A 72,089-nucleotide genomic window follows, 5' to 3' on the forward strand; every position below is an offset into this window, starting at 1 on the left:
AATTGTGGGTAAAAAGGCATATTATACCTAGACTAAACTTTTGAGACCCATAATTGATTTTTATATTCATGCCCGCTCACAACATTTTATAAATAATAATGTAATAAAATTTAATCTAGCAACATTTAGTTGCAGAGGTCTCTTGTACTAAAGTAAAAAGAAACAACTACAATAATCTATGAAATACAACTGATAAGATATTATAATGAGTTGAATCTTTGCAAATTGGATCATTCTAAAGAGCTGATATTTTATTTTGATGAAAATCTGGAAACAAACTTCGGTAATTCAGACATTTAGAATCTCACACAAAATTTGAGGTGGGCTTACCAGGGGCTCCGAGAGGGGAGGAAGTCGGGCAACTTTTCCCCCTAGGATAACATTGTCAAGGAAAACCGAGTAGTTTTTATTGTTTTCACTTTTGAGGGGGGCCCATTTTTGCTCTTAAAATAAAAATGTATGAACTTAAAAATGAATAAATTTTGAGTGAAATGTTGAAGTATTTTTCAATCATTGTAAATGCTACAATCAAGAACAAATCGTTTTCGTGTTGAGGTAGGCTATGTTAAATTGCTTTAAGGCGTAAAATATGCTGCTTTAAACCTATTGATTTCTGTATCACTGAACAGTTTCTGTTGTTTTAACTTAGAAACTGATTTTGTTAATTTTTGCTTGACCAACTGAGTCTTGACTCCAAAAACTGCGTTGGCCAGGCATATTGATCTAACATGTCTGGAAAGGTGAACGATGTTCAAGCAAGATCAAAGGAAGTAAACCTTTCTGCCTATTTTCTGATGGATGGCATTGCTTAAATCTAGCTGGAGTTCATAGTGTAGCTTACAGTGTTGTCCAGATGTCATATCAATTTAGGAGTAATTGATCGACTGTAAGCTTAGCCTATGTCTTTTTCGATAGTAACTCGGCCAGATAGGAAATTCTAAAGAAAGCTGTCCCATAGTCCAAGTTGACTACTTGAGCTTCTTACAATCTATGCTTCTTTACACGATGTGGATTGCAGTCCCAAACGAGATTCACTCGACTAATCAATTCATATAGCGATAAAGAATTGGCAGAACTGTTCAATGGACAATCAGAAGAATTGAATGAAATTATAGGAAAATGGAATCAAAGTTAGAGAAAGCTGGAAAGAGTAGGTTGGACTTGGCTACTCGCAAGCTTAAGTTGTTGTAGGAACTATGAAATGAAAAGAATTTTCTTTTATTGGGGACAGAACTATCCAACAACTCCACTTCACCAGCTCAATCATACAAATGATATTTATTCTACCGTGTGCTATGTTGCAAAGGATTCGCTAGCTGTTGGTAGTTTATTAACAAATGTATCAACAAACTCAAACATATTGCCGATAAGGTTGAAGTTTTATGGAAATATCATCGTATGTCTGATGTGTCGTTGCGGGCATGTGGAACAAATTTTAAAAGGTTATCCCCTACAATAATGAAATTTTGGATAAGTTGGTACTTTCGAAAGAAAGTTACACAGTAAACTTAACTGAGCTGTAAACCGGAACGCACCACCTCATCATCTCTACTTAAAGATGCTGTGATCCGTAATGTTGCATTGCAAAAGGTCCGAAACGGATTGAATGATTTGTTGAGCTATTTTCAATGCCTGTATTGTGTGTTTACAATTTTTTATACAATTTCTATACTAAAATTACCAGTTAGAACAAACTCGATTAGCATCATGATCGAAACCAATAGCCTAGGCTACTGGCCTGTCACGTAGATTTGTCAAGGGGAGGAAGCCGTTATCACCGACCCAACAACGGCTCTGTTCCACGCAACAAACAAACAAGAATGTGTCACAGCTAACAAGATCACCAGCAAACAAGCTCGCACTGCCCAAACATTAGATAGCCTACTGGTAGGTGGGGTAGGCTACTCTCAGCAACCCTGGATGTTCACACTGCGAATCCAACATTCAGGACATCGATCACTTGGTCAAGAAAGGAGTGCTCAACCACCAAATCAGTGGTGGATATGGAACAGCACATCCTTGCAACGCACATGAGATGTGCAGTTCTGTGCACACCATACGACCTTAGGCCTACCAGGCTACAAGTTTTTCTATACAAAATAGTGAGCAACAATAGCAATTTTGCTGCAAGTGTAGTCGAGTGATTTTTGTTGATTTTCACATTGAAAGTTTTTTTTTCTTGACGATACGTAGCCTAGTTAAATTTGAATTTCAGAGGAATTCAATTGTACGTTGAGGAAAGCCAAGTTCAGCTTAAAGCATATGACGCAACGCATGATACAAAGTGGTTGCTTTTATTTTTGCTGAAAATTATTTTTCCGAGGCCCATTTTTTGTATTGTTTCCCGACCAGTCCTGATTTCTCTCGGAGGCCCTGAGGCCTACTCACAACAAATTGCTAATTAATCTGCTTGAATGGAAAATTAAGGATATTATGAGTATAAGGTCAAAGGAAGGCTCATAAGTTCTAAATGTATGCTGAAGCTTTCCATTTAGCTGTTCATTCTTTAACTTGAATAAAATTTGGATCTAACTTACTTAAAAATTGCCCACCTAGTTTTAAACTAGGTGGGCAAAGAAAGGGCTAGGGGGGCAAGCAAAGGGACTAGGTGGGCAATTGCCCACCTAGTTTATATGTGAAAAGATGCTATGGCAATTACAACCAAAAAAGTTAGCCTATCCAATCCATGGCCATGGCCTATCATGCTTGGGGTAGCCTACACATGAATGGTGTTTTTCAACATTCAGCATAATTATTTTTTGTTTAATTAGGCTATATGTCGTCATCGCAGTAAATGTTAACTGTAAATTCAACTTTAAGTACAAAATAACTAACACATGAAATATTCAAAATGATGCAATTATAGTTGGTAATTTTTATCCGATTTGATTAAAAATGCCAATTTGCTAGCACACAGCCAGATTAACGGGAGACGTTTTAACAAAGTGATGCGAAAATACGTTATAGCCTACAATTGCCAGCAGTTGAGTTATTAAAAGAATCTAAAATCTTGCAACGACTTTTACACATTGTGAAATAGTTCAATCCACAAATCCTGCAGTAATAAATAGCCTAATAACTTATAAGCATCAGTAACATGAGAAGCAATGACAATGTATAGCTTTCACAGGGTTTCCATATCTCTGAGATTAGACATAAAAATATCAATGAATTGAAGCGCATAGTACAACTTAAGGTAAGGTAAGTACAGTAGTGCAGACTAAGAAGAAACGACTTGAGACAAAAATGTTAAAATTAGATACGAATACAGCTATGTACATTTTACAATTGTACATGTTATTTAATCTCATGCAAACATACAAGTGCTAAACTTTAAAGACACATCATAATGCAATTCAGTTCACAAAATAAGCATACTCTTTTTTAAATAAACAATTAAACATTTGCAGTAGTATTACTGCTAACATGAAGTGGAAAAATAGTTTCAGGCATATTTTAGATGTTTTTCTCATATTGGGCTAGTCCACATGGAAAGTTAAGCAATCTTTGCACAATCTAAAATTCTTAACTGTAATTGAATTTTATACCAAGAGCTGCAAAACCATCCTGTTGTCACAAATTTGACCGGTTTAGTGAAACACAATGCTGTAACATAGATGGAAGTTTTAAGCCTACATGGCCATAGTCTTTTATTATTATCGGTTAGCTACTATAGCGTCGATACTGAGTTAACTTTAAATGCACACCAAAAAATTTAGTACCTGCATTAGAACACTAGTGTGCAAAAAAAACTATTGTTCTACTTTGTTTAAATGTTTATCATGAAAAGACTTTAGCTTACCCTGCTTTTCGAATTATACAAAACAACACAAAAACAGAAACGTTAGGATCACCAACATAAAAGTTATATTGAGAAGGATGGGTTGCTGTGTTGTTTTCGCAAACAAACGGACCGCAACGACAAATTTAGCTGCAAAGTATCACAAATACACCAAAATTGATTGTTCAGTTAGATCAATGTGTTGGACAGTTAATGACAAAATTATGAGAACCCGTCAGCGTATGCTTGCATGACCTGATTCAATAAGCAGTTAGTAGCATGCCTTGCATCACAGCTCGCTGTTGAATACCAGTACAATAACTCTTAGCAAATTCACACGATATATGTGAGGTTGCGAGAAGTACGTCTCAAGTCGATTAGCGATAAAGTGCGATATAGAATTATCTCGTCACAATTGCAAAAACGTGTTTAAAATCTGCTTTAAATCAAACAAAAAATATAGTAATACATTGTCCAATCATCAAACGACGTTTTTGGGAAAAAAGTTATAACAAACGTCATTTTAGCGCAACGTAGATGAAGATGAGTGAAACTACATGCTTTATGTAGCGACAGCGTAACATATTACCTCATTTGGTCGCATCAACTTGTTTCTTTAACGTTTATCAAGTGTCATGTAAGGGAGATTAAACTACAAGAACATTCATCTATCACACCTAAACGCACAAAAAAACATAAAGGTAATTTTCCGAAAAATTCACAAAAAATCATTTTGACATGGTAAAGGATATTCATTATTCACTCAACTTATAATCTTATGAATATTGCGTAGGCTAAACTTCAATCGCCAATGCATATGATTATAAAGACTGACGCTAATACAAATAAATGAAATGGTATATAAGAACACTGTTATAATATATATGTTATAAGAACACTGTATAAGTTGGCGAAGGCGAATGGAGTGAGGTGGTATGGGCATGTTTTGAGAAGAGCGCTGGAGTTGCGAGTGTTAACCTTAATTTTAGAGAAATTTATATCGCCTTCGTTTATAATGTCACTGAAAATATTGCCCTTCTGGGAACAACCTTGCTTCCCTGTAAAATTGATCTGGTTACGCCACTGGATACCCAATGCCAGGAAATTAAGTTATCTCGGTTAAGATGTGAACGAGAGCCAATAGAAACGCATTATCGCATTTACAGACCAATCAGACGCAAGGATGTAGTTGGTCGTTTCGTTTTCATACGAAGTCTGCGCAAGGCAAGTTGAAGGTATGAAATCTGGCAAGCAACGGCAAAAAAAAGTTCTAGAAGTAAAAGAAAGTGCTAGAAAGAAACATTTAGCCTACGGTGTGTATTTCCAGACAGCAAAATTAACTGCTGGCTTCATACCTTTGGTAGGTCTGTTGTTCTAAAAATGATAAGAATAATATTAATCATAACACTTACGAATTAAAGGTTTCTTAAGTTCTTTATAAACACTTAAATTTGCACAATGCACATGATGTGACGTTTGTTGATGGTGCAGTAAAATTGTTCTTGAAGTGGCCTCTTCTTCTTTCCGATTCCCCTGCGTCTTTACAGGCCGCGTCACTCGTGGCCACCGACGGAAATGATAAAGGCCAACAGGAACGCCACATTGACAACGCAGTAGAGGAGAAGAATGGTGAATTTGATTGTAGCACCCTAAACAAAAATGATTCAGTTAGCGGTTAACGTGTCCTAATGCTAATAAGCCTACTGGTGATGATGCCATGGACAGAATGAGACGGAGAAAAAGAAATGAAGTCAATCGCTGCAAGAAACAAATCAGCCCTTTGGACGATGATGAAACGCATTAACTTTCCTGCTAACGACATACAAAATTAGCAAAATATGTGAAGACGGCAGGTTGGAATAACTGCATTTGAAAACAACGCGTAAGTGACTGCATTTGCAAAATTTTGAATCCAAGATTTTATTCATCAACGCAAATGCTCTAGAGCGTGAGGAAAGATCGAAAAACGGTGGACTCTCGTCATTCACAAACGGTTGGCAAAGAATGCAGATTTGGTTTGGTAATGACGAGTTGAAAGAAACGCAACAACGTAGAACCATTCCAGATACAAACTTTGGTTAGTCATGAAAGTTTACGTAGCATTGTCAAGCACAATAAAAGTTTTTGGTTCGGTATTCTTTTCGATTATGTCTAAAGCAATGTTTTTCACTGCGTCCTAGCGTGTAAATCACAAACTTTTATAGCACCCAATTATTTGTCGTTTATTGAAAATTAATTTACCTTGGGGGGTGGATTTGGTGGTGGTACCTGGTCGTCCAGTGGTACTTCCTCAGTTTTTGGCTTCTTGTAAGCTGCAACGTACAATGCATTCATGATCAAAGTGAAGCTCATTATTAAAAAAATGATAAGATGTTTTTAAGTGTTTATACAAACGAAAGTGTTTTTTAAAGTGTTTTTAAAGTGTTTTTTTAAATTCACTTTTTGTAGTCACAGCTTTTGTGTGTATAAAACTGGTAAAAATGTCAAAATAATCCATTTTTCTTTGCCGGTACGTTGCTTTCTTACTGGAGGCAAAAAAAGCTTCGTTGTGTCTTATTTTACTTTTTAGTGGAAAACTTACTTATATACTTAGCCAAACACAACACAAAACGTTAAGTTTTGCTGCAAAGAATCTACAATAACTGCAAAAGAAGACAAACTGAATGATCACTAGCCACACAGTAAATCCGTTGTTTTGTTACATTGACTTAACGTCTGTAACGTCTACAGACGTTAAGTCAATGTAAAAAACGACTGGTTTGCTGTTTGGGCTGGGCACATACCGGCAATGTGCTCGTATTGCGCAGACAGCATTTCCAAAAGGACTTCCGTCACAATATGAATCACAACGAACGCCACGAGAGCCCAAGTGTCCCATTCCGGTATGTTAAGTATTGCCAGGTCGACACCTGAAAATTAATCTTGATTATAGTTTTCCTTATAGCAATCCATTTGCTGCATGAATCTTCTTGGCGTTTAATGGCAATGGACTCTAGAAGATGTGTAAATACTTTTTTTCATTGCATGTATTGTATATGATGATTTGTTACCACAAAGTCATCAAAGATGCAACATTTTTGCAGCTTACGAACAGAAAAAAAGAAGTATAAGATGGCGGTACTTGGACCTGCCATTGAAAAGATGGAAAAGATATCATATGTATTGTATGTGATTAAAATTATTTTTGCAGGCATACCTGCAAATCAGACTACCCTTTCCAGAGATACATGATCCTTTCTATCTACCACGGTCGAATTTTGTGTTGGTATCGACAGGGTTACACACACGAAGTTCGGATTTACAATGTTAAAAAAATTTCACGTAAAAGCTGATCCACTAATTGAAATTAAGGGTTTTCTATTGGTCAACCTTGCTTAAGTTTTGATTAAACTGGAGATAAAATCACTTTTGTCATGACTGTGATATAATATTACAGCTTTCATGCTGCAAATACTAGCACAACATCCCATTAAGTACAGCATGGATGCTTTTATGTTACTTGAAATGCATACAAATAGCCTGTCTCCAAACTATCTCTTTGATGAATAAACCGTCTGAAACTACAAGCAGATAACACTATTTCATCACAAGCACTCGATAGTTGCTACACAGGAAAGGGACGAAGCTAGTTAGGCTATCGTTCAAACTTATGACGTCATTCGATGGCTGTTGTCTTGCGGAAGTGTTTGTTGACGAATAGCAGCGCTCTGATTGAATCACTGCACAATTTCTACAAGCAAATCGTCTTGTCTATTTTTATGCAATCTTAAACATGAAAGTTTTGAAAGAATGCATTTTTCAAACGCAAAATGGGACTGCAGGAAACTCCTTGCATAGCGAATAGCAGTGGTCAAGTTTCGAAGCTTTTGTACCAAAGCAAAAGCCAGCAATGACAGTGCATTTCCAAGTTCAGATTGAGGTAAGTCATCTTCCGTGAAATTAGTATAAAAAACAACGTGCGGTATCAAACAACAAAAATCCGGATATTAAGTTATGTGCTGGTGTGATGAAACCAGAACAAGAGATTGACGGCTTGCAAAATCTGCCTTTCAACGTCTCTGCACGATGATTTTGTAAGTTTTAAAGGTGGCATACGTAGACGGACACGTCACTGTGCAAGTGTGCAATGTACAATTGTACATGGTGTCTTTTCGATACGCTCGATTGTAGCAAATTCGAATTGCTAAATTGTTTCTTTCAACTTACGATTCTACGTTAGCAAATAAGCATTTACAATGAGGCATTGTTTTACTTTCAACGTTGATTTAATATGATTGGAAGTATTGATCGTGTCAGCTTTAGGGTTTTGTGGACAAACAGCCTCGATAACATTTCGGCAAAGTTCATATTTTCCTTTAGTAGGTAAGATGCAAGGATAAACAAAACATAAGTTCTTCAAAAATTCAATTCCTTTTGTCGTCCGCCAAACCTAGCATGGCGTTGCGTATTCTGCATTCTTATTGAGCAACGTTAAGCAAGCTACGCATCATGCAACATAACTTGAAACCAAGCCTAGAAATTCAGCATCACTTTACGCAGAAGCGCTGATTGATGAAAACAAACAAATATCTTCAAAAAACAATACATACCGAGAAATATGGCGACAAGACCAAGAAGTCGTGCCACTGATCCGACCAACCAATGGGCCCAGTTGAAGATCTTCCGGTTGGGCTCTTGTGGGTGGGGGCGGAACAGTGCCATCACAGGGTTGATAATGACCAGGCATGTAACTATGATGCCGAGAACCGGGTGCGCCCCAGCTCCCTGCGGATACAGACAGTCCATTTAGACGCATTTAAAAACTGTGCAGAATTCTTTAATATTTTATTGAAATTATTTTTGAAAATTTTAGTATCCTTGGTAACCATTCAACAGATCTTTTTATAGTAAGGAAGGATTATGACAAGTGTAAAATAACAACTTAACACGTGCACTGGGACTAAAAGCATTAACCAAATTAGATTTGCGTTACTGGATTTTTGAATTTTTTTTACAAATAATGCCGTCGGAGAATAGACGCAAATAGCCAACAAACGTTACCATTTATAAATCGTTTCAATGTTAAAACGATGTAAAAAGTAGCAAACTTTGCACTGTACAAACGTCTGCAGACGTTGAATTAATAAAAAAAGAAAAGACTTTAAGCTGAAAAAGAATTTTACCATCATGCTTTGGTTTCATTTCAGACTCATGACGAGTTAAAGCTACAACTTTCCAACAAAGATTCTGACACCACCTATTAAATAGTTATCAAAAAAGAGAATTTTTAATCACTTACCGAAGAGTATTCACCCTCATTGTGGACGAAAATAAAAATAAAGGCAAGAATAGTGCAGATCAAGACTGTTATCATCAATCCTCGATGCAGCTGGAATATTGAAAGCAACCAATTGTCACGTGACTATGACGACAATATTTACATCAGAAACAGCGCATCAACTTAGGTCTACGTCTACTACTGTCTTGTCACAAGTAACCTCAACAACTCTCATAATGAATCTATTACCAGACAACAAAATCCATTATTTTTACATTGATTCAACGTCTGCAGATGATGGATTTTGCTGTCTGGGTTACCTTATCTTGTAACAACGATCGCAGAACTAAAACACACGTTTCAATTATTCAAAGTACAGTACTTCTGAAAGCTTGAACGAAACAATGTAGATTATCCCATTTTTCTGTTTCACTTTCAGATGGAAATTAGTTGCAATTGCAGCAGAAAACAATCTACAGAAGCGACCTGTTGGCTGTTGCATTATTTAACGCTATTGAAAAGTTCACAAGTTCTCAAAGTAATTTCTCGGAACACGAGATTGCCTTTGAAGCGAAACCTTAGCTGACAAGTGGAATAAATTATTCGTTGAAAAAAATCATGTCTATCTTTACTAGATTTTAAACGGTTTTGTGGTTTTACAACGATTTACCTGAAACCAGACTTTCTCACCAAAGCAAGTACTGTCGTGCCAGAGAGGCCTGAAATGCCGGGCAATAATCGCACCAATACTGGCACAAGTTAACCACGCGATCAGCATGAAGCATCTAAAGAACAAAGGAAAGAATCAAACCAATTCGCTGATGGTTGCAGATTTAGATTGAGTGGGCGGGAAGGCAAGAAGCAGATTTTTGTGGCCACCTTCAAGCATGCCTGTAGGAGTTATGCTTTTTAACGGTTTCGAACAGGAGCCCTTGCGAGCGTCGTGCATTTTCACCACTTGGCTATGCAGCCGACCCAGTTTGCCATAATACTTTGCAAACAACTAGCCTCCAAATGGGACCGGATTTTTAAAGCGTTGAACCAGTGTGGACGTGAGCTGGAAATTTTGTATGCTTGAAGCTGGCAAAGGTCAGGGTAGGATTAGGTTACAAAGAGTGCAAAAAACAAAGCCATTCAAGAATACGAGTACAATGAAATCTTATGACACAGCATTCATCATGATTCAAACCACGCAACACTCTGAATGATACAACTATGACATGAAACAATTAGAATTACTTAGCATTTCATTGAGTGTCCTCTATGCCTCTATGCAGCAAGCACACGAGTTTATATATAAGCTGGCAGAAATGGCTTAGTCATTTTGACACAACAATACACAAATGAGTCACCCAAATGCGAAACGTAGTTATGTGTGGCGTAACAAAGCATTTAACGATATAAATTCTCACGTCGCTTTTGATTGAACTCGATGCAGTTACAGCGATCGAAATCTTGTTACGGAATATGAAACTTTAGCAATTGTTTTCCCAGTTAGCAAATTAGATTTTTGCATTGATTCAATAGATAACTGATATGCTGATTGCTGGATGATCCTTTCTGTTAAATAAAGCAGCATAAGGTGCCCAAGTTAGCTGCGCAGTTTTTTCTGACGGATAGGTAGTTTTTTTTTTTTTCAATCCCAGAATAATGTCAAATAAATATTATATCAAAAAAAAACTACTCGATTCGAGAAAGTGAATATTTTCATTAAACGGCTACCCAGACAGCAAATCAGTCGTTTTTTGCATTGATTCAACGTCTCTAGACTATGAAATAATGAAAACAGCGACTGATTTGCTGCCGAGGTAGTCACACAGCAACAGGAAAAACTTACGCGTGGGCCTTGACGAGATCCAAGCTCTTACCAGAACTTCCACCGGAAGCAGTACCTTGTGTGAAGTTCAAAGGGGCCGTAGATGCACTTCTACTAGTCGGTGAATGTTGAACCAACGTTGCTGCAATAGATCAGAAAATCCTTTGCAAAACAATACGAACTGGCTCATAATCTGTATGCTCAGACAAGTCCAGGCGACATGCCATATTTTGTGTCCTTAATTATGGTAACTACCGACTCAAAAGTCGAATTATTCGATTATGTAACTACTTGACGTTTGATATTCCAGTAAATTACGTCGGGGATGGCGAACCACTGACCCACGGGTCACGAAGTGACCTATCACAGATTTTCAGTGATCCACTTCCACTTGTCCTTTTAAAAATAACGAAAATGATAATGTAATAATGGTAACTGTACAGTGTACACCATTATTACATTTCGTTATTTTTGAAAGGACAAGTGGATGTGGATCACTGAAAATCTGTGAATAAAGGTGTACTGTACCACCACTGGTCAATTGCACATGACAAGGGAACTGTGTTGAGAAAGCACGTCAAAAACTACTATTACCACAGCTAAGCGGCAGCATTAGGCTAAAAAACAAAGTTCAATCTACAGTTGTGGAATAATAATAATTAACAGCCATGCTGTTAAAAGCGAAACTCAACCTATCATATGATTAAATGTTTGCCTTACTTTTTTTTAAAGATTAAGGTTTCTTTTGCGATCCATGCAATGAAAAAGGTTCGCCAACCTTAAACTACATTAGTAACCTTTCCAAAGTATCTTTACTTGTTATAGCTAGAGTGAACAGTGACAACTGGGAACGTAAAAGTACGCAAATTTCAACACATGCTTATTGCTTGTACCTCCACTGGAAAGCGTTCCGAAAGCATAAAGCATGAAGTAATTATTGGCTTTCAGGTCGAAATCAAACGAAACTCCACCACTGACAGTTTTGGTCAAACTAGAGACTCTTCTGAATGAACACATCACTGAACCTCCTTCCACGCTACTGGATATGCTGCTGATTTCAGTCTGTAAAAAATGTCATTCTTGTTAAGTTTCTTAAAAGTACCCGACTTTTTTTTGCGAAAATATCAGGTCGAAAACCAGCTAGACATGAATTTAAGGCTATCGAACGTTGAACGGACGAAAAAATATAGCTTTACGAGAAGGAAACCATAATTATTTTGTGGCAAAGTTAAGTTGTTCCGATGAAAGCACGTCTTGCCGGTGTCTGCAAGCAGGCTATTAGTTTTGTTATAATCATTCAATATAGATTTCTTTCTATTAAAAGCGCTACATGCTTTCAAAAAGCAGTCAAAGAAAGCTGACGTAGCGATAACACACATTGTACTGACCGGTGAAATGGAAAAAGTAGCAGGGGGGCTTCGCTCAATTTGTATCGCCCCCGACGTCACGCCAGAGGCAGTGCAATAATATAGATCTGCATCCACCATTCTTGCCGAGTTTCCAAATGCGATGGCCGCATACTGAGCACCGGTAGCCCCGATGATCTGGATATCAAAGGCGTCTACGTCTGCAACCTGAAGAATTGCTACGTGTTAATATCAACAATAATCACGATAATTACGACCATTTGATAAATAAGTATTATAGTAGGTTGCAATTATAATAACAATTGTTATTAGGCTGCAATGCTATTAATTTAGTTATCGTAACGTGATACACGTTTCAAAGAGAACTGAAGGGTTTTCTTTTTAGATACGCTAACGTATAAAACTTTGACATTTCTACGTTTCTTTTGCACTGTCAGTGAGTAAAGCAAAAATTCAGATCGCACAAGTGTTTTTCTTTTCGGCAAAGTATTTTTGCTGTGCCATAAATAGAGATTTGATAATAACAACATTGGATTTAGAGACATTCAACCACTAACAAAGCTAACAACAAACCAAAATTGAACATTTTTTTCGACAAATGTCATGCCTTTAGCCAAAAACAATCAAAACTCACCACATCATATGAAAATATGAGTCAAGAAAAATAAATTTAAGAACTTATGAAATACCTACATTAAACCAGATGCAGTTTAAATCAAAACTGCAAATATCTAGTGTTTGCAAGTGTTAACTACTGTAACGCGTTTTCAACATGAATCAACGTTGAAGCGTTGCAAGATTTGAAACAATTTCTAACATGAATATTGCTCTGATCAATTTCCAATTACAGCTTTCCGGAAACTGTTGTGATAAACCGGATGACATTATCTCAGCGTAATCATTCAGTGAATAAAACGTGGTTAGTGTATCAGCACAGCGTCTACTAGGCCCGGTAGGGTAAAATTTCAACGCGAGTCATACTAGAGATATTGAAACATGTTAGCAATGCATGAACATGGCAAAATTAATCCTAAAACGAAAAGTTCATTGTAGCCAATGAAATAACTGACTTGTAGAGAAATAAGAAATGGATTATAGGCCTATCATAAACCAAATTGTAGTTTTTACAACAGCATCTACATATAAACATCAGTAGGCTTACGCACAACTGATGTCTTAATGTTTACTATTTCCTGGACAAGATCTAGCTATAATGCGTACGGTGTCGGTACGGTATACGACTATTTCACAAAACTCTTGAAACATTTTACAGTGGAAGAACAATACTCGTCGTCGTCGGGAGACGATCATCATAGATCCGCCGCCAATGTGTGAGACCGGGCTGGAGGCTTCCAGCTCTACCAAGCCTGCCCCCGTTACCCTAATATCATCGCCATTGGGCTTTGGTTTGGTCCTGGTCCAAATTGAGACAAAGGCCATTCGCTTGTGTGGTTGTTTAAGGTGGTCGTGACTACGCGAGGGATACGCACACACTCTTGGCCAGCTCCATGTCCACTGCGGTCCAATAAGATCGGAACGTGTAGATTCAGGGGAACCGGTTGCAACGGGCTGCTTGGTGCTCTGTTCATTGAGGCCCGCTTTACAGGTTGCCTGCCCGTCAGACACTGCCCTCTTCCGCCATAAAGAAATTGCCGTTGGGGACTTTGATGATGATTATGTGCCTGATCTGATACAGACGTTGGCGATCATGGTCTTCCAAACTTCTCTGTCATTTGCCATTCGTATAAAATCGTTCGTTTTAACTGTTGTGTTTGTGGCCCATTGATTCAAGCTGTTTAAATAAGTTAATCTTTGTCGACCTCTGCTTCTTTTTCCCTGTATCATCCCCAATAGAGCTAATTTTTCCAAATCTCCATGTCTGTGAATATGACCTACAAATTGCATCTGACGCCTTCTAACTGTTGTTATTAATCTCCTTTCTGCATTTGCCAATTTCATAACTTCGTCATTACTCTTCTTTTCAGTCCAAGATATCCTCAACATCCTTCTGAGAAACCACATCTCAGCAGCCTCTAGTCTTTTCTTCATATCTTTACTTATTGTCCAGCATTCACATCCGTAGGTTAGAATTGATTCTACATATGCTTTTAAAACTTTAATTTTGGTCTTTATTGTCATGTTGCGATTCCTGAGGACTGTGCTCATTTTACTGAAAGTATCCTTTGCTATGGCGATTCTCTTTTTAATTTCAGTGTCACTTTTGCCATCGGAAGTTATAATATATCCAAGATATTTAAATTTATCAACTTGTTTCACTGTAACACCATTGAGTGTTAGGTTGCAATTTGGATAAGTTTTCTTTTTTGATACCGTCATGCATTCTGTTTTTCTTGAATTTAACTCTAAACCCATTGCTTTACTGTTATTGACAACAGAATTTAATAAGTCCTGTAGATTGTTTGCAGATTCTGCTATCAAGACTGTATCATCAGCGTATCTCAAGTTTGTTATATTTTGTCCTCCAACCTTTACTCCATTCATATTTTCGATGTCTCTCAAAATCATCTCACTGTAAACGTTGAAAAGATCTGGAGATAGGACACATCCTTGTCTGACGCCACGTTGTATCGATTTGAATTCGCTAAGATCGTTATTTATACGTATTGCAGCCGTTTGTTCCCAATAGAGGTTTCGTATGACTCTGAGGTCTTTACCGTCGATATCTAAAGAATGCAGTATATGGAATAATTTGGCATGTTGAACCTTATCAAAAGCTTTAGAAAAGTCTATAAAACATAGATAAAGATCCTTGTTCTTTTCTATACATCTCTCTGTTAACATTTTTAATGTAAAAATTCCATTTCTGGTCCCTTTGTCTGGGACAAATCCAAACTGTGCTGTTGAAATTTCCGGTTTTAGTTTTGGTCTCAATCTCATCATCACGATTCGGAGTAGGATCTTTGTTAGGTGACTCATAAGGCTAATTGTTCTGTGGAGTGAGCATTCTGTTGCTCCGGTTTTCTTTGGTAAAGTTATGAATATGGAACGTACCATATCACTAGGGATGTTTCCGGTGTCATAAATATGATTTAAGATCTCAGTGGTTAGGTCTAAACCCCACTCATCTAAAGCTTCGATAATTTCAACTGAGATATTATCTGGTCCAACTGCCAACAAGTTTTCAGCCTGGATTCACCTCTACACCACGTTGAGGCATCTCCATAAGATGGGGGCTGAACAAAGTCAGCTTCCTAGACACTCCGATTTCGTAGAGGAAGAACAATACATAGAATCCCAATCAAGGGACCATATTTGCCGGCACCAGAAGCCAATAAAAATAATTGTCTCACTTCATACAAACGAACTAAAGACAACTTTCATTACATAATTGATTTTACGATACGTGATGTCCAAAATTTTGTAATGAAATGGGTGTGATTTTTTGGCACACAAAGATTAACTTTTGTAACTGTCTCCACTTAATGCATGCACACTCATCGTGACTAGTCTATCAGGGATTCTGTACTGAACGTTGAGTGATGTGGCCAGTATGCACCTTTGACACAACACGAATAATTGGGGTATTGAGAATCGGTGTCACTCTTTTACACTGTTGTTTGTTTGGCGTATCCAGGCTTACACCGGGTGGTTGAAGATTTAGATTAAGTGGACGGGAAGGTAAGGAAGCCAATCTTCGTGTCCACCTTCAGGCATGCCTTTAAGTGTCCTGCCAAAGACAGCTGCATGCTCTTGAGCGGTATCGAACCGGCGCCCTTTCGATTGCCGTTCCAAAGCTCTCACCACTCGGCTATGCAGCCGACTCTTTTACACAGATAAATCTAAAACCAATTTCAAAAGAGTCAATTACGAACATCAACTTACATAAGCCCAAGAGGCAAACATGCAATTTGCAGAACCAGGAACACATGAAGCAGGGTTTAAGAAACAACCCTTTGAAACACCACAGTCATCAGTAACTGCATTCCTGGTCTCAGATGAAGGAGCTGCTTCAGTCGGTGGGGGTGGAACTGTTCTGAAATAAAATTGACAGAAAAAAATAAAGATGGATAGGATACAATACAACAGCAAAACATGCATGGAAACACAGCAGAAATTATGTTTTCAGTTTACATGGTAACTCACCCTTGCACACCAGAAATAAACATATAAGGTCCAGAGCTGAAACGACCCACACCTTGGCCGGCATGTTGTGCTAATGTACCTAAAAATAAATGCAAGATAAGCTACGGTAATTGAACTCTAAAGTCTAAATCATCTCAATGTAACCAGATCCTTTTTGCATGTGTTTCAAACCATGTGAAGGTTTCACTTCAATTCAGATTCTGCTGTCTGGGCTATAACCTGTAGGCACAGTTTCTTGAACTCCATGTTTACTTATCTAGATTTTAGCTTGTATGAGCGGAACAAAACTGCAACTGTTTCAACACTAGGAATTTCAACATTAAGATCATTGAAATGGCAAAGATTAGAAAACAAGAATTGTTTGTGTTTCAAGCTGATATGTCAGAATAAATAGGTTTGGTAATTTGAAACAAAGTCATACTGTTTAAATTTTTTTTTTGCATGTGCAGACTTCTAAGTACTGCTCACTGGTGGTTAAAGATTTAGATTAGGTAAATAAAAAGGCAAGAAGGAAGTCAATCTTGGTATCCATCTTCAAGTGTTTTGCAAAAGATGTGGAACCAGGGCTCTTACCACTCGACTATGCAGCTTATATCACATCACGTGAGCTTAGTCAAAGAGATAGGGTGGTATATGCAGAATAATTTGTGTAGTGGTACAAACTTTCTTTTATTAGACCGGACTATAAAAGCTGCTGGCAGTTAAAGTTGTTAAAAACATTCTTCAAAAGATAACTTCATTAGATGTATATGTGGTGGTGATTACTCTGAATTTACAACCCAAGAGTGATTTGATCAAAAGATGTCAACCAAGTACAAACTAATATACGCTGTTTTGCATGTGGTATGAAGTTGTTAGAACACACAATATAAACTCACTTGCATAGTTTCCAACAGCTTGTAAAACATAAAATGGGGTGGTGGAAAGATCAAAGCTTTGTTGATTGTTGGTAGTGCTGACTAATTTGGTTACGCTTGCTGCTCTAGTAAATGAGCACATAGCAACACCAGCAGTTGTGGAAGCAACCGGGTTAGTAATTTCAGACTGAAGAAATAACATGAAGTTTGATTTGAAAATTAGTGATCACAATGACAAATAAAACCTAGTAGTGAGTACAAGTAGCCTACCATAACACTTTTTCACTAAGTAGCCTATCAATATTCAATAACATCAACAAAAGCACAAGGATTTTAAAAGATCTTACCATGAATGAAAATGAAGAACCAAGCTTACATGTTTTTACACCTAATCAATACATTAAATTGAAAATTGTTGGTCTGATTTCTATAGTTTGTTTCAAATTCTTACCGGTAAAGTTGAATCAGTGGCTGGTAATGCATAACGACCTTGAATTGCACCAGATTTTAACTCATTACCAGTGCAGTAATACAAATCCGACATTTCCATATTGCCATTTGGTGAAAATGCAACTGCTACATACTGGTTTCCAGCACCAGTACCCCCACTAAGTTGCATGTGAAAAGCACTTTGTGTTGCATTCTGTCATAAAAAGATTGGATGTGACTATAACGTCAGGTCTACTTTCCGTTAACACTACAACATAAGGTTTACAACTGCATTCTCCATGCTTCATAATTTACGAAATGGCCTGTTTTGGTGAGTCCGATCTTTATTCGGTGATTTTTTAAATTATCGGGTACCGTAGCCTAATTATCATTGCCGTTTTACGGTTAGGGGTTAGGAGTTAGAGGTTAGGAACTCACCGAATTGGACTCACCAAATAGTAGCAGACGCCATAATTTAATAGTAAAAACAACATCTTTTCATATATTCCCATACATTTATTCTAATACACATTTTGTACATTTTCTAAGACTGATACACGCTGACGTCTACAAATAGACGTAGATCCAAGCTGAGATAAGAACAGCTGATGACCAACATCAAACATTGATTTGCCATCAGCAGGCCAATCATCAGAATAACTCACTAAATTATATTCACATTCTCTTTAAATAATAATTTAAATACGTACGACACGTACGTATGTATTAAACTAACGTAAATGCATATTAAACTATATATATACTCAGGACTCAGGTAATGTTAAAGTTTAATTCACTTTTCGCTAGTTTTTTTAATCTAATAAGAACCAAAACACGCAAATTTATATGAAATAATAATCTCTAATTGACTGAATGTGAAAAATATGATTGATCATTGTTTGAGGATATCTGTGACTGTGAACTACTCTGTGAAAATTCTGTGTGTGAAAGTCTGTATGAAACTCTGAAAATTCTGAGGATATCTGTGAAAATTTTGATCTCAAAAATTAGCCATACAATGCAACATTACATTAACTAAACGCAATAAAATTGCTGGACACAGCAATTCCAGATCATATAGCATCAAAATCCCGGCCAAAATACTCGCAACTCAGAAAGGAGATTATTCAGGATAATCACAGTTCTGAGGGAAAACTGCAAAACCGGCAGTTACGATGCTAATCAGCGTTTGTACGCTTGCACAACGTATTTGTTGCACTGCTTGCGTGATGAATAACGTAAATGTGACGCGAAAAAAATATATCGAAACCAATTAAAGATTTGAAATATTTAAATACTTTAGAATTAGAATCGATTTGTTATTCTAACTGCCCTTCCTGCACTCAGCATCACAACACAACGATGTTGTTTGACTTTCAGGAGCAAGTGGTGAGCAAGTTGCGTAGCCCATAGCCTACTTACACTGCCATGACACTCTTTAAAGAGTTTATTACAACAAAAGGTTAAAATCAAATCACAAACTGATAGAACCAGTCCACTGAAAACAACCAAATTACATGTTTCTCATAAATGTTTATTGTTTAGCAACATAGAACGATTCAACTTTATACATTTTTGCTACCTGGGTAATGTTACCAAGCCTGGCAAAACCAACAACCAAAACAACAAGCACCCATACATTAGTTGTCGAATAGTTTTGTTTAGTTATTACCGTACACAAAGAACTTGGTTTAATTTTTATATGGTATTCTAAATTATGATAGCCTATTTAGAGAGTGCGCAAACTCTTTATTAATTTCTCAGAAACCGCATTTATAGTGTTTGTGCCCTTATGTCCAAGTCCTCAATCATGGCGGCCTTATAGTGCAATAATAGCCTCAATTGTGTTGCCAGGTAAGGAATTCTGCCCTAATTTGAGAAAAGCTTACAGCTGTTGAAAATAAAAACTTGTACTTTTGAATTTTTTTTTAGTTCTGGGCAAAGACCAAAACCCTAATCTTATTCCTAACTCTAACCTTTACCCTTCCTAACTTTAATCCTAACTCTGGTAACACCCGATTGTAACCATGGAATTAAGTGTGGAAAAATAGCCACTCACAAAATTCATACTCCTATTCTAATTTGATGTAACTTTGCAATGGATGGTCAATCATAGTTAGTACAGAAGAAATCGGTTAATAGTATACTGCTTAAACGTATCAATCGTTTATTTGAATCAAAACCTGAAATCCCAAGCCAAATCCAATCTGATGTTAAGTAAAAACATCGGTTAAGCGCATACCGCTTAAAAGAATAAGTTGGATAATAGCACCAGGATTTGCTTGTAGTTTGCATAGTTTATTCATTTAATCGTATAATTATACCCCTTAGCGAAAAGAGAATGTCTCTTTTTTGCTTCGCATTATTGTCTGCAATGTTCAAAGGCGAAATGAAGCGAAGGTGTGACAGACGCATGCGCTCAAAACAAAGACAAGTGTCTGTAATCCCAGGCCATAATCTTATGTGCTAGACATCGCACTACAAAGAACCAATTTTCACACAGCTGGGTTTCATTAAAACAGAAGAGCACACAAAAGGAATAATCACACTAAAGAAGTTTAAATGCTTTTGATGTCATCGTGTCGGCGACTGGCCTTCCAAGGAATCGACATGGACAAATTATTTCGGCTTAAAAAGGAAGTGTTGGAAAGCATGTCCAAAAGTTTTTACCAGAAAACTTTGGAGAATTTTTTTTAAATTGTTGAAAAAAGTAGCCTACTGTTGTGAAATGCAGTGCATAATTTCATTTGTGCAGTTTCGTTCAGTTGAAGAACATTGCAAATTAATTACTTTACGAGACGGCGCAAAAGATTTGAAAAAAAACTTTGCGATTTCAAAACAATGAGTGTGAGCGGTGTTTTTCTACCATACCACTATTTTCGTAGGCCACGTTCCATACTCAAAACTACACAGCTGGTACAAGCTAAAAATAGCACGCTTGAATCAAAAACGTCAAAGTTCGCGTTGTGATGTCACAGAGATCGGTGAGATTAAAAGAAGTCCGATTGCCGCAGTTTGCAGAAAAATGCTTTGATCATACATGCTCAGCCAAGTCAGCAAAGCTGGTCTTTTTTACATTGTTTCAACGTCTGCAGATGATAAATCAATGAAAAAAGGACCAGTTTTGCTGGCTGGAACATACAGCATAGTGTTATGTAACACAGAACTAGTAAACTCTTTAAAGTTTAACCAGAATTGTAAACAGTTGTAGGAAGCATCAGTTGTATTGTGCGGTGCAGCCTAGTCAGCACAGACATCTTCCCAACAATTATGCCCATTCACAATAAACCTTTTTTTTAGTAAATTGGTTAAACAAATCAATCGTATAATCGTATCAAAACGTCTGGCAAATAGGTGATTCGATTAGCCTAACCGATTTCGTCTATATAACAAAAATATGTAGCATGTTGCTTCTGCTTAATGATTCAATAGACTACTCTGTGCAACAGATTTAGGCAACATAAAAACAAATGTTGACGTTAAACATACCCATGAAAAAGTAAAAATCAAACATGCAGCATCATTAGGAGAACATCCATCGCTGCTGAATATACAAGTTTTGGTGCTTCCACATCCAGTAATATCTATTGCAGATGGCAATGTGATGCATGTCAAAAGTATCAACACATTGAATAACATGGAAAACATTTTGCAAACATGGACAACTGAAAAATTGAAACAAAGATGAACGATAAATTGCCTGTACCGGTAGCTAAATACAGCATACTTTGCAGCCTGATAGCGTAAATGGTACAGTATACATGCAAAGCTAACAAACTACTTGTGGTGTTTTTAAATTATCACTACAAAATTGATTGTCCAAAACAAAACGTTTATTGTCTGCCCGGTAGCTCAGTGGCTATGCACCCAACTCAAGATCAAGCAGCTCTGGTTCGGCTCTGGAGGTGTGTGCTTCAACAACGCATATACCAGTAAGGACTGCTCTCCATTCAGAGGCACCAAGTGGATGGAATAATTCCTTGGCAACAACAATTTAACAATTATCAAAAACTTCACTCTGTCAATCTCTGTGACTTTTTATCTAAAATAACTTCCCACCATCAAAGAATACGCTGGGCTACATATTTCGTTCATTTGCTAGGCTACCGTAGGCTACCGTACACTTGTTGAGCACTAACAAACCTCCCATTTAGCTTCAGAGTTTATAACTTACAACCTGTCACAATATAATGTCGCTAATTCTATGACTACACCACACGTTACACTTTCCATCGATAGCTTCCTGCTGTGTGTTCAAACTGTGCTTCTGCATTCTACTCTGCATTCTGCAATCTGAGACAGCCAGTGAGTTTTAGGCTAGCGAGCTCAGGGAGCCAGTGAGCCAAGTTATTTATCTGGCAACTCTTGTTGCAAAATAAAATATGTTTGTTGTTGATTTTAAACATGATTTTTTTTCCATACTACGGCGACCTATATTCATTAGGCCGTGCTGATGAGCGAATCCGTGATAGTGACAGGAAGCCGACGTAAATTTTATTTTGAACCTAAGCTAGATGTACTTTGCATCTTGACGACATTGGACATGATGACTGATCAGTAACTTTGCGTTAACTCTGTCATTTGTGACTGAACAGTCACAGTGTCACCAGATGCGGTGAAAAGAATTTTTGCTATTTCCTTCCACGGTATCCAAAACTCGACACTCGCAACTTCATTTCACCAGTGCTTTTACAGAGCAAAACATCCCGGAATGCAGTGGCGTAGCCAGGAATTTAGAAAGGGGGGGGGGGGGGGGGTTGACGGCCAACGGGCGAAACTCGACGGCGTGTTCGCTTAAGACGACACATAGCGGCGGGAGTCCCCCAGAAAATTTTGAAAAATTACTTTGAATTTGGTGCATTCTGAGAGCATTTTCAACAAAAATATGGGTATGAATATTTCTGTAAAACGATGCTCTCGGGTGGCATAGCAAAAGGATAAGATCATGTTTTCTTCGGCATTTTTCGTAAATAAAGCTAAGCTCTATGTTTTCTTGTTGCGAATTCCTGGCTGATATATTTGAATGTTTGGTATTGGCAAAACTCGCTCTTTTAATGCAGTCTTGTTTATTTATAATTTGGGAACTTGTGCCACAATTAAATTTAATTTTCTTTGTCGGAATGCAACAGCACTGATGAAGTTAAAATATATACACGAACAAGCCAACAAAGAAAAGGGTGACAACACTACAAAGTTTAAGGGCCGATCTTCATAGCAACTGTCCATACAAATCTTCAATATATCAGCTAAAGTTATGTAGGCTAATAAAGTTATAGCCTATATATGTTTATTTGTTTTGTAACATTTTTTATTTTTTAATTTCCCTTTATATTTTAAATTTTTCTGAAGGTGTTGCGACCGTGCCAAATTTTTTTCAACTCAATAACTTACTTCGATCACAAGCACGTTTTAACGTTTGCGTTTTGTCGCTTCTACCTTTTTCTTGACCTTTGCTATGTTGACGTGTATTGTTTTGATATGATGGTCAGAAATAAAAAAACAACTGAACAGAACTGAACTGCATGCGATGGAGTTTTACCATGGTTTTACAATGTTGCATGTTATGTGGATGAAAGTCAATAAAGCACGGCCAGCAAACCTTACAAAACTGACGCAATTCTTCACCTATTAATAACACTCTTTGCAACTGTTTGGTTTTTGGGTATGATCATATCAGAGCCACTATATACAGTGGCTCTGATCATATGCCAAAAAACACACAAATTTTATGAAAACAAAACTGATAAACACCAACCGTTGTGATTTTTGTCAGATCGAAGGAGCAACAATATTATCAAGTCATGCAGATTGCATGTTGATTAACTTGATTTTTGGTTTTTTCCTGATGTCTGTCGATTTTTGATTGATCGGTGTACTGCTAAAACTCCAGAAGATTCAAAGCCTGAATTTGTGTTAACCTTGCTGATTTTCTCCGATCTGTTTTTTTTTTATCATGATCACACTACCGTATTTTGTATGTAAAGTTCAGGGTTGGAAAAAATCATGATTTTTTTAAAAAAATTAAAAAAATCGGATTTTTTTGATTTAAATCGGATTTTTTTGATTTAAATCAGATTTTTTTGATTTTTTTTATATAAAAAAGCGTCGAGTCTACTTGGAGGAAGAGATCATTTTAGTAAGATAGCAGAATTATTTTTAACCCCTTGATTGATTGAAAGGCTTTGCTTTGCAAGTGTTTAATCATTTTTATTATCACATTGTAGGCTAGCCTGTCTAGTGTCTATTGCACGGTACGGTACTACGACAGTTTATCGAACGACAGTTTCTCAAACGACAATTAATCGAACGACAGTTTATCGAAACGACAGTTAATCGAACAACAGTTTATCGAACGACAGTTAATCGAAAACCTAACCCCTAACCTTTACCCTAACCACTAACCAGTAACCCTAACCCCTAACTATTATCCCCTAGCCCCTGAGTATTCCATTGCATATGTGCTTTGTCGTTCGATAAACTGTCGTTTCAATAAACAGTCGTTTGATGAACTGTCGTTTTGATAAACAGTCGTTTCGATGAACTGTTGTTCGATGAACTGTCGTTCGATAAATTGTCGCGTCACGCTATTGCACATATTTTTAAGTAGGTGTGGCTTCGTCGTTCGATAAACTGTCGTTTCAATAAACAGTCGTTTGATGAACTGTCGTTTCGATAAACAGTTGTTTCGATGAACTGTTGTTCGATGAACTGTCGTTCGATAAATTGTCGCGTCACGCTATTGCACATATTTTTAAGTAGGTGTGGCTTCGTCGTTCGATAAACTGTCGTTTCAATAAACAGTCGTTTGATGAACTGTCGTTTCGATAAACAGTTGTTTCGATGAACTGTTGTTCGATGAACTGTCGTTCGATAAATTGTCACGTCACGCTATTGCACATATTTTTAAGTAGGCTAGGTGTGATATGTTGCTTTATACTAAATCATAATGTGCATATCGAGATTGAGGTACGTCTCAGATTGTCATCTCACTACACTAAAATCTTTCCTTACGTTTGAGCACACATTACTTGCTTTTTTGCTCAACTGATGCATATTGCATAGCCTACAACCAGACTTTTTGCAAAGAAAGTTTAACTGTGTAATATAATTATGTTACCAACGTACGGTACCATACCAAAACAATAAAAGTTCAGATGACCCAAAATTGCAGTTTATTTTGCATTGAGAAGTTTGTACATAAATACAAGCTCGCCAGCTTTTGCAGTGCCTAATCGATTTCGAACTTCTGATTGAACCAGACCAAAAGTGGAAAAAACTTGCTCAAAACATATGTTTCGTGAACAACACTGTTTGTGAACTGCCAAGTAAACTAAGTTGCCTTTCAAAACATGCATAGCCTATAGCCTTAAGTATTTAAATATAACTTTTGTATTACAGAGAAGCAGTGAAACGTTTGTTGATGTATTTATTTTTATTTTAGCAAATAAAAAATCATTTGATTTTTTTAATTGATTTTTATTGTTTGATTTAAATCATGATTTAAATCAATGATTTAAATCAGCCAACCCTGGTAAAGTTGTCTTTTGTTCAGTAGGCTATGGTTAGGCTGTACCAGTATGATTTTATTTAAAAGAGAGCTGTTCAAGGACATTTTAAAAGCCTGTAAATTGTATTTAAAGACCCTCACTTTTCACTGGTTACTATTTCACTACAAGCTGAGTAATATAGGCTAGTGTGTTAGTGTGAAGATGATCCCGTGATACAGTAGTTTATTTATTTTTTTCTAACACAGGGGTTCCCAACCGGGGGTACACGTACCCCTTGGGGGTACGAGATTAAACATCAAGGGGTACGAAGATCCTTGGGCCACAGAGCATCTTTTTAAATAGATGTCGCAGTAGCCTACAGTTTTATTTTGGAATTGTAAATGATATGCCATTACGGTCTTTGCTTTGAAAAAAAAAAACAATTATCCACAAATAATTAATGTTATTTAGTTGGCTCAGTAGCCTCATTGTCTCATAACAATGTGTTTTTTTACTTGCTTCTCCTCAAAATGAAAATGGAAACCTTGCTAACTTTCCTTGCCTTGATCAAATTACTAATAACTCTTTGCTGCAAAATGTCAAAAATGAAATTATTTCCGATTTAAAGATGCTCGTTGATTCTTTGGATGGTTACCTTTTTGCTGGTGAAATAAATTATTTCCAGCATTGGATTATAAATCCATTTCTTTTTGATTTAACAAAAATGTCGGATAAGGCTAATTTGGAGAACATCATCGAAATAAAAAGCTGGCCAAAAATTGAAACTGCTATTTGACAAATCAAAGTTAGAAGATTTTTGGTGTGTTGCTATGAAACCTTCCCAAATCTTGCTATGGAAGCCATGATAGTGTTAATTCTCTTCTCAACAACTTATTACTGTGGAAGTGGCTTTTCGACCATGATGTACATCAAGAATAAGTACAGAAATCGCCTGCAACTGTAAGATGATTTACGTGTTGCCTTGAGTAAAATCGAACCATCGTTTGAGCGAATTTTATCAGTGAAGCAGCAACAAATATCTAAGAAGTGACAAACAAAATAACTGACATTTAGTTTATTTTGGTAATGCTATGTTTGTGTGAAATATCAGTTTAACATTTAATTGAGCTATAAAAGCAATTTAATTTAGCAATATAGGCTATACCTGAAAAATTCAATCAGAATTTTTTGGGGGTACAAAGAATGCTCTGACCTGACAAAGGGGTACGAACAGCAAAAAAGGTTGAGAACCCTGCAGTCTAACAAATGATAATCAAAAATATACAAAACACAAATAATTTGCGCAGCAAGGCTGACAGCGAAAGACCAAAAGGTCACCAAAGTCAGCTTTCAAAGATAAATAGATATAAAGGACGGTTACTTAATAAGAAATATTATTTGAATAAATGGAGGCACTGAAAAAAACATACCAGTAAGGTTACTGAAGTTGGATGCAACCTAATTCGTACCATGAACAATTTGTACATTCGTATAGCTCAATTGGTTAGCACGTCACTTCTGAAACGAAGAAACTTCAAGATCAATAGCGGCGCTGCTTCGGCTCTCGGGGTGTGCGCTTGAGCAACGCATGTTAAGGACTGCTCTCCATTCAGCGGCATCTAATGGATGGAATAATTCTCCGGCAACAAGACTTCAACAATCGGAAACTTCAATCTGTCAATCTTGGTGACCGGGCCTGCGTCAGTGATTCAAGGCCTCTTCAAGTATGCAAAACTGCCAAGATTAGGCTCTGCAAGAAACTTTCCCAGTCCGAGGATAAAGATTCAATCAATCAATTTGTAACATCAACTCGTACCCTGAAAAAATCAAAAAAAGAAGTTAAAAAAAACAAAATAGCACATGGATCGGAGTTTCCGCTTAACCCTAACTTTAAAATGTTTGCGGAAACTCTGATTAGCGACTTCGGCTCTCGATCTTTTTATGGTACAAATTTATCAATTAGCGACTTCGGCTTTGTTGCGATCACCGACTTTGGCTTTGTGCTATTTTTTCTCTCGATCTTTTCATGGTACAAATGGACAGTACGAATTGTTCATGGTACTTCGGCTTTGTGCTATTTTTTCTCTCGATCTTTTCGTGGTACAAATTGACAGTACTAATTGTTCATGGTACGAATTAGGTTGCACCCACTGAAGTTAAGGTACCCCCCACATAGAATACTGGTATTTTACTAACATTTGATACCGGTACATATGGAAAAAGTACAATGAGTAAGAAAAAACACAAACCAACAAAAAAAGTGATTGCATATAAATAACCAACAACGATCTTAGGAGGGATGCAACCTAATTCGTACCATGAACAATTCGTACCATCAGTTTGTACCTTGAAAAGATCGAGAGAAAAAAATTAAAAAAAGCCGAAGTCGCTGATCGCAGTTTCCGCAAACAAACAAAAACTCTTAGGATCATTACCAAAAATTTTCAAATGTTTGCGGGAACTCCGATTAACCCTAACTTTTTTTAAATGTTTGCGGAAACTCCGATCAACCCTAACCCTTTTAAAATGTTTGCGGAAAAACGGAAACTACGATCAGCGATTTCGGCTTTGTTCTATTTTTTTCTCTTGATCTTTTCAGTTTGTTTGTTTGCGGAAACACTCTAACCCTAACCCTTTTAAAATGTTTGCGGAAACTGCAATCAGCAACTTCGGCAAACTCTTAGGATCATTACCGGAAATTTTAAATTGTTTACGGAAACTGCGGAAAAACGGAAACTGCGATCAGCGATGTTCTATTTTTTCCTCTCGATCTTTTCAGTTTGTTTGTTTGCGGATACCGATACTCGGATACCCTAACCCTTTTAAAATGTTTGCGGAAACTGCAATCAGCGACTTGGGCTTTTTTTAATTTTTTCTCTTGACCTTTTCAAGGTACGAACTGACAGTACGAATTGTTCATGGTACGAATTAGGTTGCACCCTCTTAGGAGTTGAATCACATTGACCAATATACACAGGTTCTGCTAATTTGCAAACCTATAATAATGATTGTGGAGGCAAGTGTTCAGTTTAATTTATTGTTTTGTGGGCGATAAGCAAACAAAAAGTATATTCAAATTGAGTGTCTATCAGCACAACAGGATGGCAACGAAAGACCTGTAAGGTCATCTGTCAGCTTCCACCTAAGTGATTTTGAACTGTAGGCTAAATTTTGAACACAAGTGCCAAAATCTAGTCCAATCTTTGTATGGTAAAAACAGTGTAAAAATATCCCACAAACAGTATATTCATCATCTACTACTCAAACTTGGTTTTTACTTGCAACTGTGACTGCTATAAAGCATAGCAGATCGACCTCCAGTCAAACTTTAAGTTTGCTCAGTCATTAGCAATTAGCATAGCCTTTATATTACGTAGCGTGTCATGGGTTGGATACGCCAACAGCAAATTCATTAATTGGCCAATTGAGCTAACTGCTTGATTAGATAATCTAGAATCAGTTTGTGCGAAATTCATCTTTAGATCAGTGATTAATCAATGACTATAAATAGCGGCTTACGAAAATAAGTTGCATTATATAGTTTCATGATAAAAGTTGCTTAATCAGTGATTTCTCCATCGCTTGAGTAATTGAGTATCCAACGCACAATTCTTGTCATATTGACGTTGTTTTTAGAAATAATGAAAATATAAACTTATAATGTTTGTATATTTATGCCGCAATAGGTTTCTACGTGTTATTTACTGTTAATTAATGGAACAGTAAACTTAGAATTCTTGTTAAAATTGTCCACCCTGACCTACTTTGCTGACTTACAACACCACTGAGAATTTTATATTGGCTTAAGTACGCTTGGTTATCAAATATGCAGGTTACCATCAAAACTCTTTCGCAACAAATCTTTAAAGTGGAAATTGATGGAAATGACACGGTACTTTTGATTCATCTAGTTACTATCATTACTTAAAAGAAATATAGATTTATTAATTTTATATAGTGTAAAATTATATATATATATGCTTTGTTATTAAAACATAGCATTATTTTACACACTAATAAAGGTTACCTATACACTACAGCAAAACCAACCATTTTTACAATGATTCAATGTCTGCATCCATTACGTTAATTAATGTAAAGATGGCTTCTTTAGCATCTTTTTCAAATGGAATGTTTATTTGCATTTGAATGAGTCAATGAAGAAGTATGTTTAGTACAGTGGTAAAAACTTTATCAATAAATTGCATGAGTTCAATCATGTGCTTGTATCTCAGTTTATAGATTTTCGTGTAACTTGTAATTCCTAACAGAAATCAGAATTGATGGTGAGAAAGGTTACCATCTGCTTTATTCCTCATTTTGCAAGAATGTTTGGTATTTTTGTGACCTACTTATTACATGCAAGCGTTGACTGTCCTTTAGTCGTCGTTTGTCTCAAGCAAAAGGTTTGTGATAAGCCGAATTGAAATATGGTAATCAGTGATCAGCTGAATGTTCTTGCAACCAACAATATTGATTATGTTAAACTTCAGATGAAATATCTTAAGTTGCAACACCAAACTGTTACTGACTTGAAGAAAAAATGACCTCATTTGAAGTCAGTTCTTGTTAAAGAAAGAAAAGTCTCAACCCTGTAACTCCCCAGCTGTTGTTTTTCAATCTAACTTGCCCATTCCTTGCTTCAAGATTTTGTGCTGACTTCCTAAAAGCATTGCACTTACCCATTTATTGCCTATACTTAAATTACAATTTCAGGTAAAAAAGTTGAAAGAGAAAATTGAAAGCAATAAAGGTGAAGACAGTTTTCCAGTTGGTGGCCAGAAGCTTATTTATGCTGGTATGTGTCATGCGAAATTGTGTAAGTTCTTCTTGTTTCAATTTTTTGCATTGGCATCTAATGTTTTGTCTGGATGTTATTTCAGGTAAAATTATGGAAGACAATAAAACCATTGAACATTATAAAGTTGAAGAATCAAAGTTTATTGTTGCTATGGTGACAAAGGTTCGTTAAATATTTGGTAGAGTAGTTATAGTGTTGAGTTTTACTTTCCTACTTCAAATATCACAGTTGAGATCATGACATTTTAACATAACAGTTTGATAACAAAACTATTTTCTTCTGAAAGTGGATGGTCAACATAAAGATTGGCTTCCTGTGCATTTAATCAAAAACCTTTAACACTAACCTGGTATTAACTTGGATATGACAAAAAAATTAATACTGGGCATTGGGCAAACAAAACTATCCTATTTTAAATATTAAACTGTTATATGGTAGGCTACCCAAAATAAAAATTTTGGTGCCAAATAGTCTAGCATTGCAGTGTCTCAATAGTGAACCGTTGCAGTTGTATCACATAACAATTGTGCTCACTGGTTTGTGTCAAAATTGATTGAATCTTTATCATCGGACTAGGAAAGCTTTTTTTGAGAGTTTCATCCTAGCAGTTTCGCATTCTTGTGGAGGCTTTGATCCATTGACTCAGGCCCGGTCATCAAGATTGACAGAGTGAAGTTTCCAACTATTGAAGTGTTGTTGTCGAGGAATTATTCCATTTATTAGATGCCACTGAATGGAGAGCAGTCCTTAACAGGCATTGCTCAAGTGCACACCCCGAGAGTCAAACCAGAGCTGTTTGATCTTAAAGCTTCTTCGTTCACGAAGTCACCCGCTAACCAACTGAGCTATCGGGGCGGATGGCAAGATGCTCAAAACAGTTTTGAAATGCATAGCAAAACATTCTTATGATTGTGCATTTTTATTCTCTGTAGATGTTTTTTTATTTTGTTTGCAAGATAAAAAAATAAATAAAACCACTGTGCTTGTTTCATTGCTTTAATTATGCATATCATATTGGCTTAAAATGCATTTCATTACTATCTACGTCACTTTTAATAAACAAGCGGCAATTTAAATATAATTTTTGCGGAGCAGCCAAAAGCAACGTTGACATCAGAAACATCTGACAATGCAAGTGCAGCAACTCCAGTTGCTCCTCCTCCTCAAGCACAGAGTGACGCAGCTCCGGAGCCAGAACCAGCCGACACACCTGCTCCTACTCCAGCAGTGGAACAAACAGAAAGGTTCATCATACGTTTACTTATGTTTGCTTGTCTAAGTCCTTGAAAATTCTACAGAAATAAGTAAATTCGAAAAAAGCTAAAATATATTTTATTCTAAAAAAATCAAACTTCTACGTGAAATTTCTTCAGCACTGTTTAGTATTTAGGTAGCCACATACATTAATGTATGATCACATACATATGAGCGAATTTAACAATGTTATTACTTTAACAGAACTCTGGAATGTGTTGTAAAGATTTTGACTGGATTGATAATGATTCTGTTCACCTTAAGCACACCGTTCAGTCGCACGGAAAATTCTATTGTGCAAACATTATTGTAATCTGAATCTTCTTTTTGCAGCTCAGAAGCTCCACCCGAAGCTGCTGCAACTCCACCCAGTTCAACATTGGCTGGTGCAGCGTCTGCCCTCGGTGAGTTGACACGTTGTGTTGCTGCACATGTGGAAATGTAGCGGGTGTGTGTAATATTATGTAGGCTGACATTCGAAATATCGGCACCCTGGATGTCATTCTGAATCACTACCGTTTATAACTGACTGTGAAAAGCTTTATTCTCGGACTTAAAGGCTTGTTTGAAAGTTTGATCGTGGATGTTTTGAAGGCTTTTAAAGAGAAGAATATAGATTGCAAGCTGCTTTATTTTATTGAAAGTGATTTTGTTTTACATACATCCCCGCTTGTTAAACCCACCTCCGGACCGGACGATTTTAACTTATTAAGCGAGGGGCGATTCTATGCCACTCATACACATTTGTTAATTTTGGACCGACCAAATTGGGCTTGATAAGCGAGGTGGGTCTATTAGCCTATATAGGTTTAATATGCGGGAACTACTATACCTTGAAGTCTCACAAAGCTTTAACAGTTGAACGTGACGAGCTGAGCTACTACGATTATTTCCAGTTACTGGAGAAGAATATCAGACGCTCGTAGACAACATAATGGCGATGGGATTTGAAAGAGACCGCGTCACGGAAGCGCTTACCGCAAGCTACAACAATCCTGACCGTGCAGTGGAATACTTATTTAGTGGTCCGGCTCAGATCCCTCAAGGAGCCCGTCCTCCTCCATCAGAGGTTCCGCAAGGTTTGGCCAGATTGGTGTTGAATTGTGTGAAGTTTCTCAAGCGTTCACTAGAAACGGTGTCAAATGCTTCCCAGACAGCAAAATCCGTCATTTTTTCATTGATTCAACGTCTGCGGACGATTTTTCTGTTAGTTAGCTTTCTGTGGCTTATATTTACGTTAAAATTGCATAAATGCATTTATTGTACATGTGATTGCGATGCAAGTATTTTACCGTCTAGTAAAGCAGTATATTCGCTTAATAGATGCAAGATTCAAAATTATATTTCTATGCTTTAAAATTACCGTTTCTTTTATCTTTCTTCAAACTATATTCAATATGTTAAGAATCAAAAATTGTGTTTCACATATTCAAAAAAATCCGTGTATATTTTTGATTTTATTCGTTTGTTTGCAGAACTTGCGCAAGAACAAAATCCCCCTCCTGCTGTTCCTCAAGGGGAGTCTGTTGAAGGTAAGGCTAACAAGAAGTTAACACATCGTGGTAATGCGGTTAGACTTCGTCAATCCATACAGAACTTCGATATTGGAATTCTATGCAATTCCAACATAAACTTGCTGAAAGTTTTTTTTTTGCAATGCATTCATTATTCTTCTTTCGAACGTGTTAAATGGAAGAACTTCGCCAAAACGACCTTTTTTAAGAAAGACACCGTTCATTGGGCATTGGGATAACAAGGTCTGACTATACTATAGTCGTATTTTAGTTTTAAATTCCTAAAAAAAAAATTTAGTCCAGCGTTGATGCTGTTTTTCGTTGAAGTGAAACTAATTTGAGACAGCTGTGAGCAGTTTTACTCAGTTAGTCACGAACCACGAAACGGCTTTAAGTATATTAATCAGCTTCACATGCCACACCCTGAAACTGGGAACAACCTCTTCTCTGTTGTTTGTCTTTTATTTTGCAAAGCAGCAGGTGAATCATTGTAGAAGACAAGTCGGCAGAGTATGGAATTACGTTGTTATGCGGCTATTTTAAGGAAATTTGAATTATATTTGTGATACAGTATTATTATATTGCTTTATATAAAAGTGTATTACATTTGCAGGGGCAGATCCTTTTTCTTATATACGCGATAATCCTCAACTAAAAGCCATGGCTGAAGTTGTGAGAGCGAACCCACAAATGCTGGTGCCTTACATACAGCAAATCGGCCAGCAAAATCCTGAGTTACTGCAGGTGAATGTGTGCATGTTTAATCTTCAATTGTGCTTTTGTGAAAGCATTTCTTGCAGCGGATACGGCTCTAAAGCTTTATTTTCACTTAACATGTTATGTAATAATTTTGACCAACTTTACCAATTCATTTATCTGTTTTGTACAGTACATAAACGATCACCAAGAAGAATTTATCAATTTTATTAATGCTCCTGCTTCCGCCGGATCGGCTCCTGAATCAGGCGGTCAGTCCGCCCAACCTCCTCCAGGTACCACCTACATCCGAGTCACTCCGCAAGAGCAAGCCGACATTGAGCAGGTGAGAATTACATGCTGATCCATGCCACAGATTAATTGTTATCCACGCTTTTTACCACTTTGAGCTTATGTGGAAGTTTGTTTTTTCTCTTGTCACATTTGCAACCAGCTGTCATGTTGTTCCTATTTTGCAGCTGAAAGCTCTTGGTTTTCCCGAGGCGGCTTGCGTTCAGGCGTACATGGCATGTGAAAAGAATGTCCAAATGGCAGCGGAGTTCCTTTTTTCTGACGACATGTAATGGGAGTAAATCAATGACAATCTCCTAACCGCGCCCTTTGCTTCTGCGCTGGGTGCCTGCTGTTTGAAAAAGGCTACACCGATTGGCATGTACTACTTGATATAACCCGAAAGGTTCGCTGGGTCTTCCTAAGTAATTGTATCAGCTTCTTGTTAAAAGATTTTGAAAAAATTACGCGATATGTCTAATTTCGCTACGCTATAAGTTAGGTAAGAAGTTAAGGACAGCTTTCATCTTTATAGTATCCAGGGCTTTGTTATGGGAATGTTAAAGAACTCGATATGTTACTTTAGGTGTAAACTATATGTCATGTCTTATGCCTAGGCTTTTTACATTCAGTTTCATGTGTCAACTGTATTAACTCGGACAGCAAAATGGAAATTTTACATTGTAAAAATGATGGATTGTGTTGTCTTGGGGGTATGCTTGTCTTCTAGCAAGGTTGTTTGATCTACCATAGTTTCAAGACCTTTAAAGGTTGATGTAAAATATAATTTTATGACTTGGCATAACAGCATATGGTTAATTTAATACATGTTAACATTTTTCAATTCTGTACTTGTTGGAAATATTCAATAAGCTTTTGTGTGTAGCTCCGGCACTAATGCCGCCTGGCCTATCTCAATTGATCGGAAAAAATAGTCATTTTCTTTCGTGAAATTTGTGTGGTATTGACACAATGTCACTACGGAATCTTTTCAAAACCGTTTGTTTTGTTTTCTTGTGTAACTTTGATGGTGGATAAATGTATGTCACTGGTTATGTCCAATCACCCATCCCGTTGAAACATAACTTGTTTTGTTTGATGTGTCTGAACGTGTCAAAGTAATTTTTCATTTCATATTTTGAAGTCATTTAATTGTTTAAACTTCTTTAAGCCCGTTAAGATTCGGTTTCTTTAGAACAACGAATAAAAACAACTTTTTTCGTGGTTGTACTATTGTACTTGTACTGTACGTCTAACGAAGGAAATGTAGAGAAATCTGGTAATTGATCTGCAATGTCTCTAACGAACATAAAATGCATGGCTCCTGGCTTTACTTGTGGATCGCTGCTTGAACGCGAAATTAACAAACCAATTATGCATTGCTAAATTTTGTAGATTTGTGTCTTAATAGAAAAAAGTCTTGAAAGTTGCTCGCTATCCTTCGTTTTCACTGGTTTTGATCGCATTCTCAGAAGTTAAAAACCACTCTTGCTATTCCGGAATCATCATAGATTTATCCCTAAACTGTATATGGCCAGCTAGCAGATTTGACTTTTCTGCATTGATTAATCGTCTACTGATGTTAAATCATCGTAAAAAAGGTTGGTTTGCAAGCTGGACTAGCGTCAATGGCCCTCATAATTTCTTTTTTGCCAGTCTTGAAATTTTTATGAATTAAAGCGTTTTCGCTGATGACAGTATGTTAGTCCTTCAGCTTTCAATCACAACGCTTATGCTTGTATCTATAACAAACGAAACATTTTATCTGTGTTCAATTTTGAATTATTAAATGAACTCCTTGTCCTTAGTATGGTTATATTATGGTCCATTTCTAGCCTTTAAAAACTAATTATACATTGCATGAGAGAACATAAACACAGCATGTTTAGATTTGAAATAAAACAACATTTGACACGCGGTTTTGCAGACTTGCACATTGATAACATCGATTTTCTGACTTTCTTTTTTACTTAAGCGTTTTCATGTTTTAAAGATACAGTAGTTCATGACCATACTAGGTGGCCATGAGTAGTTTAAAACGAAAAATTGTCGCAAAAACCGTCATCTGAACTACTTCTTACGCATTTCAGAACTGTTTTTAATTGAATTTTCACCAAGAACTTGGATTCGAAATGAAATTACAATGGAGCGTTTTCGTAAAAAGGAAGTATTTTTGGAATAATCTTAATTAACAAACCTTTAAATGTGTGTTTCGGTTCACGACGAAACCAAATTGAGTTTCCTTCGAAGGGACATATTTTTGGTTTTGAATCTTTATCTTCGGACTGAAAAAGCCTTGATAGGTTATTCCTGGTAGTTTCGCATATTTGTAGAGGTTTTTGACGCAGGGCCGGTTACAGAGATTAACAGAGTGAAGTTTCCGATTGTTGAAGTGTTAATGCGCTGCTCAAGCGCACACCCCGAAAGTCGAACCAGCGCCGCTTGATCTTGAAGCTTCTTCGTTCATGAAGTCACGCCCTAACTAACTGAGCTATCGGGTTTTTTTCTTGATACGTACCTAAAACAGTTTGGAGCAATGCTATTGTTTGCGGACCTGACACATGCGGCAGTGAGCAACTACATCACTCGTAGCTTTGTTTGTTCTTTACTACAGCTTTATGATGTTTTTTGCAAGTTACAGAGTGTCCCAAAAACCGATACGATATTTCGTAGGCCTAATCTACTGAATTGTTTGTTGAAAACCTTCACAAATGATTTCAGATATTAACAATAGCCTATTTGACAAGAATAACTCGACAATGGCTTATGACTAAATTGACGTCGACCGATACTGATAGCCTACTGTAACCTCAATCTTTTGGGGGTAAAACATGCGTGGTATTGCTCCAAAACGGCAACATAACCTACTGTATGTCATTTTTACTTGAAACTTGTCTAGTTTTATTATCAGATGGCGGAAGATTTAGCGTAAACCAGTCAATATGCAGGTTTGTATGACAACTTAGCATTGCTTAAGGGTCTGGTTAGACTGTAAGGATTCGAGCGCAACCTCTTGAAGCAACCTGGCAGCTTGTTTTGCTTTTTCTTCCAACTTTTCTTGTTGTTGAGTCAAATCAGCTCGTTCCACTTCAATTTGTTTCTAAAAAAGAAATTTTGTTTCGATGCACTGTTGACCAATGACCATGTAAATCAGTAATTGATTTTGTGACGACCGAAAAAAGTCAATTTGAAAAGGATATGGCCCAATTGCAACATTCTCGAAGAAAAAAGAAATATCTGTGTTATAGGATGTTCGACTTGTAAAGTAAACACCAACTTCCTTACCCATGCCTTCCTCAGTTTTTCACGTTCTGCATCACATTCTTGAACTCTTTCGTTCCACCACATCTCGTTTTGCTTTTTGTGCTTTTTAACCATTTCTTCAACTTGTGAACGTTCCCGTTCCAGTAATCTTAAGAATAAAAAATGCATTTTAAAGTTTTAAAAGATTGTAAATCAGTAGAAGACAAAATAATCATTCATCTGTCCAGCCTTTTTTTTGTACGCCACAAAATCAAAAATACGATTTCAAAAGTTGACCAAAAAACATAGCTGCATTGACACTGCTAGTGCCCTTTTATTCAATCAAAACTGCTTGTTTAATAGAGATTGCACTTCTCTGTTGTTATCTTGGTTAATTTGTATATAAAAAGGTTAAGTTTGGCATAGTTACCTGACAAGATCGGCTCTATTATTTTCAAAGGCTTGCTTTGCGTGCGCGAGTTCAACTTGTGCGGCATAAAATAGACTTTTATGTGCATCTATTGATCCAGCTTCTTGAAAACTTGGGCTCATCAGCTGGCTGTTGAGAGGAAGAGTGTCTTCCTGCATGGTTAAGAACTTTGCTTAAATTCTGGAAAGATAAGTCCAGCGTATTTTCTCTTGATTATGACCTATGTCCTATATGACGTAGATAGGCTACTAAAAACTTTAAACCTCTACAGCAGTTGGTAAAATGGAAATTTTATCTCAAATTTAGCCAATCAGTTCAGTTTATTGTTTTCTGCTGGAAAATACACAAAACACAATAAACACAAATAATTTGGACAAGGACAGCAGCGAAATACCAATCAGATCTGGCGTGCTTAGCCCTAGGTTACTTGTTTTATGTTAGAAAAGTTATCATTTCAATTGCAATAATAGGCTATTGACATAAAACCAATCATAGCATTCCAATCCAAGAGTTGTTTTCTCACCAAACATGAGTAAGCAAACTGATTGATTTTTGTTTCCACATCTTTGTCTTCATTTTTGTAGCTGTATTTTACTTTCGGTTTCTCAGTTGGTAACCAACACGATATGGAATTGCTCTAAAAGTTACATGTATGTTTGAGTAGTTTTAGCGTTCCCGTTGCAGCACTATGTAACCTATCTGAGAGTTGGACAGGCTTTAAAGTTAAAAGATTGTCCGCCCCATTAGCTCAGTGGTTACGCGCCCGACTCAAGATCACGCAGCGCTAGTTCGACTCTCGGGGTGTGCGCTTGAGCAACGCATTTCAGGACTGCTCTCCATTTAGCGGCACCTAGTGAATGGAATAATTCCGCGGCAACAATGCTTCAACAATCGGAAAACTTCACTTTGCCAATCTCTGTAACCGGCCCTGCGTCAAGAGCCTCTACATGTATGCGAAACTACCAGGAATAACCAATCAAGGCTTTGTCAGTCCGAGGATAAACATTCAAAACCAACCAACCAAATAACGTAAAGAAATAATAAATTGCATAATAAAAGTTTGCTTGGTCAATCTAACAACTAGTTATATAATGACTCAGCATTCCAATCGTTTTGCTTAAAACTTTACCTCTTTGCAAAGATCGTTGAGCATGTGCTCCAAGACGGATCGTCGAACTGATGGATTGATAAGACGTAAAGCGTAAACTGATTCCATCCCAACTTCTCCACTTGCTTCAATTCCTCCTACTATGAACATAGAGCTGTGTAGAATGAACGCGCAGTGACCACGTAATATTTCTCTCGGAGTGGAAAGGCCGGCTGTCACTGGCTGCTTCCACTTTTTGCTTCCTGAAAGTTAAATTAATTTTGAATTAGTTGAAGCACACGTTTTCTGTATTTTTTTCCTTAAACGACTTCACGAATCTTATTAGCTATTTATTGCATCAGCAGTTGCAGCAAAGCTATCCTTTCATTAGCTTATGTAGCGAAAATCTGCGGCATCGAACATAGCCTATGGTATAGGTTTGCAGTTTTGGTTGCAATAGGTTTAATTAATGCTGCAAGGTTTTTTGACTGCCTTGAAAGACAAGCAACACTACAATTGAAAGTCTGCAGCCTATCGTAACTTCGGAAGAGAAGCAATTGGCTCTATTAAAAGGTACGGTAGCCTATGATTGACAACAAAGTAAGTTAAAGGACATCATTAAAATGTCATACCATCATCAAACCAACCAAAACAGAACCAACTACGTAAGCAGTGCTTCTCTTCATTAACCTATCTTCATCTAAGGAAAAAATAATATTAGCCTATGGTCGACAAAAAGACAACCTATTGTAGTTTTTGTAAACAACTGAAGGCTATAAACTCTGTCTTTAACCATTTTTTTGCTGATTATGACCATTTTCTCACCAAGACTAAACTTGTAAAGGGAACTTTCACGTGTTTCTTTTGTGGAGATATTGCAGCCTCCCCATAAGTAGATGTCTTTATCTCTGTGAGCTACGAACGAATGTCCAGCTCTTGCTGATGGAGATAAGCTTTTACTCTTTATTCTTGACCATTCTAATGTAACTAAATTAAAATAAACCACATTAAATTGTAAAAATATTCTATGTTCATGCTTCAGTGAAAAAACATGAGCATAATGAATTCAACTGAATGAATATTTCGAGCGCCCTGATAGCTCAGTTGCTAAGCTCGTAACTTCGTAAACAAAGAAGCTTTAAGATTAAGCGGCGCTGGTTAGACTCTCGGAGGTGCGTTTGATCTAGGGACGGTAGATACCGGGACGCGCAACTCCGTTGTTCCGCCAACATTAGAAGGGTCAATTGCCAATTTGACATTTTTTTCACGCTTTGTTGCTCGCTTGTTTTCAACTAAAAAAATTAAAATACTTTAAAACCAACTTCCTTCTTCTTATATAACCTATAAAATGTACATTATTTTGTAAATCAGAAAAAATCGTAACCCTTCTAGTGTTGCGAATAAGCTAAAAGCGGATGTAGTTGCGCATCCCGATGTTCTACTGTCCCTAGTTTGATCAACGCTTTCTAAGGACTGCTCTCCACTCAGCGGCACCTAATGGATGGAATAATTTCCCTGGCAACAACATTTCAACAATCTGAAAGCTTCACTCGGTCAACCTCGATAACCGGCCTTGCCTCAAAAGCCTTTGCAAGTACTCGAAATTACCAGGAATAACCTGTCAAGGCTTTGTCAATCCGAGAATAAAGATTCAAAAACCAACCAATCAATATAGCTTAATGAGGAAATTTCGTTCCTCAAAGTATTATATTAGATATTAACTAGAAAAACTATTTAATAGGACTTTCTCAGCAAAAAATTTTTTTGACTTCTAAAATTACGTTGTAGGTCACAAATTGCTACAGAGTGTGAAAAGGTGCTCAACACGTAGAAAGCGCAACATCGATCGAAAAGATGCAATAGTAGCTTAGACGTTTTTGCGTTTGTATCAGTCAATGTAACTTATTATAGATAGGCTATAGGCCTACTATGTTTATGGAGACTACTGTAGGCTACTTTCATCCAAAAGGAAATCGTTGATTTCATGTTATCTTTATTAGCCTATGCATTTCTTTCATTACCCGTGTTCAAGTGATATAAATCGTCGAAGTATTTGTTTGCTGTTCCAGATCCTCCAAAAATATAAATCATGTCATTAACTACTTCACATCCGTGATCGCATCGAGGATCTGGTAACATCCCAGTGCACTTTATAGGAGTCCATTCATGTTCATCTACATTTGGTCAAAAAAGTTACAACGTAATATACTTTAGCAGGCTAACTTTGAATTTTGATTGAACCACTTGAATATTTACTGTAAAACAAGGAGCTGGTATACAATCCCCTCCCCTCCCCCCCCCCCCCCTTGGCAACTCATGAAAAAGAAGAATTGACCAAAACATGTGGATTGAAGTGTGTGAACAGTAAAGCAAAGGTAAAGTAGTGTCACCCTATATGTTTGGTTGAGTCATGTGTTTGTCATGAGTTACCAAAGGGGGGGGGACTTGTACACCAACTCCTAGAACAATATTTAACAACAATGTAATTAATTGATTTTAGCATAGCCTACTTAAGTTAAAAATGGAAACATCATTCGTTGAAAAGCCGTTAAGTATTCCTCCAAATATGTAAATTTTCTTCTTTACTGTTGAAGTTGAATATCCCACCGCGCGAGGAGGTGGCCCGGATGTACTGATCTTGCTCCATATTTGATCATCTGGATATTGTAAGAAAAGATATTGCGTTAAAAATTCACTTCGGCCCTAGAGGTTTATGCAAAGAAGTCAATAAATTGATTTTGTGAGCAAAGATGAGCGCAAACTTTTCCCTTCTGTTAGAGAAAACCCAAAAGGTTGTATTGAATTACTCAAGTTAAATTACTGTAGACTAGCCTATATCAGTAAATACAATGTTTTTTTTTCTCTCAAACATGTTATGTTGCTTTGCGTTGTTAAACTTTATCAAATATCATTGAATTCAGTTTTTATTTATTTTTCACCGTTAGTCTGTTACAAAATTTAAATGTCATTCTCTCTTATAAGACGTTTAATACCATAGCGACAAAAAAAATCTTGAAAAAGATAGACGAATCACGAGTGGCAATAATATTGGGTTGAAGCAGTTTCCAAAACCGATAACAAGGAAAAATTACACTACCGTAGCCTGGGCCTACTATCACAATCATTTTAGAAAAAAATTAAGGCAATGATTTTTGCTTTCCAAGACAAGCTTTTGTAATTTCCGATAGATCAGTGGTTACGCGCCCGGCTCAAAATCACGCGGCGCTGGTTCGACTCTCGGGGTGTGCGCTTGAACAACGCATTCTAAGGACTGCTCTCCATTCAGCGGCACCTAATGGATGGAATAATTCCCCGGCAACAACACTTCAACAATCGGAAACTTCACTTTGTCAATCTCGGTAACCGGCCCTGTGTCAAGAGCCTCTACAATATGCGAAACTACCAGGAATAACCAATCAAGGCTTTGTCAGTCCGAAGATAAAGATTCATAACCAACCAACCAAACCAACCAATTTTACAAAAGAAGAAGTATATCATATTGATCATATTAGCCTACTAATAATAAGTTTTTATTTGCAAAGTTTTATGAAGCCATACTCACCGATGCTAAACCTAAAAACTTCAGGAAAGCATTGATCACTGATAAGTTGATTTTTCCCGCCAAATAAGTATAAATAGTTTTCCGAGAAACTGTGTAAATACAGCTCTAGTAATTTAGTTAAATACATAGCCAATATAATACGCTAAATATAATACAAGACATCACATCTTTCGTAACCCACGTAACCTAACTTAGGCTACTGATGAATAAATTACATTGCAGCCCCTAAATAGCTCTATCAGTGTCACAAATAGCGGTTGTTTTTATCGTTTTACTTGATGCTTGCATGAAGAGACGCTCAATGCTCATGTGAAGCTTAGACATTCTCTGTTCAACTTTTGGTAATTGCCTAAATGCCCGTGAACGAGGAGGCTAAAAGGATTGCATTTTATCGACATGGTAGTTTCTTGCTTACACGAGCACACTTCAATTTAATTTATTTTTTCTTTGTCGGCAAACAACAGCAAGTCAGCAATGATAAAGTTACAAATAGTGTAGCCTACGGAAACAAAACCAACAAAAGGAAATTTAAAGCAAACCATTTCCAGTCTTAGACAGTCGGTCTGTTACAATTGCGTTCTGCATGAGATCATTGTCTCTCTTACTACAAAAGCGGCATGTCTAACAGTAGCCGGGAAGATCATTTTCGTCGTCTGCAAAATTTAGCATGTGATCTTGAAATCGCCAGAAGATTGTGAAATATTTAACTTAGCCTATATGTTTAGGAAAATAAAGATCATATCAACAAATAATAAATAAAATTTTACCACGTAGAGTGACAATCCCGTGGCAATGGAGTAATACAGCTTTTTGGTTGTATTTTTTCCCACAAAAGATTTTCTTGGATAACTGCAATACAACTAAGAAATTAGCCTATGTGCTGCAGATTATTCAAGGTAGACAATATGATAGAAAACAATTTCGAAAATATTTCATTTCGAAGCGAAATTTCTTGTCTTAATTTACATTTCAGCTAGCCTAGTAACTGCCAAGTTAGCAAATGAGATTTACGTGCTCACGTCGGATTTTCTTGATCATCGCTTGCCAAACTGAACTTGCTGACTTGTGACATGCTGAGATATGGCCTGCTCAGTTGTTAGGCCTACTTACTCAGTATCATCATTTACCAACTTCAGCCACTTGCTGAAATGTTGCTAGCTCAGTTGTCGCTTGCTCAATGCTCAGTTCACAACTGCTGACTTGTAGGAATTAAACTCGGTGAGTTGTTTAACTGCAATTACTTACCTGAAATCTTGTAGAGGTCATTAAAATATTTCAATTGTGTCTGAAATCAGAAAAAGAAGATAGTTTTGACTAAGTTTTACTGAAAGCAGAAATAAGAAAGACCACAAACAGATTTAGCTTAATCATCGTTATTATAACAGTCACTGATGGCGTAGGTAGGATTTCCTCAAGGGATTTGAAATTTTTTCAAATTGAAACGAAAACGAATTAAAAGAACACCCGTTTGCCAATAATAACCAGTAGCTAACCCTAAGTCATATTATGTAACATTAGCCTACCATACTCAGCTTACATTGACGATAATTTTTTAGTTTGCAGCAACTAGTTTACTCAATTGGATAGATTTTGTATTGAATACAAAAAAATGTGATAGATCATAGAACACTATTGACGTCGCATATAATGTTTTAACTTAACGACGTAGTGAGCTTAGGCTACTCAATCCAATAAGCCACACGTATTTAGCGTACGTTCAGTGGCGTACGCAGGGTTTTGTTACTGGGGGAGGAGAGTGTTCAACTGTTCATACTGTTCAATATAACTTGACATTTTTTTTTATCAAGAGTAGTCTAATGCTATACTTTATACTTTGATCAAGGCTTAAGGTAGCCAAGGCTATTTGTTGATGAAATATAAACTTTTACGGTCTTTGCGTAATATTTTTGAATTGAATTATTAGATATGTGAATATGAAAAGCATAATAGTAGGCCTAAATGGAAAAGTAAAAACTGTAATAGTTCGATTAACAGGCAATGTCCTACAGCAGGGGTGTGCAACCTTTATTACAGGAGGGCCATATATAAATAACTGGGTGAAACCGCTGGCCGCACGTTTATTTAACATATGGTTTCTAGTAGTGGTCACAGCGGTAAACCATAATCTCTTCGTGGGAAAATTGTAACGTAAGATTCCCAAATCCGTTCGTCTGCATGCAATGACCCAAAAATAAACACACTTTCGAAACGTCTATTCAAACAGTGTATTCCAGTAAAATTAGCCCGAGGCTATCGAAAATAGGTGTAACGCCTACACCTCTAAAAAAACTGTCACTACAATACAGATTAATTGGATAAAAGACGGAACTTTTGTCCAGCTAGCAAGCACTAAGCCAACAGTTAAATGAGCGGCCAACTTTCAAGCAATCATTTTACGAATGACCAGAATAGATATCAATATCTCAAATTCACGTATGCAGTACTGTGACGCAATAATGAAAAACAATTATGAAGTCATTCAACAGGTGTTCGAGCTAGTGAACCAATGCATTCATGTTTAAACAGGCCCAAACAGGTCCAAACAGATTTAAACAGGTCTGACACAAGTCTTATTAACGCTGGTGCAATTTTGGCTCATGTTTTAGGAATTTCCATGACGTAATATTCAGTAGACTTGAACGGTTTTTATATGACGTTTGATTTGGTGAAAATTGTCGGGAACATAGCGGCCCCTAGTTATGACAGTCTGACATGGCATAACTAAAAAGAATTGACGACAATTGTGAGCCAATGAATAAAAACACATGATACACTAATTGTTTGAATCACTCACGTTTAAGTTAATACGTAAATACAAAGGGCATGCAAAGAATGAACAACAATACGGAATAAACACGACGATACATGAAATTGGTACCATAGGTAGGCTACACGCAAAAAATGACGCTATATACAATGGTTGCGATAATAACCGACTGTTCTGGGCTCAGACAAGTATCGGCCACCGCAGACAAAACCAGGCTCAAACCCTAACACTTAGGTGTTCTTTACGGGGGCGAGGCACGAAATATCCCTCAACACGTAGTCTACTTTCACTTTCCCCGTACTCTCATCATAGTTGCAGACGGCAACTTTGGCTCTACGAACCACAGGCTTCCCTTTCCTAATTTGTGGAACTACCTCATGCACCCTCCCAAGTTGATACTTCCCACGTTTACCAATGTCTTGGAGAGAACCTACCACTACAAGTTGACCAGGCTCCAAATTCTCGGCCATTTTTAGCCATTTTTTCCGGCCCTGAAGACCTGGCAAGTAAAAATCGATCCATTTATTCCAAAACTGCTGAGAAAGTGACAAATTGAACCGATAATCCCTTCTTAATTGGTCACGATCATGTGGTTGCCCAACAGCACAGTATGGGTCTAAGTATGGGGTCAAAAGTGAGGCAGGGGTGATGACAGTAAAATCCCTAGGGTCGTCACTCAAAGGTACCAAAGGGCGTTCGTTCACGATCCGAACGGCACTGCCTGTGTACGTAAGCAGTTCAATAAAATTGGGCTTACGAATTGAAGAGTCCAAAATGTGAAAAAAGTATTTGGTCACATCAGCCATGAAACCAAATCTTTCAAGCCGAAATCTAGCCAAGACATCTGCCAGAGGGTTTAACAAGTCAGACAATTCAGGACAAGAAGACATTACATCATTTACACAAGTTCCTCGGAATTCAGATTGTTTTAAAGCCTTCTTCTTTAAATCAGCAGCTCTATCTGACGCCAACACAAAATTGTTAGGTAAATCAATAACTTCCTTCAACGGAACAGGTATCTCAAATCGACCATCTTTCAACTCAATATTCGGTTCGACAAGTTCTCTAGCCAAAATATCATTGCGAGACAATTCACAGGTTTCATTTTGCAAAGTCAAATCCTGAATGACTTTATTCAGGTCTGCTATTTCCATATCACGAGACTCAATTTTACGCTGAAAGCCAGAGATGACATCCGACTCTGAAGACGTCTGCACTCTGCACACTTTAGCAACGCTTTCAACTAAGGGTGACTTACCACCACAAGCCAACCAACCGAGAGGAGTGAGTAAAGCATGCGGTTCACTGCGATTTTCACCAACACGTTCTTCTTTTGCCCACATCAAATAAGCGTTGTCATTGCCAATCAGTACATCTACAGTACTACAATCATTCAAATGAAACATATTCACGTCATGAAAATGACGGAAACCACTTAAATCTTGTTTATGAGGTAAAGTTTTAACATCGTCAGCCCAAGCTGGGTTAACCACCGAGGTTATATCACAAAACAGTTCATCAGTCTCTAACGACTGGATGTTGAGTTTAACAAGGTCAGCACAAGTAGGTTTCTGACCAGCCAGAGTATCCATTTTAAACGACGCTTTATCATACGGTTTAAGACCAAGTTCGCACACCAAGTCACTCGAAACAAAGGTCAACTGCGAACCAGGATCATGCTGACAATACACCAACTTCGATTTGCCAGTCATTGGATTCAAAACACGAGCAGCAGTAACGCGGTTAAAGGCTGCTTTAACATTTCCAATCTTAACATTACGCACAGGAACTCTGGCACCAGCATCATCTTTACCGACCGAATCCAGAGAATCACGTGACGTCACATAAAAATCATGCAGAAGAAAATAGTGTTTCCTATCGTTGTTAGGCCCACACTGACGACAGTTGTTTGCATGATTACAGTCCTTAACCATATGCTGGCGCAAACAGTTCAAGCATTTTCCAGCTTTCACAATGACATCTCTCCGACCTTTAGGTGTCAAGCGCAAAAATTCTTTACAATTAGACAAAAAATGATATTCAACTTGACCACGTGACGAACAACAAAAACATGCCGGTATGTCACTACGTCTGGCCACACCGCCGCGCGGTGCGCCAACAGCAGTCGAGTACTGCGAACTCCCTGAAATCACATTATCATGGGGTTTTACAGACGTCTGCCTAACCGGACATGAAGGCAATTTTCCTTTGCCAAACTTTTTAAAATGCTGCGACTCACCAGAATCGCCCATTAGCATAATGCTAAAATCAGTCGACTTGCGCGTTTCCTCCCGTACTACAAAATCAAACAAACTCTGAAAGGTAGGTTCCTCAGTGCTACCATACTGATCACCTAAAAAGTCAAGATAACGCTGCTTAGCGTCAAACGGGAGTCGCTTAGCCAAATCCAAAACAAAACGTCCTTCTAATTTATCACGCTGACCATAAGCTTTCGCGTAAAGCAAACACTGCGACAATTCATCTTTAAACTCTTTCAAATCACTGGAAGAGATCGAAGTCAATTTGCTACCATAGCGATACTTTCTAATTTCTGGTTCTGCGAAAAGACCTCCACGAACTCCAAAACGTTGGGACAAGCGAGCTAACGACATTTCTATCCTGTCTTCCTCTGACAAGCCAGGAGTGTCGGAAACCAAATTAGCAATCGTTTGTGCAGCTGTTCTAACACAAGCTGCTTGCAACAAAGTCAAACGAGTTCCCTTAAAGGGCGAAGCTGCCATCAAGGCCATAACACGATTTTTAAAGAAGACAAATGGCATATTATTACCATCGTAACCAATTAAGGCCGCCTTATCGAAGAACGTCCTACTATTTTGGTATTCAAAAAAGCAATCCTGCTGTTGAGAACTCGATTTAGCGGGAGAAGACAAGCTATATCCCTTAATGGGCTGAGTGGGCTCAGTCACATGCACAGCCCGATCACGATCCTCACATACGTTAAAATCAGGAGACACGATACGCCTCTCACAACCACCCAAATTACGTGTAGGGGAAGGGAAGGTAATTTGATACGGAAGGTAATTTGATACACCCCCCCTACAGAAATGTACAAAAAATATTAGTCAAAAATATTGTCATTAGGTGGAAGATCTGTGAAAATAATGCCTACAAAAATTGCACCATGCAGCTAACTCGTGCTTTTATGGCATAAAATTGTAAAAGTGTGTTTTTTGAGTATTTTCGTAAAATTTTTAACTCATGATTATTTTCGCCTGGAAAATTAAAGAAAAGTTCCTGAAAGATGAAACCAAACTCATTTGACAGTTCATTGATAAGGCTTCAAGGGCATGTCACGTTTTTTCTGCAATGTGCATTCAAGCATACAAAAATCAGAATTTTATAACTTTTTTTGAAAAAGGTAAATTGATACATGTGGAGAAGGTAAATTGATACAGTATATTAAATTCTTTTTGTGACTGTAATAAATGTTGTCATTGATCTAGTTGATTTAAATAAGTTATTCTTTATTAACAAGACCTGCTACTTTGGGAAACGACTATTATATAGGCTTTCATAGGCCTACACGCTATCTGCTGTCAAAAAATGAGAAAAGCGCAAACCACCCCCCTTGAATAAGAACTCCAGCCAATGATCCTTCCCATGTCCATCCCGCTGCAGAAGCTTCGCTGCACACATAGGCCTCAACAGTCATCCTTGCACCCAAGCACGCCAACCACATATTAAATTTTCATTTATTGCTTTGCTGTTAAAGGGGATTTCTGTATTAGTTTTACTGTATCAAATTACCTTCCGGGTGTATCAATTTACCTTCCGTGGAAGGTAAATTGATACATTTGAGTGACGTTTTTAAAATTTCAATTAAAAAAAAAGTAACAAAAACAGAAAAGCGAAAATGTTTTTAAAAAATGTGTAAGGGATTAGACTTTCATTTCAGCTTAAAATCCATAGTTTATGTCACGTAATTTTCAGTTAACAGGCGAAAATGTTAAAAGTGTATCAAATTACCTTCCCTTCCCCTAGCTGGGCGATCAAAAACTAGCGGCGCTGAAAACTGTGAAGGGGGCAAAGCATTACTGCTAATGGCGGCCCCGTGACCTGTACGCTCTGGGGGAGGATTTCGGTTGTAATTTGCAGACCTTGGCTCTACAGCCTTCGGAAGACCCTTAGCCGCGGCCCCGAGACCTCCTGAAACAGCTGGAAAACATGTGGATTGTACAGGTCCACTTACAGATTGAACAGGCGTCTGGAAAAGGTTAGGTAAATTAAACTGTGATTGATGTTCACTTCTGGAATGCCTAGAAGAGCCCTTCCTAGAGCTACGCCGGGAGCCCGCCTCTGATCGATATTCAGCTAAAACTACCTCTTTTCGTTGTTCAGCCCTCAACTGAGCGTCTTTGAGTGCGAACTCAGCAGCTCTCGCGGCGACCTCAGCCGCTCTCGCTTCGGCCTCAGCTCTCGCGGCAGCCTCAGCTCGAATGGCCTCAGCTCTCGCGATGGCCTCAGCAGCTCTTGCTTCGGCCTCAGCTTGGATCTGGAGCTCCTCTCGTCTTAGCTGCAGGTTAATTTGTGCCACTATCCGAGACGAAGTCCTAGACATCCTAGTGCTTACATTTGAGGCGCTATCCTCAGGATGTATGTCAGCATCCAACATATCTGAGAACTCACTTTCTTTTTGTTCAAAGTTATTTTTTAACGAGTTAAATTCGGGATCTACCCTATCACGAAGTTCTGCCAAGATTGCAGAGTTAACAATTTTACTCAAAAGAGCATGGAAATGCCGTAATTCCTCTTCTAAAGTAGATAACTTAGATCTAAAAATTAACAGTTCCTGCTTATCACTCAAAGAACCTAGGGCTACAGAAAGTTTCCCAATTTGAGTCAAAATATCCCGTCTAAGATGCCGGGCCTCTCGAACTGACTTAGCCTCATCGTTAATGGGTCCCTCCCCAGAATGGCCTGCCCGACCGCAAAGAACATCATCAGGCTTAAACTCAGTCGAGTCGACGGCGGTCGAGTCCTTGTCGCCACCGAGTGTAGACATATTAAATGTTAGGGCTAAATTTAACAATTAAAAAATTAAGTTACACAAACACACAAAATTACAGTAGTTATAAAAAACTTAACTGCAAAGACCGTAAAAAATACAAAAAAGAATTTAAATGCACGATACCGTAGCTGTACGAGTATGTGAAGTCCAAACGTCCACAAAACTTGCTTGGATTCTTCCACTTGAATCTTCAAGCACAGATGGATTGCCTTTAATCTTCTTTCTTGCCAATAAATGTCAAAGTTATTTTTCTTCTGTACCAAACTGAGAAGAAATGTCTTTACTTTTCTTTACTTCTTTAGACTACCAACCAATAAGATCTTCTTTTATTATTTCTTTGCTTCTAAGTGCTTCTTGGCCTACCAACTAACTAACTTCGTCTTTTATTTTTTGCTTCTAAGTGCTTCTGTGCCAAACACTAGACAGAGAATCGTCTTTTATTTTTTTTTGCCTTCAAGTGCTTCTGTGCCAAACACTAGACAGAGAATCGTCTTTTATTTTTTATGGTCACAGCGGTAAACCATAATCTCTTCGTGGGAAAATTGTAACGTAAGATTCCCAAATCCGTTCGTCTGCATGCAATGACCCAAAAATAAACACACTTTCGAAACGTCTATTCAAACAGTGTATTCCAGTAAAATTAGCCCGAGGCTATCGAAAATAGGTGTAACGCCTACACCTCTAAAAAAACTGTCACTACAATACAGATTAATTGGATAAAAGACGGAACTTTTGTCCAGCTAGCAAGCACTAAGCCAACAGTTAAATGAGCGGCCAACTTTCAAGCAATCATTTTACGAATGACCAGAATAGATATCAATATCTCAAATTCACGTATGCAGTACTGTGACGCAATAATGAAAAACAATTATGAAGTCATTCAACAGGTGTTCGAGCTAGTGAACCAATGCATTCATGTTTAAACAGGCCCAAACAGGTCCAAACAGATTTAAACAGGTCTGACACAAGTCTTATTAACGCTGGTGCAATTTTGGCTCATGTTTTAGGAATTTCCATGACGTAATATTCAGTAGACTTGAACGGTTTTTATATGACGTTTGATTTGGTGAAAATTGTCGGGAACAAGTAGTTGTAGGAAAAAAAAACGTATTTTTTTTGTTGTTCTTATTATTCTTATGGCGTTATTAGGGGTTATCTCTTTGCAGATATAATAAGTCAAGACGCATAATTTTCTAAAGAAAACTGCTATTCAAATTTATTGTCACACCGACTTTATTTTCAGTTCAGTGAGAAATTTGCAGCTGTTTTTTTTCCGAAAGCTTTTTCCCAATTTACTTTAATGGAAGTGCTCGCAATTCGAAGTCCACTTTCCAAATGTCCGTCTGTCAGAACCGATCGATAGGGAACTTTTATGACAACCATTTTAGAAAAAAATTGTTAGCACAAATACGTTAAGCCAAAAAGAGCCATTTTTGAAGCCATGAGTTTTTTCAAATGTGGAAAGTTACCTTGTTTAAGATGTTTTCGGTAAAAATCGCCAAGATTCATTTATGAATAGGCTACTTTGCTTTCAAATCCGTTTTTCCTTGAAGATCAATCAGTTCAAGTTGGATATCAGCTGGTGCTTTGTGAATGTCTGTCTTGAATGGCGAAGAGAATATACCAAACAAATGTTCATGAGATTTGAAGTCCTTGAAACGAGCCAAAAATTCATACAACAATTTTTCAAGTTGGTCTGCAAATTCAGTTTTCTTCTCAGGATGCATTCCATAGTCTCTCAAAGATGGAAAGTGGAAACATTTTCAGTCTTATGTGAGCTTTCCAAAGTCGGAATTTGTTCATAAAGCATTTTATGTGACCATACATTTTTACGTTCCAAATGATTAAATACAATGGATTTGCGGTCACCGGTGGGAGATTTCTAAAATGATTAACAGAAGGTGCTAAATCTACAGTAGGCTACAATAATCCATTCCACAATGAATTGTTCAAACGTAGGCCTATCAGACTAAACTAAATTATAAACACGTTTCGCGGGCCGCGCACAATTCAAAATTGGTACATCTTCGTGGGCCGCACAATTTTTCTTCGCGGGCCGCATTTGGCCCGCGGGCCGCACGTTGCACACCCCTGTCCTACAGTATGAGTATAAATCGAACCTCTTTGTGAAAGTTTAAATATCGAATGCAATTTATTACGGTACTTTAAACAAAAATTATCGCACTCTGAATATATATAACAAAAAAGAAAGTCTACCCTACAGGGCCGTGTGAGAGCACCATCTCGCCCCCCTTCCCCCTCCCACCGAAATTTACTAAGCTTAGTGGGCCTCTACTTTTTAGAAAGGTATCGTATCTAATATGGTTTTCAAACCATAAGTTGTGAATTCGGGTAAAAAACATCAGACTGACTTATTTAATTTTGGGCAAGTCTTAATTATGCTATCAACCGTTGAAACACATTTCCAAGAAAGCGAGAGCGTAGTATTATTTCTTCAGTAAATTTAACGAAATAACATAGATTTAGGCCTACTGGTTTCCCTGATTTAAAATAGACATTCCAAATGATGATCAACAATATAAACCCGATGGATGCAACCTAAGCTATAAAATATAGAGATTTTTTTGCAATAGGCTATATAGTGACATTGTTTATATTAAAATGTCGAAAAAAGATGCATCAACTAAATATGAATAAGGTTAGGCCCCTAAACAGAGATGAGGTCCCACTAACTGGTATTTGAAAGCTGTAAATAGGGCCTTGCGTAATTTAAGCTAGGTCTATAATATTGAGCTTCTGTAGATAACATTTACAACATTTTTTGTTTTAAACATTGAACAAATGGAAATGAGTGGACCCCTAAACAACAGTGCCCCACTGCCCCCCCCCCCCCGAGAAGTATGAGGAGCGGTTAATGCCACCCTTCTACCCAAGACCACCCTTAAACAAACATGTTTGCACTACACAATCACAAAAACTCTAAAATATTAACATTTTTGAAGGGGGGCATGGCCCAATGTTCCCCCATGCGTAGGTTACGCCACTGATTACAGTAGCCTACTATTTTATGTTAAAGTTCTTCAAAGAAAGTGATTTAGCTTTCCGAAAAGCTGATTTATATATGTTCAATTATTTTAAAGCGGCGACTAAAAAATCACGTACGGTATCCTAATTCTTTCTTTATCGACATTGTAAAAAAAGAAACGTCAAGATTAGGCCTAAGCAGCAATGGTTCAACTCGTGGGTTGTGCGCTCAAACAATCGCACTTACGGGAAAGCTCTATTCAGCGGCATCCAGCCTATATAGCTTAGTGCAGTGGTTCCCAACTCGTTTTTAAGGCGACCCATTTAAAAAGAAAAATCAGTTCGGTAAAATCTTGCGACCCAAGCAAATTGTCGTAATATTTTAAAAGCCATACAAGATTGTGTTGCAAACAAACAGCACTACAAAAGCAATAACTTTTTCCGAAAATAATATGTTTATCCAATCACTAATGAGATAGCTGTGCTGGCTTGCTGTCGGTGAGTTTTTAAAATCGAGGCGTTATTTTGCTTAGTCATAGCCGCATGTCGGCTTTAACTTCCAGCCGGTTTCGCTGTTCAGTTTTCAATACACTTCTTCTTCTTCAACAGATTGATCATGTTTGATCAGCTGTGATCTCCCTTATGAACTGCCTCCATTTTGTTCTGTCCTTTGTTTTTATTAGTGTTTCCGGTATGCTTTTTATTCCTGTAATTTGCTTGATATTGTCAAAATATTTCATTTTTTGTCGTCCTTTTGTTCGTTTGCCTTGCACCATCCCAGTCAACATTGAATTTTCCAACGAGTTGCTTCTTGCTATGTGTCCGAAATATCTCAATTTTCTGAGGTTAATGTTATTAATCAGACTCCATTTATCGTTTATTTGTTGGGAAACAAATTCATTTGTTTTTCTTTCCATCCAGCTGATGCGTAATAGTCTTCTGTGACACCACGTTTCAAAACTTTTTAACTTTTTAATGTCACGTTTTTTGCATGTCCAAATTTCACATCCATATGTGGCAATTGGGAAAACGAGAGTTCTCAGCAATCTTAATTTTGTGTTTTTACCAATTGACTTCTGTTTCCACACTGTTGTAGCCTAAGTGATGTCACAGCTGTTTTTGCCATAGCAATTCGCCTTCTAATTTCCGTGCTATCATCTTATACAATACACACATGGCGCTAAATCCAATCTTACAAAGCCAAGTTGTTGCAAATGTAATCTGTTTTTGAATCCCTAGTTGTGAAACTGTGGGATACACTTTGTACATGGAAGCCCAAAAGTGGATGTTTGCAGAATCTTTGGGGTATTTGTTTTTGAAGAACGCAAAAGAAATACGGTTTGCTACTTCTGTCGTTGTGTTCATAAACTGTTCTGCAACATGGATGGAAAGTTGAGGCAGATCTTTTCCAACAAATGGATCAATTATCCAATCATTTTGGTTATTAAGTGTTAGAGATTCTCCATAGTAGTGCACAAACTTTTTGGCAAACTGTTTCAGGTGTCTAATTATCGTTTGCTTAATATCAACTTCATTGCCACAGATATATTGCGTTAGCTGAGGAAATATATCGTACTCATCTCTGGTGACATAACTTTTCTAGAATTTGAGTGCGATCGCGATCAATCACCGTAAAATCGTTGCCTTGCATATATAAATTTAGAGAATTCAGAGAGTCAAATATATCGGCAAGGTAAGCAACTTTTGCCTTGATATCTTCTTGCAAAAACTTCTCGGCTAATCTCACACAGTTCTGTTGCTTCAGGAAGATAGCAATCTCCTCTTGCAAATTACAAACTCGCTTCAGGACACGACCTCGTGACAACTATCGCACTTCTGTGTGCAACAGCAATGCTTGATAATAATCAGAATCCACAAAGACGAAAACAAATGCCGATTTAATGGACTTGTTTTGATGAAGTTTACACACTTTACATCATTCAACACTTCGTGCAGCTCTTGAGACAGCTTTTTTGCAGCAAAGGCCTCACTGTGGAGAAAGCAGTGAGTCCATACAGCACTTGGGGTTTTGTCTTTGATGCGTTCTACCACACCAGACTATGCGTGGTCCAACGTGTGGAAAACTTTGTCATAGTTTGTCCGACATAGCGTTCGTGACATATAGTGCACCCGTAACTTTGTCAAGTTAATTTATGTTTGAGACTGAAATTTTTGTTGGGTTTACATTTAATAATAATAATAACAATAACAAAAGCGAAAATTGTTAAAACTTCTTGCACTACGATCATGCTAGAAAGCTTTCCGATGTCTCGACATGAAACGCTTCATGACTTGTGTTTATATTTTCCAGTTTTGTGATCGATCTCATCACGTTTTAAATTTTTTTATTGTTATTTTGTTCGCCCAAGATGCAATATGCCTGAAAAACAAGCGACCCAAAAAAATTATCAGGCGACCCATTTTTGGGTCGCGACCCATGAGTTGGGAACCACTGGCTTAGTGAATGAATTTTGGACAACTTCAGTTAAACAACAAGTTAATACTGAATTTTGTCAATCTTGGTTACTTAGATCTGTATCAGTGTTCCAAAGCTTTCACACTCTACAATTACAGCCTGCAAGTGCGTTATGGGCTTTCCTAAGCGAAACTATCAGGACCAAGCTTATAAGAGTGTTTCATCGTCCGAGGACTACGATTTCCACAATCAATCAACCTTCTTGTTGAAAGGAAAAACCTTATACAAATATTTTACCGTGCGTCTTGTAACCGTTTTTAATTTTCAGCCTTGTTTTGGGACAAAAAAAGATTAGGCCTATCAGTGAATAATTTATTGATGAATGTGCTAAATTTAAAGACAAATATTGTTAGTGTTGATAGCCTACTTGACAGGGTAGGCCTATATAATATTGTTTCCGAGCGTTAAGATATCTCCGCTATCCATGCACATATAGGCTGTCGAAAATAAGTGTAGGCTATTTAGGCTACCTGTTGATCTATTCTAATGCATTATTTTTTATAACTCCTTCATGAGCTTATAACTCCAGCCACTATATACTATATAGCGGAATAGCCTAAGCCAGGGTTACGTTGGAGAACCCCCTTCTGTTAACCTTCTCCATTTAAAGACAACTTACATCTCCTGACTTGGTTGTACATGACCCTCCGAAAAGATAAGCGCTGTCTTCTGTCAGGCTTACGGAGTGATGGACTCTGAAACATTTATGCCTCAGTAATTTATTACAATTTGGTCTATGGCAAATCAGTTTCCACAGAGTAAGAATACATCACAGATAGTGTGGCTATAGGCTATAATAGGCTACTGCAATAGGGTTAGTAAAATTTTTTATTACAATATGTAGCACTTGCTTCGCTTACCTTGCACATGAAATATCTCCAATACTTAGACTTTTATGCCACGTACCACTGACTACAGCCATGATGGTTAACGATGTGATCTATTAATGAAAATGAACGGTAGGCTTAAGTTGCAGTATTTCTGGCCAGCGGAAGATATTTACAACAATCTTAAGTTTTAGAATGCTTTTTGTTTAGCCAAGCCTGGTCCCTTGAACGGACCCTTCAAAGTGCTTGACTATAGCTTGAACGACAGGGCTCAACCTGATTCGATTGCGCTTGAAGTAGCCTAAGCATAATATCTTTAGATACGTTATAAAACCAGGGTGCGCAACCTCTTTTCTATCGCGGGTCCGCGTGACCTAGGCTATTAGGATATTATTGTTCCCGACAATTTTCACCAAATCAAACGTCATATAAAAACCGTTCAAGTCTACTGAATATTACGTCATGGAAATTCCTAAAGCATGTGCCAAAATTGCACCATCGTTCATAAGACCTGTTTGGACCTGTTTGGGCCTGTTTAAACAGGAAATATTACATCAGCTTAAACACCTGTTGGAATGACTTCATAATTGTCTTTCATTTATTGCGTCACAGTTACTTTCTACGTGAATTTGAGATATTGATATCTATTCTGGTCATTCGTAAAATGATTGTTTGAAAGTTGGCCGCACATTTAACTGTTGGCTTAGTGCTTGCTAGCTGGACAAAAGTTCCGTCTTTTATCCAATTAATCTGTATTGTAGTGACAGTTTAAGTGGTGTAGACGTTGCACCCCCTCGTTTTCGATAGCCTCGGGCTAATTTTACTGGAATACACTTTTGAATAGACGTTTCGAAAGTGTGTTTATTTTTGGGTCATTGCATGCAGACGAACGGATTTGGGAATCTTACGTTACAATTTTCCCACGAAGAGATTATGGTTTACCGCTGTGACCAATTATATAAAAACCTAATTTAAGGGGCCATTTTTTAATATGTACGCTGTATGAACACTGAACATTCAAAAAAAAGAAAACAAATTATTTATTTTACAGTATTTATTTGCATAGACACAAAGTCCATGAAATTCAAATTTTTAACAGTACCGGTAATCACGCAAAATATCAAACTAAAACAATACCATGCAGGCAGGGTTGCAACTCGCAAGTAGGCTCGGTTCCAAATCGCTATTCGATATTGAAGTTATGCATGATTGAGCAGAAAGGGAATACTGGTAGGCAGTATAAAATCAGATACTTAATAAGTATTTTTTTTTTAGTTGCGTTTAATATCGATTAGCTTATTCTTTATTCTCTACTTTTTTGGGAGGCTATTGAAATCGGATATTTCTCTACTTTTTTGGGAAGCTGTCGAAATCGGATATTTCTCTACTTTTTTGGGAGGCTATCGAATTCGGATATTTCTCTACTTTTTTGTTTGACTATCAATATCAATTTATCCCTTTTTTTTGCAATATTATGCAGGTTACATCAAACAACATACAAAATACAAATTATGTCGGACTTAGCCTATAGGTAATTGGTCACAGCGGTAAACCATAATCTCTTCGTGGGAAAATTGTAACATAAGATTCCCGAATCCGTTCGTCTGAATGTAATGACCGAAAGAAACACTCCTTTGAAACGTCTATTCAAAATTGTATTTCTGTAAAATTAGCCACCTGGCTGTCGAAAGTGGGATGCAACACCGTACACCTCTAAAACTTGTCACTACAGAACAAACTACTTAGTTAAAAGACGGAAATTTTGTCCAGCTAGCAGCACTAAGCGAAATTTGCGACTAACTTTAAGCAACAATTTTACGAATGATCAGAATACTTGGCAATATCTCAAACTCACGTACGCAGTTATGTGACGCAATAATCCATATGCATTGTGAAGTAATTCTCAACAGGTGTGATACAAGTCTTACGAACGATGGTGCAATCTCTGCTCATGTTTTAGGAATTTCCATGACGTAAGATTCAGTAGACCTGAACGGTTTTATATGACGTTTGATTTCTACAGAGATTGGCCGTAACAGTAATTTAATGTGACTTATAGGCCTATGTAGTTCAGTCAGGTTTATGAGTAATTTGATCTAACTTATAGATAATTCGACGGGAACTATGTGTGCTTATACAGGTGTTCATCTTAATTTATTTTCATTTACTTAACCTCCAAATCTCCATCGCATGCATGTTTTAAACTTCTGTGAGAGAGAGACGTTTTGTTTTGTCTGCTGCGAAAGCTACAAATACAAACCGGTACAAATATATTCAACAAGTGGCCGAGTGGTTAGCGCGTTGGGCTCGCAGTCGAGAGCATAGGCGTAGCCAGGGGGGGGCGAACGGGGCCATAGCCCCCCCAAATTTTCAAAGTTTGGATTCCGAAGTTGAACCCTTTGTTGAAAATATAATATAATTTGTATAAATTTATATTGTTTTCCAAGACATCTGGCTATTAACACCCCCCAGGACTTGTTTTAGACCAGGGGTGACGAACCTTTTTGCTGTCGCGGGCCACTTTGTCAATTACACATGAGTTATCGGGCCACACAACTTTTTAATCGTCAAAATTCCATGACGTCATAGATTGGAATCGACCAAAATTGGTAAATAGTGTTTTCACACCTTTACACACCACACCTTAGTCCGGGAACATCGTGAATCTGGGGTGGTAAAAGGATAGACCCTCGGCCCCAGACGCTCACACGACGACGACGACACCTTTACCTTATAACTTTCCTATTTTTTAACTTTAAACCCTGAAAGTTAGTGTTTAGGGCAGTGGTTGCCAACCTTTTTTACCTGGTGGGCCCTTTTGGTCGATATTCAAATCTAAATCCCCCCCCCCCCCCTATAAATTTAGTTTGTTAAAAACTCGTTTACATTAATATTTTAATCTAAGTTTTGGAAGATAAACTAAACTTTCACTAGTAATAACCTTTTTAGCTGGTAATATTCCTTTTCAAACTAAAATAATTTAATTAAAGAAGAACGTAGCTGAAAAGTATTTTATTCAAAGAATAGGCATTCAAAATTCTAAGAGTCAATGCATTTAACAGTCTGTGTGAATCTTGTGATTTTTTTTCGATAACTCATGAATGTCGTGGAAGAGTATTGGAAAGAGCACAACGATTATCATTCTCCACGTCTAATCTGTTTCTTTGTTTTGTTTTCATTTGCAAGAGTTGAAAAATCTGATTCGCATAGATAAGTGGAAGCAAATGGAAGGATACTTCGAGTAGCTTTCTCTGCCACTTTGGGATAGGAATTACACATCAATGGCCAAAATCCAGTGATTGATATCTTTCTGAATAAGTCTGTTGCGCAAGAATCCGTTTTGAGTTCTAAAACTTCATCCTGCAATTTATCGAGAAGTTTTTCCACCAGCAATGTGAATGAATTTTGTATTAAATCAAGCTCATCGTCATAAATTTTAGGAAAATATCGAATGAATTCCAGTTCTAATTCTAATGCTGTGAGATGTTGCAAAGTCAATTCTTTTTCCAACTCTGGAAGAACTTGTTCTTTGCCATCAACAACCAGCACCAATGATAATTCTTTAAACATGGGAACATGTTCAATTGTTCATTCTAACTTTTCTCTTTCAATTATTATCAAGCTTGCTGGTGAAAGCTTCCAAAGCATCTTTAAATGCTGAACGGTACTGGTATCTACTCCTGGAAGGGCCACCCAAACCAGCCTGGTCGAAATGTAGAGGCCAGACAAAACGTACTCCCCTCGCGAAGAAGACAGCAGAGCCTTCTAGTACCGACAATCTCCAAATGACGATGACATAAATCAATCACTCTCTTCCAACCTTCCTTGAACCATCATGGAAGCAGTAGCCTACAGTTTGTAAATTTCCATTGTATAAATATGTCAATGGCTCATGGATACAGATAACCCATGTTGATGAGCAATCTGCTTTAAACAGAGATGGCAATTGAATATATACCGTATATTGGTGTTTTCCCTTGCATTTTCAGATTTAGTTTATTCAATGGACCAAACATATCAACCAAATAAGAAAGGAATCTAATCCATCTGTCATCATTCAGCAATCCACAAACAAATTTCAATTTTATTTAAAAGTCAAAAAATAATTTAAGCTTGTCTATGAGCTCAAACACTCGTTTGGTTACGTTTCCTCATGAAAGCCATCCAGTATTTAAATGAAAAAGGAGTAGGCCTACGTGATGGATTGCATCCATGTCAGATTGTCAGTGCACTTAAATAATCGGGAGTTAATCTAATAATAATTTCCTCTTTAACGCTCTAATCTAGGCCAACTTACTAGGCTTAAAAGGTTTACAATCCTAAAACCAAATTCCCCCTGAAAATTTTTCCCCTAGTGGGGAATTCTCCCCCGGTTGGGAACCACTGGACTTTAGGGCAAGAAAATAGCAAAGGAAAGGTGTACCAGTGAAGGCATAAAACAGCTTTGAGATGTCTTTTGTCTTTAACGCATGAGCGATTGTCAAATTGTTTACGGGCCGCACAAAATTCTTTGACGGGCCGCATGCGGCCCGCGGGCCGCAGGTTCGTCACCTCTGTTTTAGACACACAAAAAGACACCAATAAATTTTGCAAATCGTAAATCGCGCAAAGTTTACGCGATTTACGCTTCTTTTAACTAATCTGTGGAAGCAATTCAGAATCGCTTACTCTGTAGGGTTTTTGTGTAGCTGAGTTTTTTGTGTTCTCTAATTTTAGCCGCAGTTTTTGCCCGTTTGTGTGTAGATAAAAGCTACCTTTAATAAGTTAATAGCTGTTTATCTGCTAATAAGTTTCATACAAATATTGCCCTGAAAGTGTTTCCAGAAAGCGTTATAATCCATTATTTAAGTGAAATTTTGCAAAAATTTTCCGGGGGAGCATGCCCCCGGACCCCCCTAGAATACGCGTGCCTTCGGCACACTCTAACCCCCCCGCCAGCTTTATTGCTTCCCTTGATTAACCCACCAGGATGCGCCACTGCACATCAGGTGGTGATGTCTTAAATCAAACATTTTGTCGTTCTCTTCAATTCATCAAATAATTGGCCCCCCCCAAAAATTTTTTCTGGCTACGCCACTGGTCGAGAGCCTGCATGTTCGACTCCAGCCACCCGCACTTGCTGTTGTTTCTCTGGGCAAAAAACTTTACGATAATTGCCTCTAGGCTACCCAGTGATCGATTTCGAGTAGGCTAATGGGTAGTAGACAGTAGTAGTAGACAGGGTAGTAGCCTACCAAATTTAAGTCATAAATAGAGTAGACAACCGGAAACATACATTGCAGTCGGCTACAGCGTGGGTCAGGTGTACGTCGTAAGGCGTAGACCGATGCATAGCGCTCAAGTCCGCTTTCCCGCAATGCAGGATAAATATAATAAAAAAACAAAAAACAACAGGCAGGAAGCAGCGAAAGACTATATCAGTAATCGAGTCAGCTGCTTCCCATGTTTTTAATGTAAAGCATCGGCATTACGTTGCAAACAAGATAAGCATAGGTTCCGTAATAATGTAAACAAAAAAGTGAATTCATGTGGTTTTATTCAAACCTCAAAAAATATCATGCCCTACAAAAGCAGTAGGCTACGAGAAAAAAAACAAAGAAGAGAAAAAAACACCGACGGTATGCAAAAACAACAACTGGGAACTGCTAGCATAAAGGACGAAGCAAAAACACTAAAAGAAGGCCTATCGTAGTTCGTAACTTCATAATTTAACAAAATCAGTCAGTTTATAGGCCGACTTGAGTACATTTAATAAGATTGCAGCCATTAATAAGTAGGAATAGTAGGCTACATAGCACCAGTTGGTGAGTAGTAGGCCCATGTAGTAAGCTGCTACCAACAATGTTCAATCCGAAACAATCGTCAATGTTGTAACAATAAAAACAGTCACGAACCAAGTTCATTCATATAATAATTTTTTTTTTGTTGAAAGTTTTAATACTTGTAGCCCCAACTATTTCTCAAGGTAAATCATTTCATATTTTTGGGCCTAAAAATTTCAATGTGGTTTTTCCAACTTTTATTTTTGTTGTTTTTTCCCGTGCACTGTTTGTAAGTTCATCATTGATGTAGTTTTCCGGGTCAATCGTGGGACCCGTTTGGCTTGCTGTCAGATTTCTATGAAAACATATTTAGCGTAAAATCTAAATTTTGATTGGTCTAATCGAAACATGACGTCATCGTAGCGGTCTTTTCGAGATAGGTTTTGTAGGTTCTAGGTTGTGGCAATTTAGCAAGCTTGGCACCTCGCTTAGATTGAAATTTTTCGAGGCACTTTTCTGAATGTAGTCACTTAGATTTCTTTATATTGGTCTATACTCTAGTTGCTCCTTTGTGGTCTGAGTTATCGCATTGTTCTCCAAACACCCACGCAGTCTCAGTTGAATTTGCTCAATTATTATTGAGGACCATTCAATTTAATTTTTTTTTTGTAGGAAAACAACAGCAGTGAAAAAGCTGAACGGTAACAAAACCAACAACAACAAAAAAATGGCAAAACCACAGAATAGAGATTGATAACTGATAAGTTCAGGAATTTGCATTAATTATTATTTGAGCATGATATTAAAGTGATGATCAATTGATCATGAATGATGAAAAATGTACGGTAGTGAAGATGATGTGAGAATGCTTTCGATGACATACAGGTTACTTCGGTGTCTGAGAGGGATAGAGTTTCTTTGGAGTATTTTCAAATAAATTTCCAACTAAAATGCTAGAGAATAAAGTTTTTTTTTTCTAATAAAGTTTTTTTTTTCTATTTCGCTTCTAGGTTTGGTGGCTGTGCAACTTTAGGATAGTGGTAACACTGTTTTATCGATGTATATTTTAAACTTTTGGGTTTTGCCATCTTTCCCTTTTGTTGGTGTCAAATTCGTATGTTTACTTTGCCGTTTTGTACATGTTTCCGCCAGCAGCAAAAAATAAAAATTGAAATTGAGAATGATACAGCTTCGTTGTTGTAGTGCTCTTGCCAAAAAAACGTACCGGTACACAACAAAGTAACAAAGAGTTATGAGGTTCTTTGAACAAGTACATTAACTGTACAATATAGGCTACGGTACGTACGTAGTTCGGTTAATTAATTATTATTTATTTGCATCAGACAAAGCTGTCCATATACAATATCACTACTACAAAACAAATATATAAACGGCGGGAAAAAGTGCACAACAGCTTTTGTTACTGGTCTGAATATTGTTGCCATTTTTCGATTTACACACTCCTGAATTCTACCTTGAACAGTTCCACAATTGTGAAAGTCAAGAATGGCTTTTAAATATTATAGTTACCTTTGTTTTCCAGCTTATTTTGAGATTGTGGTTTAGCTTTTTTCTAAAGCAATGGCTAGTAAAAATTCTAAAGCGGATGAAAAAGTACAAGTTACGGTTCGATGCAGGTAAGTGCTGCATGGATAACTGGCATCATATGATTACCTACTTGAACAATATAATTAGTCATGATTGCTTGTCATTTGATTAGTTCAGTGAATGTCTGTGCTATTACAGTTTTTCTGAAGTTCATAGTAGGGTACCGGTAATAATTTATGATTGCTAAACAGTTTATATAATGGCTATTCCGACACAAAAATTATAAAATTTCAGCAGAATACAAGTGTCAATTGACAACATGACCAAAGACTTGCTTAGCTTCATCACAGCATCTTCTTAATGTGAACTTGAAAATATCATCAACTTGGAGTCATAAAACAATTGTCTCATGACTGATTTATGAAGGGTAATGGTCACAGTGCCGCAACATGCAAATACAAATTTCAAACATGTTGAACACAGAAATGATGGTGAAGCCTAGTGCAACTAGCCTGGAGTTCCAAATGTCTAAGCCAGATTTGTAGTAGCTAAATTCATATTTAATATTCTTGTAAATGGTCAGTGATATGGGTCTGGCTATCCTCTTGTCAAACGTTTATATTAGAAACATGTCTGTTGCAAAAATCAAACAGATTAAAATGCAAGAAGATATGATGGTAAAAAATAGAGATGTACCGATATATCGGTATCGGTGATTTCGGCCATTTTTTGAATATCGGTATCGGTAAAATTTGTCCGATACTGTGGCCGATACTAAACACGTAAAAAAGGCGTTTGCCGCGGATTTTCTACAGAAGCAAAGATATAATTTTTTTAAAGTAGTAACTATAACGTCACATTGATGTAGAAAAATAACATCCTGTTCAAATTTTTGATGCGTCACACTCCCATGACTTCTTGTGTGCACGTTTTAACATTGGTTGCTTACAGTGATTCTTTCACTTAAACAAAACGTTTTGTTTCAGCAGTTTTGCGTTGTTCGATTCTGTTGTGTAAGGAGACTCAATTTCTCCAATATTTATCGTTTGTGTTTCTTTTTTACTCTTAGCAGAGTAGGCCTATAACTTGTAAAAGTTTTTCATTCATACAACGTCATGAATTAAATTATATCTCAAATCGGCATAATGACGTGACATCATCTAAACGTAACAGAAATAGCAAGAGCAAGTATCACTATTAAAAAAAACACAAAAATGTGACGCAAACGGCAACATCAAAAGACATAGATGTTTTTTTTGACTTGTCAGCAGCAAGTGGTGATAACTGTGGCTGTGGGAGTTCGTTGCGCAATGCGCAGCCTACTTACTCTGACATTGTTTAAGCTTGATGAGTTTATTACAACGAAAGGTGGAAATTAAATCACAAACTGATAGAACCAGCTTACTGAAAACAACCAAGTTACATGGGTTTTTTAAACGTTTAGCAACGTAAAAACGATGCAAAATTATACATTTTTTGTACCTGCGTAGTCTTGGCCTGGCAAAAGCTTCTCAACCAAAGGACAAGCGTCCTTAGGTGTAGGAACTTTAACATACTGATATCCAATTGAACGAACCTGAACCACGAACCATCAGATGTTAGGTTGTCCGTCCAATTGTGCGGAACGGCCCGTTTCGGTGAGTCCGATCCCTTAATGGGGGATTTTTTCAATTTTTTTTTTAAATTATTGGGTACCGTAGCCTAATTATCATTGCCGTTTTAGGGTTAGGGGTTAGGGTTAGGGATTAGACGTTAGGAACTCACCGAATAGTAGCAGACCCCCAATTGTAACCATTTTAGCATTCAGCCAGAGAGTTGATTATTAGCCTACTTTAAACTTTTTTGGTAATTACACAACAAACAAGAGCAATAGCAGTAGTGGGAAGTTGCATTTTTCCTTTGTTCCGAGAAACGCAACCTTGATGATGTCATGAACAGCGTAGCTTCTGATTGGTTGATGGTTTGTGGTTCAATGAGATATCAATATGTTAAAGTGTCTACCGCCCTTAGGTTGCACATTACTTGTCGAATAGTTTTTGTACGACTACACAAATGACTTGGTTTACATTTTCCATCTTATTATCAATTATGATAGCCTATTTGGAGAGTTTGCGCAAACCCTTCATTAATTTTTCAGAAACCCCAATTATGATGTAATGTTTCTTCCCTTATACCCCAGTCCTCAATCACGGTGGCCTTTCATTACTAAAACCTGCTATTATGACACAACAATGAGTTGGGATTAGATTCTTGAATCTTCAAGTGCCAAGGACTTCCAAATCCGTCCATTGTCACCAGGGTTGAGAAAAACCCGTTTTTTTTTAAAAAAGCCCAACCCGCCCGGGTTTTTTTAAAAAAACCCGGGTTTTTTTGGGTTTTTTTAAAAAAGAGTAGATTCATGCTTATTTCACCTCAAAACTACTTTTTACGAATGAAGTGCCTTTCACTCACAGTACATGCTTGCATAACTCAATAAAATAATGCACTAGGGCTGTTGTTGCTTGAATGTTGCATCATCCATTAATTTCAAGATCAAGTTGGATGTTGCATCATCCACTGATTTCTATACCAAGTTGATGCTACCGTGGTAGAAATCACATTATTGCATCATTTGCTTTAGATTTGAAGGCAAGGAGCATTTATGCCATCATGTTTAAATATTTTTTATCATTATACATTATATATAGTAATGGATGAGCAATTGCGTGGCCAATGGCCATTTAGGCAAATGCTCTGAAAGAGCCATGCATTAGAATCCAGAATCTGTAATTGGTAAATAGCCTCCTAAATTGCATTACACATCATATATACAGACTACAGTAGAGTAGTACTTTCACCAGTTTAACTATAAGGCCTTCTTGCATAAATGAGTTTTAGTGTAGTATACACAAAGTGACACTACTTAATTTTTGTGTACAGCACAATATCCACTGCGTTTTCAGTTTATTCTCGGAAATTTACTTCACAATCACATCCTTAAGTCCTAATTTAAAGTTTGTTTTAAGTGCTTTGTAGTGTTTTTGTTCATTTTTTTAATTTTCTTATAAAAACTGGACAAATATGATGCTCTGGGCTTTTTTATGGGTTTTTTTGGGTTTTTTTAAGTGGGTTTTATTAAAAAAACCCACCCGGGTTTTTTTGGGTTGGGTAAAATACCAACAACCCTGATTGTCACTCATAATGACGTAATATTGCCCCTTTAGCACCTAATGTTGCCCATTTGAAGTTCCCCTTGCTGCTCTATAAATTTCCAAAGTTGGTTGGTTTTGTGGCGTATTTTGGAATTGATTTATTTTAAGCGCCAAACATGAACACAACTAATTTTGAATTTTGGGGATTTTTTGGTTTTAGACAAATTTGTCACTGTGTCAGTCGTGGTGGTGCCATGGCTTGTGTTTTAACACCAGATCTTGTGGTTTTACTTTTGATCTTGTGCTTTAAGTTTTACCTTATTTGCATATTTTACTTATTTACCTTATTTCCAATTCAAAACTTTTTTTAATAGTTTTGTGCAAATAAGGTAAAGCTTAGCATTTGGTATAATTACTTGCGAATACCAAAATTGCTTCTTTTTGTAACACTAAAGTATCGGCCAAAATATCGGTATCGGCCTAAAAAGTGATATCGGTATCGGCCAAAATATTGGTATCGGCACTGGCGCCGACTTACCGGGTTATGGGGTGGCCACGCCACCCCGTAACTGCTGTGGCGAGGTGGCAGCCACCCCGTTTAGGTTACATTACTTACTGCAAATAAATGCAATTTGAACGGACATTTAAATCTTTTTTTGATGATTGGTTTTCGCTTCAAGTCAACGTAAAGCAAGAGGTGAACCAATACAGTATTGCGAAGAAAATGATTGTTTTTGTCACAAGCATTATACTCGCGTAACATCAAGCAAGCTACGTGAAGATTACGCAACACGTGGCTACCAGTTTTTTCCTTGTTGTTGTTGCGATCGTTTTATTTGTTACTTGTCATAAGTCATTGTTACATTCGTTAGGTTTACAATGTGATTTATTAATCAACAAAATACGATCTTTCCATTGCCTACCTCAAAAGTCTTTTTTGAAAATTTTTAAACTGCTCATAATATCGCTTTAAATTATGCCAGCTATAAAATATTTGGAAATAAAATTATCTCGATGATTGATAGCACCACCCCGTAAATGAATAAATGAATATCTATTTTCAAATTTCATTAAAAAAATGCAACTTTCGAAACTTTTTGAGTTTTATTTAAAAAGTGCACTTAGCAAAGTAGTAGTTTTAACGTTCTGCAAATTTACACGTTGACATGATTCTATTCGAGGAAAGCTACACCCCCTGCCAATTCCCAATAATAATTAAGCAACCTTTTTCAATTACTCAAGATTTTGCATTTTGAATTATTTTCCGATTTCAATTGGAGTGTACTGTCATCTACTTTATGCTTTAATTTCTACTTTGTTATGTACTTCATGCAGTAACATTGCGTGACAAACTGTGAGGCGGGAATTTATTGGTCTGACATAGGAGTTGCTTGTTCCCTGGTTACATGATAGAAAAAATTACGAAAAGTTGTCCAGTAAAAGTTTTCGCCGACACTCCAGTTTTATTCAGCTTAAAGATGCCACCGAAAAAGCGTTCGAAATTGCAGCCCTCCATTGAGTCATTTTTTGTTGCGTCTAGTCAGGATTTCAGCCAGCATGAAAGTGACCTAACGCCTGAACGAAACGAAAGTGTGCCACTGCCAAAAGGCGTTAGCACGATCAGGGAGGTGGAAGGACCGAGCACGAGCAGGATAATCGCTATTGAAGGGAGAAGCTATAAAAATCGTGGGAGAGCGAATTCCCGTGGCTAGAATACGATAGATGCAAAGATAGAGCATTCTGTTCGATTTGCAACTATGTCGCAACTGCTTGATCTATTTGCAAGCAATGAAATAATTTCATTAATGCTTCCAAACGTGGTCTGCATTATGTGGAGTGATCGTTTAGTGCACTCAGGCGCATAAAAACTTACTTGCGATCTACCATGACGCAACAGCGATTGAACCACGTCCTAATTTTAAATGTTTATCAAGCTGAAGCTTCACGGTGACAACTTGACCAGTTGATTAACAGTTGGATTGACAGAGCTTCTGTTCGCAAAAATACTTTTGCCAAATGTTAAGTGTCAGAGCAGCAACATAACAATAAAATTCACGACATACCTCCTGTGCTTTGTTTTAAAGTTGCTTTGTAAATTATCGAGCTACAAATCAGGTGTGAAAAGACAATTGCATCTACGAAACACACTAAGTAAAAATCAAACAAAAACATGCCGTTTGAAAGTTTTTAGGTTGCCATATTGTGCTATCCGCCACCTCGTGCAAAAATAAAAGTCGGCGCCTATGGGTAATTGGGTATCGGTACATCTCTAGTAAAAAAATTGAGTGAATGTCACTCTACAATTGAGTTTCAAAGAAAGGTTCTCTAAAGAGTAAAAACCCAGTACACGACATTTCTGTATTTAGCAAAACATATGGTTGTGAGTCTTCATTTTCTGAAATGAACTTTGTAAAATCATAACATCGTGCCATCCCAACAAATGAATACTTACTTAGGAGAATTAATTCATAGCATACAGTACACCTTTACCAACACATCGTCAAATCAAACAAAAACCAAATATTGCATTTGTTGTTTTTGACGTTTGTTAAGTTGTTTTACATAAAGCTTGCATTGTTGATCAATTTTACAGACGCTACATGTTTCTGCAGCTTGTGGGTGTTTGCAGGTTTCAGCAAGTGACTCATATTATATTGAATAAGTTTGCTCACCCCTGGCCTAGTGCAGTTTACAATTTATGTCAGCATGCCAATACACACTTAATGCACTGTAAATCTTTTATTCGAAAGTGCTCTATAAATGTTGAAATAAATTATTGTTTTTATTAACATTTCAAAACAAGAAGTTTGTTATTGGTTTTCACAATTGATTTCAGGCCCATCAATCAATCAGAAAGATCACACCGAGTGAAGAAAGTCATTGAATGCAATAACAAAACTCGTGAAGTTCATGTTGCAACGAGTACCACAGCTTTGGGATTGACAGCTTCGCAGCAGACAAAAGTTTACAACTTTGATCGGGTATTGTGCTCTAGAGTCATTACATACATATATTTAATGGAAGAGACTTGTCACGGTAGGGTAGTATTCTAATATCAAGAGTTTACAGATATTAGATTACAAGCATTTGTTTTGAAAAATTTGTGATACAGTATATTTATTATCATACACACTAAAAAACAGTTGACCATTGTTTTTTATTCAACTCAGTTTTAAATGATATAAAGCAATTTTCTCCGCAAACCTTGATAAAAGTTGGCATCTGTACCTGTTAGTTTTATTCACCAAAAAGGTTTGGACAGCTGTTCATATTTGTGGATAATAAAGTAACGTTGTCTCTGTTCATAGTGTATAAGTAGGCTATTGGATTTTGCAAACATATGCATCACAATGCATAAACTTACAGGTTTTCGGTCCGCTCTCCACTCAACTGGATGTTTATAAGAATGTTGTTGAAAGTCAACTGCAGGATGTGCTAGCTGGTTATAATTGCACAGTGTTGGCGTAAGTGGTCAACTGGTCATTTAATTTTAATTGCTTTAAAACAATTCATTCTAATTTGCAGCACTGATCAATGTGTAATTTACTTTGCTTTTTCAGTTTTGTAAAGTTTTGTTAAAATTCATTCTCAAACATAAAACTTTATAGCCCATAAAACTTATATACTGTTTGACATAAGATGTCACCTAAGTAATGACACATGATTTTTTGTTTTAAACTGGATATAGCACTGCGGCCCTCGTGGCACTCAGCATAACACTGCAAGACTGCAAGTGTCATCACAAATTATATCTCATTATTTCCACTCTTGCAACTTCACAATGTAAAGTTTAATGTTGGGTTCACGCTCAAAAGTGTGTGGAACAGTGTTGCTAACCTTACCGTTTTCCCGCAAACCTGGGCTTGTATTTGTTTGAGTTTGTGTATATTTTTTTTTAGATTTGCAGGTTTCTTGTTTATGGGCTTGTTTTTATTCAACTAGCTTTTTACTTTTTGGACTTGATTTTGTGACTGAAATTTGCACATTATCATACCTTACTTTTCTTCAAGTATATATGTTTTAACATTGTTCTGTATAGGTACGGCCAAACTGGAACGGGAAAAACATACACAATGGAAGGGGAGAGAACGATTGGAGAAGATTATATGTGGGATACTGATCCTAGAGCAGGAATAATACCAAGAGCTCTCAGTCAACTGTTTGACTGCCTCGATAAGGTCAACCTAGTTGTCATTTTATCTTTTTACCAGCAAACCTACCATAGCCTACAGTATTACACTTTTTATCTAGCCGCTTAATTAGAGCATACGATATATGATGTTTGGACACTGGATTATGTGCAAATAAAATACAGTTTGTATTTTTTGCATGGTTGGTCTCGACTTTTGGTCTAATTCTTACTGCGAGAGATACTGTGCTGGATTGTGAAATGAACTAACGGTCATCAAAAGCAGATTTTTATTTCATTTAACATGAAATTGAAAACCTCTTTATGATCTTCTTTTTCAGGCTTTATTCTCACCTCAAGTAGGCTCGCCGTGGCACATGTGAAAAAAACACTTCTAGTTTACACTTTATTGCTAGTTCTTACAGTTTTGGATTGTTTTGTTCAACAGGCGGTATGGTGTAACTTTGTGTGGTTTCTTACAGACGGGAAGTGAATTCAGTGTCCGGGTTTCTCTTTTAGAAATCTACAACGAAGAGATTTACGATTTGCTTTCACATTCCACCGATATGCTGAAGATGAAGATTTACGAAGACAACAGTCGTAAAGTAAACAACTGTTTTAAATATAATTCAAGGTGCATTGTTTCACTTTTAAAAAGGCAGGCCCATACTTAATCCAAACATCGGAGACGAGAAGAAAAGGTTTTTATTAGTTATTACACTATACGTTTGGCACTGTCTTGGTAAAAGTGAGCGGTGTTTTTTTAACAACCAGAATAAGCTGGCTATCGAACCAGAATCATATAATTGGAATGCTAGCGCCTTAACTGGTGCACCAGCTTATCGCAGGCCTCCAAGCTCCTTTAGTTTTCCGGCAACCAAGCATGGCATACCACAGCTTCTTTCCGGCTACCACATTCTCGCACCCGGCAGCCAAAATAAAAAAATCTAGATTTAAGATTCTAGATCTTCTCTCAGGATAGAGCAACGCAAACAAGGCCCTAAACTATATTTGCAGTTGTATTTTAATGCACTGCTCCCCATGCAGGTGTAGAGCCAGTCTTCGAGTTTTTATAGGTCGACGGCTCGACGCTTAAGACTTTTGCGTAACTTTTGTCAGCAGAGTTTCTCGTCGGCGTGGGAGACTGCCTTGTTTGTAGGGGTGTTCAATTTCGATTATTTGAATATTCGAAATTCAATTTGTTTTCGATTTCGAATATCACAACTATTCACCAAACTGCAAAATGAGATTTTATTGAAAGAAACAACATGAAAATTCGCTAGAAAACGCGAAAAAAAGCCATGAAAATTTGCGAAAAAAGAACACAAAATAACCTCTACAGCTCCAGGCCCATGTTGGTGTTTATGAACACACGCTGATCGACATGGTCACCCGGCAGTCGGGATCTCAGCTTCGTGACGGTCAGGCCAGCTTTTGAAAACGATCGCTCCGCTGGAGC

The 72,089-nt window shown here is 37.3% G+C and overlaps 4 protein-coding genes across 4 annotated transcripts in view; 2 read left to right on the top strand and 2 right to left on the bottom strand.

The window, feature by feature from the left end:
* Positions 1 to 2,657: 2,657 nt before the first annotated feature.
* LOC145781675 (ferric reductase 1-like) lies at positions 2,658 to 21,250 on the bottom strand. The gene is made up of 14 exons (XM_082593349.1): positions 21,101 to 21,250; positions 17,634 to 17,825; positions 17,204 to 17,369; positions 16,326 to 16,404; positions 16,065 to 16,215; positions 12,243 to 12,428; positions 11,748 to 11,916; positions 10,876 to 10,996; positions 9,709 to 9,823; positions 9,060 to 9,149; positions 8,371 to 8,545; positions 6,565 to 6,690; positions 6,023 to 6,093; positions 2,658 to 5,430 (listed from the first exon to the last, which is right to left on the bottom strand). Exons 1-14 carry the CDS (start codon positions 21,248 to 21,250, stop codon positions 5,335 to 5,337), a joined length of 1,887 nt encoding a protein of 628 aa, XP_082449475.1. The 3' UTR covers positions 2,658 to 5,334.
* Positions 21,251 to 28,788: 7,538 nt separating this feature from the next.
* On the top strand, positions 28,789 to 35,470 carry LOC145782305 (lysine-specific demethylase RAD23A-like). Its single transcript, XM_082594094.1, has 10 exons — positions 28,789 to 28,990; positions 29,815 to 29,896; positions 29,982 to 30,061; positions 30,995 to 31,143; positions 31,487 to 31,557; positions 32,050 to 32,232; positions 32,629 to 32,685; positions 33,281 to 33,411; positions 33,557 to 33,709; positions 33,843 to 35,470. The coding sequence occupies exons 1-10, from the start codon at positions 28,925 to 28,927 to the stop codon at positions 33,945 to 33,947; spliced, it is 1,077 nt and encodes a 358-aa protein (XP_082450220.1). The 5' UTR covers positions 28,789 to 28,924; the 3' UTR covers positions 33,948 to 35,470.
* Positions 35,471 to 36,283: 813 nt separating this feature from the next.
* Positions 36,284 to 51,155, bottom strand: LOC145781676 (RING finger protein B-like). Its single transcript, XM_082593351.1, has 12 exons — positions 51,069 to 51,155; positions 43,222 to 43,261; positions 42,744 to 42,825; positions 41,977 to 42,065; positions 40,925 to 41,071; positions 40,436 to 40,588; positions 39,240 to 39,401; positions 38,457 to 38,677; positions 37,851 to 37,964; positions 37,328 to 37,479; positions 36,940 to 37,066; positions 36,284 to 36,754 (listed from the first exon to the last, which is right to left on the bottom strand). The coding sequence occupies exons 1-12, from the start codon at positions 51,153 to 51,155 to the stop codon at positions 36,617 to 36,619; spliced, it is 1,512 nt and encodes a 503-aa protein (XP_082449477.1). The 3' UTR covers positions 36,284 to 36,616.
* Positions 51,156 to 63,365: 12,210 nt separating this feature from the next.
* LOC145782091 (kinesin-like protein KIF11-B) overlaps positions 63,366 to 72,089 on the top strand; it is a 20,611-nt gene continuing 11,887 nt past the window's right edge. The window contains exons 1-5 of the mRNA XM_082593831.1: positions 63,366 to 63,459; positions 69,338 to 69,482; positions 69,868 to 69,965; positions 70,541 to 70,679; positions 71,113 to 71,235. Coding sequence (XP_082449957.1) covers positions 63,404 to 63,459; positions 69,338 to 69,482; positions 69,868 to 69,965; positions 70,541 to 70,679; positions 71,113 to 71,235 — 561 coding nt within the window. The 5' untranslated portion in view covers positions 63,366 to 63,403. The remainder of the gene's footprint in view (positions 63,460 to 69,337; positions 69,483 to 69,867; positions 69,966 to 70,540; positions 70,680 to 71,112; positions 71,236 to 72,089) is intronic.

Source organism: Aplidium turbinatum, chromosome 13 (assembly GCF_918807975.1).
Source record: "Aplidium turbinatum chromosome 13, kaAplTurb1.1, whole genome shotgun sequence".
NCBI classification, from domain to species: Eukaryota; Metazoa; Chordata; class Ascidiacea; order Aplousobranchia; family Polyclinidae; genus Aplidium; species Aplidium turbinatum.

Coding starts and splice junctions, on each gene's coding strand:
- LOC145781675 (XM_082593349.1), bottom strand. CDS start 21,250: ATGTTATTCAATGTGTTGATACTTTTGACATGCATCACATTGCCATCT. Junction 12,429..16,064: donor TGTTTGCCTCTTGGGCTTAT/GTAAGTTGATGT, acceptor GCAATTCTTCAG/GTTGCAGACGTAGACGCCTT. Junction 6,691..8,370: donor TCTTGTCGCCATATTTCTCG/GTATGTATTGTT, acceptor ATTAATTTTCAG/GTGTCGACCTGGCAATACTT.
- LOC145782305 (XM_082594094.1), top strand. CDS start 28,925: ATGCAGGTTACCATCAAAACTCTTTCGCAACAAATCTTTAAAGTGGAA. Junction 33,412..33,556: donor AAAATCCTGAGTTACTGCAG/GTGAATGTGTGC, acceptor TGTTTTGTACAG/TACATAAACGATCACCAAGA. Junction 33,710..33,842: donor AGCAAGCCGACATTGAGCAG/GTGAGAATTACA, acceptor CCTATTTTGCAG/CTGAAAGCTCTTGGTTTTCC.
- LOC145781676 (XM_082593351.1), bottom strand. CDS start 51,155: ATGGTTGTCATAAAAGTTCCCTATCGATCGGTTCTGACAGACGGACAT. Junction 38,678..39,239: donor CCTTTACAAGTTTAGTCTTG/GTGAGAAAATGG, acceptor TTTAACTTTCAG/GAAGCAAAAAGTGGAAGCAG. Junction 37,480..37,850: donor AGTTTGCTTACTCATGTTTG/GTGAGAAAACAA, acceptor TTAACCATGCAG/GAAGACACTCTTCCTCTCAA.